Here is a 72,089-nt window from a genome sequence, read left to right on the forward strand (position 1 = left end):
AAGGGCCAAATTCTTCTCCCTGCTCTCTGTTTGTTTCTCGTCTCTGTCTCTTGATGAGGAGAAATTAGGGGCAACAGCACTGTGCATCGTGTCTCGCATTTAATGATATTCATGGGTGATGGACAGTTGGGGATGAGGTCCCAAGCATCAGGGTACTGGATAATGGTGCAAGTTTGAACGTGGCAATCAAACCCTGTTGCATATAATCCCACTCTTTCTACACATATGATGCTTTCTCTTAAATTCTAAGCGCTATATTGTAGGCAACTGGACTTGTTTTTTAGTTTCTTGAAGATGTTTCACCTCTCATCCAAGACTCATCTTCAGTTTTAGCACTTAGAAGTCCAAAATCACTTTTTAAATGTTTTTATCACGTCTTGCTCCATATCTCACTTTTACGCTAGTATCAGGCCAAAAAATGGCAACAAAGCTGTCTTATAGGTTATTGTAATGGTAATTTGGAGTTTGTAGCGTCTCAATGACCAGCTTCCGACAGGGACCGGACGCTGCCTTCCTGAACAACAATGGAGTGGAGTTCCACTACCAATGTGATTTACACAGTCCTAATGTGACCCAGGGGCACTAATGGGGGAAAATTCAGGGGGAAGACGAACAACGGCACCTGCATGCACAACAACCTATATAAAACACTAAAAGGAATTAATTCGGTCTTTTTTTAAATGCAAAAGATACTGGTGAATTCAAAGTAGTAGCAAGTGTTTAATAATGAATGCATATTAAAGTCTACTGGAGAGCTATGGAAGCACTCCACAGCACTCCACAGTGGTCCCCATCCCCAAGAAGAACTCAGTCAAAGCCCTGAATGACCTCAGGCCTGTGGCTATCACCTCCCTCGTGATGAAGGCTATGGAGAGGGTCATAAAGAGACACATCATCACGGTAACTGACCCACTGATGGACCCTCTGCCACGGGTGACCTTTCATTCATTAAGGATTCACATGGATTCAACATGCTTCTTATAACCTGTTAGCAGACAACCTCAGTGTAACCTCAGCTTAACCTGCATACACTTTGTCATCAGCTCTACAAAAACGGCAGCATATTAGAAGCATTATCAGTGTTAAAAGTAAAAGTAAAGATATCATGGTAGAATATTTTTGGTGACAGTCACATGATATACAAATATTAAAGTAAAAGTATCAAAAATAAATTAGATATATTTTTTCATTTACTGTATATCCTGTATTTTAGATGGACGACTGATTATTGGAACCGATTTTCACAATTTCTCAGATTATTGGAATCAGCATTTTTTTTAAAAATCCAAATGTCGATAAAATAAATTAATGCCAAATAAACTACTTTGACTCTGATGCTGCATGTAAACTACAAAGTAACTAGTAATTAAAGTTATAAAATAAATGTAGAGGAGTAAAAGGACAATTGCTTTCAAAATGTAGTGGATCGGAAGTTTAAAGTAGCACACAATGGAAATACTCAAGTAAAGTACAATTACCTCAAGACTGTACTTAAAGGTGCAGTACGTAGATTTGGGGAAGCTTCATTGACTGATTTTTTTATGTCTAGACAAACTAAATAAACAAAATCTTTGTTTTCATGACTGAATAAACAGAATAAACACACTGACCTTAAAGGACAACACAATTTCATACTGTTTTACTTTGTTTATATGTGGCAGACCCTACCACCTTTCTACCCTCAAACAGTGTTCTGTTCTGAGAAAGTCACAGTAATGGAAAGAATAAATGTCTGAGTTTGTATTATTACCTCATATTATAATTCTGAGTTTGAATTTCTTCTCCAAAACTAGTGCTTGACAGTACTTGAGTAAATGTAATTAGTTACATCTCATCACTGATCATAATAAACTTAAAAGTCTTGTTTTCATAAAAACGATTATTTCCTCTTGGAATTTTAACATATTATTCTTATTTTAAAAAGTAACAGTTTTGAGCATCCAATCAGCCTGTATTCATGTAATACACCTCCTTTTACGTCACTTTACTCTTCTTTTATGTGTGTGTGTGAATGTTTTACTTTCATTTGATCTGTGGAAAGTCCCTGAATATCTTTCGACCAGTTGGGAGTGCCCCTACTCAAAGTGAAAGTAAAGTGAAGAAAGTAAGATACAGCCACACACATGAACATTTTTCTTTTAAGGCCTTAAAGCTTTGTCTCTTATTTTTGCATGAATGGTTGGAATAAAACATGTACTTACTCAAAGCACCAAAATATATCATCTAAAAAGTGCAGCTAAACAGATCTGTGCTTTCGTGCCACAAGCCATCGAGCTGCGTGGCAGTGCTGCTCTTCATTAAGACTTAGAAATAATGTGCCCCTCGTTGTTTTATGACTGCTTGTCTATAGGTAACAGAAAAAAAGTAAAATCCCACAATCCACAAGTGAGTAAGCAAATAATCCTGTTAATAATCCGAGAATGATTTTGACTCCTTCATGATTCCCACGGGTGACCTTTCATTCATTATGGATTCACATGGGTTTAACTTGCTTCTAATAACCTGTTAGCAGACAACCTCAGCTTAACCTGCATACACTTTGTTGTCTAGCTCTACAAAAACAGAAGCATATTAGAAGCATTATCATTGTTAAAAGTAAAAGTGAAGACATCATGGTAGAATATTTTTGGGCAAAAGTGAAAGTCACATATACAAATGATAATAAAGTGAAAGTATCAAAAGGCAGTTTGTCAGTTTGTTGAGTAATGGAGCTCAAAGTCCAAATGAAAGGAGAAACCATGACTTTGCTCTGGGTGGTCACTTTGCAGCACTGAGCACTGTCTCGTGAGGCCTCAACTGGCAGAATTGAAAGTGAAATTGAAAAAAAAATACAATTACAGTAATTAATTAAGTAATTATTGAGTGTGATCAGAGCAGGTTGGTGAGGTTTGGTTACAGTCCTGAGGGTCCTACTGAGTTTCTTCCCACACATGTGCATGGAAACTTGCTCTCCAGAAAATAAAAAGTATGATTCATTAAGAAAGTTAACTTTGTCAACATTAGTCGACGCCCATTTCTGACAAAACGAAACTTTACAGGACAACATAAATGAGCTGACTGCATGTGACTCAGACAGAGCCGGTACACCGCAGGATGAGCAGGGATCACCTCTGTGCTCTTCATCTTGTGGAACAGAGGAGGAGGAGGTCGCAGTCAGCTCAGGTAGGACTCTTCAAACATGTGTTGCAGTATTACAGAGAGATGGAGGCGATAACGTCAGATCTAATGACAAACTAGGAGGAAACTAATCCGTTTAGCAGGAGCAGCTATCAGACTTCACTGTCACAGGACACTTATGAGTAAGTGTGGCTCAAAATGAGCGGGTTTAATGTGTTTTTCTTTTTTTTCATGCGCAGCTCAGGACACTCGCAGTTACTGAGCGAGTTCGTAAGCTAGTTAGCTAACTCGGTGCAAGGACGCTTATAAAGTGTGTTGGTCACTGTCAAAGGAGGTTAAAGGCTGTAAGCGAAACAGGAAGTGACCTAGAAGCATAGATTTATGAAGATGACATGTGATTGGCTGATCGATGCGGCCGAAGATGTTATCATGAACAAGAGATATCACTTCATACGTGAAAAACGTTGTCCAACGTCCCTCTCTCTTTCTGCAATTATTCTCTGCAGTTTCCCCTGCTCACTTACATTACTGAGCACTGTCTCATGAGGCCTCAACTGGCAGAATTGAAAGTGAAAGGATTCTGCTACTGGGTGGAACATTCTAGATAAACTTGTGTGTTTTTCCATCACAGAGATCACTGACGCCTGAAGATGAAGTGCCCAGATTGTTATCACAATATTTTGGAAAAGACAGCCAAATTCTGCAGTGAGTGTGGTTTCAAGCTGTCCGTCCAACCTGCAAACAGACAGAGTGAGTAGATTAATTCAGAAAGTTGGTTTAATACAATATTTTTACTTACAGGATATGGTTAATGAGGTCTGCATATATTCAATGTTTAATGCAGCATTCACTCGAGTTAACAGTGTGTCACTATCGCCTTACGTTAAACCTCATTGTTTTAACATAAAACTGCGCAGACATAATTAACTTTCATTTTCTTCCTAAATAATCATCACCAACCATTGTTATTCAGTGAAATTGACTGAGCATGCCCTGAGGTCACATCCATACAGGCTAGACAGATACGGTAATAACCATGGTAATATAAGAGCAAATAGATCAGTAAGAAACAGTAACTAGCAAACATGGCTGCCATAATCATATGCAACAATAAAAACAGTAAAATAACAGAAAAAGAGAAGAATAAAGCCACAGAAATGAGAACAATAAAATAATTAAATGGAATATCAAAATAAAAACAATAAATAACAGATGTGTTTGTTAATCAACCAAAGAACCAACACTGTACAGCAACCATTTCATCCAGTGTACACTTAAAGTGACCTTCTGACACACACCTGGCTAATTTTTAACACCTCTTGTTATTTGTTCCATTTGTTTGGTGCGAAGAAACTAAAAGCTCATTCAACCAGCTTTATTTAACAATTAGAAGTTAGAAGTCCAAAATAAATAGGACAAATCACAGATGAATAGAATGAATAAAATAAAGAAGCATGATTTAATAATATAATTTACATGTTAATGCAGGAAGGCTTGCGATTTTAAATTTATTGAAATACAATTCAGATCTTAAGCATAAGCTATTCATGTGAGTGAGTTTAATAGGGTCCAAGGTTCCAGTTTTATAAGTTCAGTATCATTGTGATGTAAGGTGGTAGCTCTCCAACTAAAGGGCTTTATAGAAGAACAAATAGCAGTGTTTTATTACGCCTCTCTGCCGGAGGACACCAGCCCACCTGATCATGCCGGATACAATGGTGAGTTACGTAACTATCACTAGTAATAAATCTGAGGGCTGAATGTTAAGAGTTTCAAGAGTGGAAGCAGCAGCATTTCTTTAAATGACATCCCCAGTATCTAAAACTGATCTAACAGTCCCTGTGATAAAATTTTCCACGATAACGATGATACAATTATGACATTTATTTTCGATAGTTATTTTTGAGTCCGTTTTCCTTTACCTAGAAAACACTAAACAACAGCCAATCGCACAGCAGAGAAACAGATGCATGTGGTTGATGCATGTTACCGGCCCCTCCCACTCAGAACTACTCGTGATGGTGACCACCTGTGTGTCCACTCGAAACAGAGTGCGAGGAAACTGCGAAAGACGAAGAAATTGTACCGAAGAAAGGTCATACGACTTCGGTTATTTGGAAATAGTTCAACTACCTGAAGTCTGACAAAGGACAGACCAGCATTAGGTGCAAAATGTGTCATGTGCTATCATGCTAGCGTCAGTCCCCCTCAAGTAGCCACCAGCCCAGCCCCACTGCTGCTACTAGTCAAACTTCAGTTCAACAACCAACAGTTGCCGCTGCTTTTTCAGCCATTACCCCATATGAGAAGAAACCGAAGCGACACAAAGACAGAACCAGCGCAGTTACATACTAGGGCTTTGACATTTGCCCAAAAAATCATATTCGAACTTCGTTTGTTTATTAATATTAATATTCGAATATATTCGAATATTTATTGATAATATTTTGATCATTAAATGCCTCCAGTAAGACCTATATTAGTATCAAAAGAAAGTCGTTTTTCTGTTGTTCTATGTTCTGTCCACCAGAGGGCAGTGTATCAATCAATAGACAGAAAAGTGTTGACAGGTGGGCTCTCAAGTTGCTGGTCGTGGAGTGGTCGATAAGTTTAGTCTTACATATTTTACAAATAACTTTGTCCTTTCTCATTATTTTTCCTTGTTTCAGGAAACCAAAGAAGCGCCACACATTACTCCTTAAATTTTCCGGCGTGTATAGTTCTCCTTCCGCACTCGCAGCCTTTTGCTCCGCCATTGTTTTTCTGTGAAAGAGTGTAAACAGGCGTCAGGCGCTAACGACGTGATAACGTCATCAGTACAGAAGCCCCAGGTGATCAATGCTCATGAGCTCGCGTTTCACAAAACAGGCTGAAAAAAGCCTCGAATCTGGATTGAAAACTACGTTTTCAGGCAAACACATTTACCAAAAATAATGCTTATTATAGGTTCGAATATTTAGAAGCTGCCCGATATTCGTTCGAATATCTTTTTTTTTTTAATATTCGAATTATATTCGAATACCGAAGTTCGATGTCAAAGCCCTATTACATACTGTATCGATAAAGATATGATGCCTATAAGAACGGTTGAAAAATCAGCTCTATGCAGATTGTAGGGAGGAGCAGCTCAGAGATGTCACCGCTGATATGTGGTCTGGTCGCACGTCCGAACCACGTCAGGTCTTACAGAACAGGAGGCATTAAAGTGTATTAAACTGTCAATTCAACATTATTATTGTTAAATATACTGTGTTAAATAATTATCTTGATAATTATTGACATCGATCAATATAAAAAAACATATCGTGATAACAGTTTTGGCCATATTGCCCAGCCCTAACATGAGCCTACTTTATATTATTTATATAGCATCTATAAAAGCACAATAATAAAGGGTCATCAAGTGTCATTCTCTTACCTCAAGATGGAAGCATCTCACACTTCTGCAGAGAGAAGGACGGGTTGGGACCAAGCAAAATGTCTTTACACGCTGAGTGAGATTACATTTGAGGTTATGGTCTATATTGTGCCCAACTTGATAAAGAGCCCACACGAAAAATATAAACTTGAGCCATGTGACGTTCAAACGTAGGTGTTAAGTTTGTTGTTCTATGATATAATTATATTAATTCAATTGGAGCTTGCTGTCAAAACAATATTCTTTGCAAGCGTTGAATGCATCTACAAATTTTTCACCAGCTATATGATTTGATTTGGATTTGACTGGAATGCAAATTAACCTACAGCAATAAATTACTGCTGATAACTCCCAGAGCGTACAGCGCTGTGTAGTTATCATTCATTCTAACAGTCACAGTGGTTTTCACACGTCTCTGGAAGCAGTCTGATTTATAAACCACATTTTTTAAATCCAGATACAAGAGCTCAGCCAAAATCCTTGGTATCAGAGTCGGAGGGTACGCCTGAGATAACAGTGTCACAGAAAAACACTTTGGATGTGGACAGGAGAGGATCCAGTAGATCTCCCAAACAACAGAATGAGGAGGCCATCACCAACCCCCCAAAAAAGGTGAGTGGGCTTCATGGAGTGATTTAATGATTGTTAATCTCAAGCGAAAGGTTTTTATTTATTTTTTATTTTAAACTTGTATTTTCTGTTTGTCATTTCTGCACAGACTTTTTTCTTAGTGCAGATAATTTAATTTTTATGTGTTTGCAAAAGTCAGCTGCTACCAACTGAGGTTAACAGAAGTTGGTTTAAGGCAGAATATTAGTATACAAGAACTGAGTCAGAATGCCATCGTCATTTTTTATTATTTCCTATAAATTCTGAATTATCTCAAGGTTTGGTCTACCTTTAGTTAAACCATCAGTGTTTACATTGGTTCCCTATAAACCTCGCTATGACTATATGATTTTATCTGCCACCAGGCACACGTTCACACAGGAAAAGGAAGTATAACTTGCGATCCATTTCTATTTCAGACTAAATTAATGAACAAACTCACTTTTTGTACTGTGTTGTTTTTTGCAACTCTGATGAAAACGGAAATGATCCAGTTGTCTTTGCAACAGTGGCACCAACAATAATACCAGTTGGAAAAGCTGGGGGGCCAAGTTAGTTGTCCGTTGCCACTTTAACTATCACACCTTTCACATATGAACTCCAGACAATATCCAGAGATTCAGATCAGGATATTGTCAACATCTGCTTGTTCACACATGCAGCACACAACAGGAGATTGTCCATGTCAGACGTGTTCACACATGTTGGAAAAACTTCTCTGTAATGATTAATGTTTTTGCTTTGATATCAATACTTCATGTGTTTGGACTTATCCGCAACAAAAGAGTGGAAACTAATATACAAGCGAGCAGAGGAGAGTACGAAGCAGCTACAATCTGTGCATGAAGATCCCACAGTAGAAAGAAAGCTGCAGCGTTTTGGATTTGTTTTGCACAACTGTGACAATAAGCTGTTTAAATGCCATTTTTGCATGTTCTGTTGTGTGTTACAGCTGATAAAACCAGCATTATATAAAGTGTTACAGTTAAAAGTTACAGTGTGAAAGGGGCGTATGTCTTCCGGTGAAAGCTGGGGATATTTCTTTGACCAGCAGGAAAGGTGGAAAGGCATGCTTCAAGTCCAACAGTTCTAATAATTAAATGCTCTCTATCATATACTTGCACTATTTGGAATAGCTTTTAGTAGAAATATTTTATAAATCTAACATTTATTCTGTCAATAACACTAAGAATATGTTCACTATTAGATTAAACATTAGCCGAAAAGTGATTTATAACACTGATCCATCTTCTGGTCATCATAGAAAAAAAGGAAGAGGGACAAAAAGAAAGATGGCACCTTGTCATCAGACCCAGATCAAAGCCAGTCTGACCTGTCCCATGTCTCCCTCGGAGATGATCAGGGACAGAAGAAGAAGGGTGACAGAGAGTCCTCTGACAGCGAAAGCTCAGATAATGCAATGGATGTAACAGTAAACTCACTCCAAGATGGGCTGTCCTCCCTAGAGAGCCCGCCTGGTTCTTTAGGAGCAAACACTCCTGCTGCACCATCTGAAGACTCCCAAGTCAGTAAGACCACTGCAACAGAGGAGGCAAGAAGCCTAGAGGACGCTCCAGGTAACCCTGATGAGGGAGAGAGCAATGAAGCAAAATCAACTCACGATCAGACACTCAAGACTGCACCGGCAGAAACTCCAGCTCAACAGCCCATGTTAGAGGACAGTGACAGTACAACTCCTGAGTCCGATTCAGGCAAAGGGAAGAAGGCCACGAACACTAATGACCAAAAGACTGACGGGAAAAACTCAAAGAACAAGAAAAACACAGCCGCAACACAACTATCTATCCTGGACCAGAACGCCAACGTGGAGTCGAATGTGACAGGACAGACCAAACAGAAGGGAAAGAATCAGCAGGACCAGAAACAGAAACATGCTCCGGCAGCTCCACAACAGAAGGTTTTTGGCCCTCAGTCACAATCAAAGGTAAGGCTGACCAAATTTTTAAAAAAGTAATTGTCCTCGATTTATTCTGTTCATGGAGTATGGGGAGACATATTTGATGCTACTTGTACAGGATGACAGCAATGGCTCCAGTGTGGACCCAGAGGTGAAAGTAGAGTCGATGGAGGTTCAGCAGTCTGGTAGCGGGCAGGACTCAACTGCAACACAGACTTCTGACGCTGACAAGGGAAATAAAGACGACAGCAAGGATAAGAAAGAATCCAAAACTGCAGCTGTCCCACCACCTGCAAGGTGATGAAGCTCTGATGCTATTACACATTTGTTTTAAATCACCAGTCATGTGTATGCATTGTATTCACTATATGTGTATTTAACTGCTTTTGCATTTTAGGCTGACCAGGAACCAGATGATTGCTGCACAAGAGAGACTCACAATTTACTTCCATGCAGTTCTCTCAAAGGATTTCAAATTTGTGCCAAACGAAGATCGTATCTTCATCCAGGCTGGGTTCCGCATTGGGAAATGGGAGGAAAATATAGTTGAACTGTCAGCAAGGTACTTATTCTTAAATGAAGTAAATGTAATTCAGATGGAAGCTGTGTGTAGGGGCAAAAGAAACATTGATACATACACAAATCTACTCCGTCCTAGATCTCCAATACATACCAAAAATAATCCTCCAAAATCCAGTTATCACTTGGAAAAAAAATAGTTTTCTTTGTTAATTTTTAAAGCGTACATTTTCCCACACAATCATTGTGGTACTTAAAGCAACATTATGTACTTTTTTTTTTACCTCAAAATAACAGCTTCAAAATCATGTTGATGGTACAGTGTCTTGTAATAGGGTGAATGGTGTCTCTGTCTCAGCCCCCCCATCAGTGGTGTGCACAGGGTGGCAAAAACGCGCTAAAGTGCCCTCTTGGGAGGCAAAAACACACTAAACTGCCCTCTTGGGTGGAAAAAACACTAAACTGCCCTCTTGGCTGGTTAAAACATGATAAACTGTCCACCTGGGTGGCAAAAAGGCGTGTTTAAGTGCCCTCCTCATTGGCAAAACACACTTAACTGCCCTCTTGGGTGAAAAAAAACACTTAAGTGCCCTCCTGGTTGGTAAAACGCAACTGCTCTCTTGGGTGAAGAAAACACACTAAACTCCAGAAGACTATTAAGACCAAGAAATACTATGAAACATTACTGTTGCAATGACTTTTATGTTGGGCCCTTTTTTGATCTATATTGAGACAGAACTATATCTCACAGAACCAGTTTGGATTATCTGGTGCTAATATGGTGTTAAAATGCTCTAGAATACAGGAAATGGCATCTACTGGGGAGGGGTCTGGGGAGATAAAGAAATAAAACCCTAGGGGGTCTGGGGAGGACCCCCAGACCCCCTAGGGTTTTATTTCCTTCATAAATCTATGTCCCAATCCTGTTCTAAGGCTATATAATGTCCCATTTGTATAACATATAAACATGTCTAAAGTGCCCTCGAGAACACGCGGAACTTTGTGCCCTCTTCAGTGGTGAGAACGCACTGTATGTGCCCTTTTTTTCTTTTTGCCCCTGCACTTCAAAAAGTCGGTGAACGCCACTGTCCCCCATCACTTGTTTCTACACTGCGTAACTCCAGTGAGAGGGTAGGATCACAGCGCTACATACATGTTTACTTAAACATACAAGATTTCAACACATAACACTGTTATGATGTAATGAGTTTTGTTTGTAGTTAGCACCTACATTACGTAAGACCAATTGTTACAGACCTGGGATTTGTATTTACAACATTGGTGTTGCACTCAGAAACTGGGGGGGGCGTCAAATAACACAAAATGCCAATTTCTTCATAATGTTAAAATATACATGCTGTATGTATACATACTATGCTATTTGCTAGTTGACCACTGCGCTCTAACTATCTATGCAATCCAAAACTCCAGGGTTTAGCTGCTTCCCCTAGTGGTAGAGTGAAGAATGGTTGTGGCTTATGATGTGTACAAGGACAAACTGGTTTGCTTTTAATTTCCTATCTCTCTGACTTTACACCATTTACAATTATGTTCTTTTCCTTTTTTGTGCAGAGATCTTGGCGATCGTGGTTTTCTGGTGGAGGGCAGTCTGTTGACAACCAGAGCTAAAGCCGAGTCTGTGTCGATACCGTACAAATATGTTGTCTATAATGCTAAAAAGAAGAGATATGACTATGAGTTCCTACACAGACAGGATTCTACACGCTACATTACCAACAGATGTTTGTTCGTGAAACCCTTCCTCCTCAATGAAGATGGTAATGTGACCTTGAACTAGTCAAGCTGCAGTTATATTATCTGCGTGCTTTTGGCATTTGATTATTATGTAATGATGAATGTGTTATACACATAGTTAAATATCTGTTTTATCTTTTTGTAAAGGGGACTGGCATCAATATGACGACATCATCTGTGCAGAGCCATCGACGTTTAAACGAGTGACAGTCAAAAGCCAGAATCGCAGAGCGATTGCAGGGAACATAATGCTGGAGACCATTTTTGATCTTCTCAGGAACTGGACTGATGTGAATTTGAGAAGTTTTCTGATTCAGCTGAATCAGTTCTTTCAGGTTTATGGGGACCCTTATGTGTATGAAGAAAGAGAAAAGAGATGGTACTCTTTAAACTATGGGCAGGAAGATGTAAGTTCACAATCTTTGTGTACGAAGCCTAGATGCACCCAATAATGGCCAACTCAACTTACTGTCTGTTTCTCTATGGTATAATGTCCCAGGTGAGGAAGTTGCTAAAGGAATTCATGCTGATGAAAGTGATTCCTCATCTGCTGACGATTCCTTCAGACGGGAAGATGCACTACATTCAGGATCGCATGAAAGTGGCTGTGATCATGCTTCATGTATGGAGACAGTTTCAAATCAGACTGGATAATGGTGAGCTCGCTCGGCTCTGCACTGTGCTCTGTTTACCACATCTAGGCAAAGAAAACTTCCTCCAGTACTGGACACAATTTTCTCAGGATGTCGTTAGTCTCAAAAAGTAGGTACCAAATCTTTTCAACAATTCTGTAGTCATATGCTGTATATCAATCATTTTAAATGATTATTTTCTGTTCAGGTGTTCATAAAATTATCTTTGTTGTAGTCTGCCTGAAAAGTTGGAGTATCTGATAAATGCTGTGAAAAAGGCAGGAATGCCCCAATGGATTCTGGTACTGCCGCTACTCCACCTCCTCAGAGGCACCACAAAGCCCTTTCAAGTACCAGTTCCTGGAAAGTATGGTGCATCCTGGGCAGGTTTGCAAGGCGTTGAATTTGGTCCCGAGGCACACATGAACAGCCAACAGAGGAAGTAAGAGTCCTCCTACTTTTGCACAATTACAGCTTACACAAACATCCTCCAGTGCATTTAAATGAAGATGAATGGACATTGCTGTACCTACACCGATCAGCCACAACATTGAAGCCACTGACAGTTCAAGCGAACAACATTGGTCATCCCGTTACAATGCAATGTTCTTCTGGGAAACCTTGGGTCCTGTCATTCATGTGGATGCCACTTGACACACACCACCCACCCAAACTTGGTTGCAGACCAAATACACCTCCTCATGGCATCAGTACTCTCTGATGGCGGTGGCCCTCCCTAGCAGGACTGTGAGCCATGCCATCCAGAAACTGCTCATGAATGACCCAAGGAATGTGACAAAGAGCTCAAGATGTCAACCCGACCTCCAAATTCCCCAGATCTCAATCCAATCGAGCATCTGTGGGACGTCCCGGAACAAGTCCACCCCATGTTGCAACCCCAAGGACTCAAATGATCTGCCTTAATGGGAGAGAGCCAAGTCTGATCCATGGTTGGACAGATAGGAATTGTTCAAGGATGTCCTACGGATGCTCAATTTGGGAATTTGGATCCCACGTTGACACCTTGAGCTCTTTGCCAAGTTCTTCAGGCCATTTGTGAGCAGTTCTTACAGTGTGGCAGGACCCAATGTCTTTCTGTGGGGGTCACTGCCATCTGGGAGAACAGTTACTAATGGGGGTGCCTGTACTTGGCCTGCGACAATGTTAGGTGGTGTATTCCAAGACCCAATTTCCAAGCAGAACATGGCATTACAACAATATGATCATAGTTCTTAACTTCACATGTCGGTGGTTTTAATGTTGTGGCTGATTGGTGTATATTGCTTACTCTTCTGTTTTCAGAGCACTGGTGAATGCGATGAAAAGCCACAGTCACCTAATGGAAGTGGATGCACTTTTAGTGCGGTCCTGCTTGTACTTGATGACATTGGATGATCTGATGGAGTATGTCATCAATATTAACACTGAGCTTTTGGACATGCTGAATGTTTTTCTCAGAAAGGCTCCTGTGGATATTACTGCCAGTACAGTAACAGTGAGTAGAAACCCTAGATGAAAACAAAACATTTTGTTGTTATTGTAAATGAATTATTAGGGGCGGCTGTAGCTCAGTGGGTAGAGCAGGTGACCAGCCACCAGAAGGTCGCTGGTTCGAACCCCGGCTCCCCTGGGCGGAACCGAGCTACATGCCGAAGCATCCTTGAGCAAGATGCTAAACCCCTAAACTGCTCCTGATGCGCAGTTGGCACCTTGCAAGGCAGCCTCTGACATCAGAGGGCCCTGGATGAACTGGCGTCTCATCCAGGGGTGCACCCTGGCCTTCGCCCTGTGAGAGCTGGATTTGGCCCCAGTAGCCGCGCAGCCCCACGCGACCACAATAGGGACATAGCGGACAAGAGGATGAGATGTAAATGAATTAATGTTCTTGGAATTCTGTTTTACAGACTGTGTCTGACATCCTCTCACATATCCAAGTGAATCTCATTGAGGAAAAATACAGGTGATTTGCTTTTCTAAATTTTTCAGATTTTAAATTAAATCTTGAGGGCATGCTGTACAGATAGTTTACATGTTAGATCTGTGTTTTGTTCTGTCAGTATTCTTTTATGACCATTTTGATCACAAAACCAAATGTGATATTTTATTCTTCCATTCATGTTTCATTCACAGTCATTTTACTGAGGCTTACAGAAGAGCGTGCCTAGTGACAACAGTGAAACTTTTGGAGAAGTTCTGCAAAGGAGTCAAACCAACATCATATACCCAGAACTACCCTGGTATTCCTGTGGCCTGTATGAATCTGGTTGCATTAGTGTCAGACTTTGTTCACTGTAACAAGCAACAGGTATGTGAAGTGAATCTTATAAGGCGAGCTGTTAGCACTTCAGACAGTATTAAGTCTTGCTAGTCTCAAATGCTGTGCTAATCCCACTTAGGAGAATCAAGAAATGGAAACAGAGCAGCAGTATACAAATGACTCCATCTCTCAGGCTTTGGCCATCATGAGAGGCTGGATCAGCCTTTCCTTTAAGCAGTGTTTGATTAACAGAGGCTGGTCCCCGTTACGAGATGGGAACACAGCAGAGATTGAAGTGAGTAATTTTATTATATTTTGTAAATAAAACACAAATCATACATGTTGATGCTTATAACCACTCATTGGTAGAGAAAGCTTGAAAATGGTTCTTTTGTCGGTTGTGTTTGACAGGTGTGGAACAACATAATCTCCATCCAATTTAAAGATGAACTTTGCACAAAACAATGGAGACAGACATTCACAGTGGACTTTGAGGGCAAGTACATGAAGGTATGTAATGCACCTATATTTTTGGGTAAAAATATACTGCTCAAAAAAATTAAGGGAACAATTTAATCATAGCATAATTTGTTGAGAACAAAATTATGTAACAACTGTCAATTGAAACCAAAATCATCAGCCCATTGACGGCTGGATTCCATATCACACTGAAAATCAAAGTAAAAAATTGAAATCGCAGGCTGATCCAACTTGCGTGAATTTTATCACAGCAACTCATAAAGTGACTCAGTAGTGTGTTTGGCCCCTGCGTGCCTGTATGCACAACGTTTGGGCATGCTCCTGATGATTTGGCGCATGGTGTCCTGGGGGATCTCCTCCCAGACCTGGATCAGAGCATCAGTGAGCTCCTGGACAGTCCGTGGTGGCACTTGACGGTGCCGCATGCACCAATACATAATGTCCCATAGGTGCTCAGTTGGATTTAGGTCAGGAGAATGAGAGGGCCAGTCAATGGCATCAATGCCTTTGTGCAGGTACCACCTCATGCTATCACTAGTGACAAGGACACTAGCAGAACACAGAACTAAAGAATCAGTCAGGAAGGATAAGGAGAGAACAATTGTCTGTAGCCACCACATGCAAAACCATTCCCTTTTTGGGGGTTGTCTTGCTTTTGCCTCTCCATTGCACCTGTTATCCCTGTCGTTTTTCACCAAAGCAGGTGAAATAGATTCACAATCACTTGTGCTCCCTAAATGGACAGATTGATATCCCTGAGGTTTAACTGATTTTGTGTTATACTATGACGATTAAGTGTTCCATTAATTTTTTTGGCAGTCTATAAAATAATAAATATATTTTGTGTCTTTCTGGTTTTAGGATTCACCTCTGGATCAAATTGAGTTCTACTGCACAAAGATAGAGGAACTCCGTGAAACCTATCCACATGTTGCTGCAAGTATTGAGAAGTGTGCTTTGGAGGCTGTTACATCTTTGTGCCAGGTATGAAGACTTCTCATAAAATTTTTAATATCACATATTAATGGAATTGCTTATAATGGTCCTGGCCATATTCAAGAATGACTTTATTCTGTAGGCAGAAATACAAATAAAATCTAAATGCTTCTCCTAAAAAGTTGCATGGTAATATTAATGGATGTTTTTTCTTCATATGCAGAACAAGTCCGAGGGAACAGTCTTTGAGAGGTTTAAGATAAACTGGAAGTTTGGGAAACTCATCTCAGCCATCATCGAGAAATCCTGGCCAAGGGACGGTCAAGGAAAGTATGCGGACAATGAAGAAGTGGTCCTTCAACACCTCCTCTCCTGGACTGCCGCCAAAAACGTTTTCCAACTACATGGTATGCTGTGTTTACAGTGTGTACAAGCTACGGTAACTTTCTTTTCCCACCTCCAGCTAACAGCAGCTCACTCTTCTGTGTGTCAGGTGCCATCTTTTCTCCAGGTACACTCAGCTGAATTCTTATTTTATTTATCATTTTGATGTTAAACTTTAGAAGAAAAAAAGTTAAATTGAATTGTTGTTGTAGGAAATGGAAACATGATGTGTTGCAGTTGCCCTGATGGACTGTAGTGCTGCTACACTTGCTGCGTTCCAGGTGCAAGACGCCAAACGTGAACAAAAAACTTGACTGTGACAAAATGATGTCTCTCTGGCATAAGTGTACACAGGATTGCGCCCAGTGCAGTCACCATGCATTATACACAAAATAGATGAGAATGAGTCAAGTTAACAGATGCCATCATGTATTTTTATTTTATGACACTTTAACACCTGGAAACTTATCTAAACATTTAATTTACTAGCCTTTTACAAACGCTGTAGGCTACAAATACACATGCTACCTTCGTTGTGTGAGTTCAGACAACTGCTCGTTCGTGAAGTCGGGGTAGATAAATATGCCCCAAGTAGGAATTCTGACTTCAAGTGATGTTCCATTGTACTTTTTCTAGTAGGAGGTCAGAAATTTTCGAGTTCTGATCTGACTGGGATGCAGCATCTCATTCATGGGCTCTCATTATGTTCCTATTGGGAGCAGCTGAGTCTCGAGTGCATCTAGTGGTGAAATCCGGTATTGCAGGTCCAGTCCAGTCTTAGGCCTCAAACCGGTTTGAAAATTATTAAAAAGACCCAACCTGAGAAAGTACTGACATGTTATTTCTGTTTCTTCTGCAGGTTCAGATGAAAAGCTGATTGAGAAACTCTCTGAAGATGCCCAGGGCAGATTTGCTGAAGCCATATCAGCATTCACAGCCTTCAACAATCAAATGGTCCAAGGACACATTAAGATCAGCCTGCTCAATATCATTTTGGAGAGGAGAGATGCCTTCTTAGATCTGCTGAAGATCGGTAAAAGAAGTCTTCTCATTATCAAAGAACTCCCAATAAATACCCCAGCATCTGCTTATTTCATATGATAGCAGGCACTGGCCTGTGCTGAAATATTGAAATATGTGTGTGTGACATGATTTTGACAGATTGCCTCTCTGAGAATGAACAATACAAGGATATTGCCAAGATGAGGAGGCTGTTACATTGCAGAGAAGCTGAAGTGAAAGCTGTGTACCATGAGAAGGAGCTTGTGGATATCCTCTTAACAATGTGTCAAAAACTTGAGGATCATATGACAGGTATAGTGGTCGTGTCAGGAGAATGAATCTGTTTTATTATGCAGTTATGTAGTTGCCTCCAATTTTGCATGTTTGTTTTATTTCCATGATAGTGGATTTTGGCGATATAGAAGAGAGACAACAGGTCAACATTGAGGTCATGCCCCTGAAAGATTTCATGGAGGTTCATCAGTTGGACCAGATGCCCCCACCCATGGCTGGTGTTGTCACCTTTTTCAGCCTGGATGAAGAAATCAGAAAAATGGCAGAGGAGCTGCACACCTTCAGAGACAGTCATTTATTCAAAGTGTGTTGGGAGAAACAAGTCAAACACCTGGCTGCTGCAGAAATGGAAGACGGCAATCCTGATCAGCATGAAATAGCGGACATTATGGCAACACCCGAGATGATACATGATGACATTTTTCAGCCTTGTTATGATGATTATAAAAACATCTACACTTCTCTCAAGAATAGTACCATAACTCTTGAGGAGGTAAAACAGCTCTTTGGCGATTACAAGGGCAAGTACGAAGAGCTTGCACAGGACCTGGACATCATGTGCAGAATTGATAAATCGACTGACAAACAGTGGATCCACAGCAGGGTTCAACAGATCGAACAGTATCATGAGCTTCATCTTGCTGTGGCGTCAGCCGAAATCATAATGGACGTCAAAAACACACTTTGTTTTCAAGGGGACTTCGGGGTTCTGGAGACACTCACAAAAGTTGTAAGTTGCCATATTACACCTAGAAATGTGACACATAATGTAATAATTCATCAGGATAAGAAAGCGTTCCTCAGTGATGATTGTCTCTGGTAGCTACTCAGAGGTATTTGGGCAAGGTTAACGTGAACTTCTGACTATCTCCTGTCTTCAGAATCATGCAAACTTTCAGAGAGAGCAGCTCAGTCGGATTGACAGTGACTTGATGCAGGCAAAGCAGGTTCTTGTGGACATCACTGAGCCCCGCAGACTGTGTCTAGAGGAGCTGGGACTCAGAAAGCACTTTGTAAAATGGGTAAAAGATGCACTTGAAGGTAAATATTTGTAATCTACTGAAAGGATAACAACTATTTATTTTAATGCTAACTCAGGCAAGTTACTAAATTGAAAATGTAATTTATTTGCAGATATCAATGAGTTGAAGGTGTTTGTTGACCTGGCCTCAATCTCTGCGGGGGAGAATGACATGGATGTTGATCGTGTCGCTTGCTTCCATGATGCGGTCCTTGGCTACTCTTCAGTGCTCTATGAGCTCAAACAAGACTCTGATTTCCGTGCCTTCAAAGAGGTGCTCAAGAAGCTCTGGAGAGCTTTGGAGAATGATAGCAACCTACCAAAAAAACTGGTAAGAGGATGCCTTATGAAAACTACTAAAATTGTTCTCATGATAAATTGAGAATGACTCAGTTTTAGGGCCACTGATGTTTCCATTAAGACTCGGCAGACAGTTGGGGATGCTTGATAAATATTTAAATCCTTTAGAGGCCAGTTGCTTCTCTACTTCTCTACTATGTTGTTCTGGGCAATATGTGCAAAGTTCAACTGGAAAGACTCCAGACATTTTAATCTCATTCACACATAATTTATTAATGCCTTGCTGGTTAAGATTATACTGATGGGAAAACATCTCTGAAATACAATAGCACAAATATTAAATGACACATGATTGCTATTATCATATGGCCACGGTTACATGGGTTAACCCTGACCTTGTATTAAACAGCACAGTTCAGTTCAATGTCATCCTCTTTTCTAGCGGGACAGTGCACGCCATCTGGAATGGCTGAAGACTGTGAAGGACAGTCATGGGTCAGTGGAGCTGTCATCTCTGTCTTTAGCTTCGGCCATCAACAGCAAGGGTATCTACCTCATCAGCGCACAAAGTGTAAACAAGGTAAATAATGATATAAAAGATGTTGGCATCCCTATGTCCATGCAGCACAGAGGTGGTCTCTGATAACAAAGTTCCCAAAAAAAAGGTATATATGACTGTTTCTGTTTGTCGTATCCAGCTGAGTCTTGACACCGTCCTGAAGCTGCAGATTCCAGAGGAGCATGATGAGGGTCAGCAGATGCGCTGCTACTCTCTCGAGGACCTGCGGGAGTTGCAGAACAAACTCATGCTCATGTCTGGGAAAGGGGACCAAGGCCAGAATGAAGTTGATCATTTTGCAGAGGTATTTTGAAATGTTTCCCCCCTATTTTATGAACATACAGTAGGTACTACTTTGTTGTGGCCGAGTTCACACGTGATTCTCGCGTGAATCACGCGCCTTTTTAGTGGAGGATCAATTGTGTTTTCATGAGAAGCGGCAATGTGCCCAAACAACCACCAGGTGGCATCTGTGAGCAGGAGGACGACAACATGCAGCAGCAGGGAGCAGTGACCATGAACGGGGAATGGACAGAGTTGCCTGATTTATGTTTCTGTTCGTTGTTGCTTAAATACAAGAATGTAGCTAATAATACCTCACCCACTCCACACCTCATTCCAACTCCTTCCTTCAGCCTGTCGCTACAGGGTCCCTCTAGCAAGGACAAACTTAGTGAAAAAAGTCATTCATCTCATCCACCATTAACATCATCAACAACTCACTATGAAGCCTTTTAAATGTCTTTTAAGGTCTTATTCTTTGTATTTTGTATTTATCTGTGATATTCCCATTTTATGTTTATCTGTTTTCGTTTTGCTTTTATGTTTAACTGTGGTCTTTTTTTGTGCACACGTCAAAGACCCTAAAGACATCTGAGGTTGTGATTTTCCTCGCTCGCTGCAGCCACGGCTAAGCGGAGGCAGAAACAATTACGCACAGCCTACAGAAGTTTCAACGTCCATATAAGCATTGAAGAAATGATTCTTATCAGGTCCATAATTCAGAGAGGATTTTTACTCAACGGAAAAATGTATAAAGATCAGTTTTTAGGTTGAAGACACGACAGCAGCACATATGTCCAGACGCTGATGTGTGTCAGCTGGGGCAGCGGGTCGGTGATCAATAAGACACATGAGAGCATTATGACTGATGTGTAGCTCCCCTGGTAGAGCAGCTCCCTCAGTAAGCAGAATCATCCGCTAGTATGGGTTCGAATCTCAGTATAAGTTAATTGAAATTATCATTATTCTTTGCACAAACTCTGATGATTCATTCAAGTAGCTGCAGCACGGTGCTTAGGAAGTTAGGCTGTGTGGGGACAGGAGAGCCTGAGGAGCCCGCGGTTTTCTGACCGTGTTTAAGCCGTGTTTTGAAGTGTGAGAGGACAGGTATCGTGAGTTACAGTGCCCGTGGAAAATGTATGCTTTTTATTTTGTACTTTGGCGAATAAACCTGTTAGACCAACCATTGTGGAGGACACAGTTTTTTCTTTGTTTTGGACAACACGTGTCAGCCATAAGCTCCGGTGGAACTTTGTTAGAAAACCTACAAGCCTGTTGTAGAAAATATAAGGAATAGAAAGCACAAATATTTGTGTTAAATTCTGACACCACAACTGTAGCGTACCGAATATCAATAGATGATAACCAGAAAAAAAATCTGATCTGATTCACCGGCTTTCTTTCTTTCAGTTGTGGTGTCAGAATTTAACATGAATATTTATGCTTTCTATTCCTTATATTTTCTACAAGAGGCTTATAGAAAGAAGAACGATGCCACGTCATGTCAGAAAGTTTTCTCTAGCTTTATTAAAATACATAATCAAGTGATCAATGTATTTGTTGCAGACCTCTTTGCTGTCCTCAGCGCGCGGGGGTGGGGGTGGGGGCACTGGCGTAGCAAGCTTTTCAAAAGTGTGGGGGATGGATGTAGTCTTTCCAGTTAAGCGAACTTGTTCCAGATGCCTTAACATTTGCATTCCCTCCTGCTCAAATCTTTCTCTAAACTGCATGTCAACAACATCCAGAACTTTGTAGAATTCAGTCCTGTAGTAGTCAGAAGGGGACGCATGTACATGCGCAGGAGCACTACCTGTGAAGAGCTGAGGTGGGATACGGACACGAGGAGAGGCAATAGGAGTGAGATGGAGTGTCTCACACATCCTTGTTGCCTCTCATTTACCCATTCACACACGTACGAATATATCTGGGAAACAGACAGGTACCAAAAACAAGGTATGTAACGTTCTCTGATGATTTTAAATGTTAACTACTCCTTATATGTTTAGTAAACAGGTAGGCACCAAACCCACGTATGTATTTTTCTAATGTTTTTATGAGTGTTTAAACAGCCATAGATATAAGTATGTATATATGTTCTTCAGTGACCTGCTCTATGTAAAAGCCAGCCAGCCAATTACAGTGTCTTATTTTTTTATTTTTGATTTGAAGACTTTGTTATTTTTTTGTCTCCATGATTGTCATTTTTAGTTGTGTAAACACTCATAAAAACATTAGAAAAATACATACGTGGGTTTGGTGCCTACCTGTTTACTAAACATATAAGGAGTAGTTAACGTTTATAATCATCAGAGAACGTTACAGACATTGTTTTTGGTACGTCTGTTTATCAGATATATTCGTACGTGTGTGAATGTGTAAATGAGAGGCTTTAACTTAAAGCACTTTGTAGAAGGAGCTTTATAAAGTTCACTCCATGACTTCGACGTACGATTCATCGCTCAGTGAAGCGTCTATGTATATAAATATGTATATCTATGACTAGTTCCCAATATATCTAACACAGCAAGAGAGGCAGGACTTGAGGCAGAACAGCCAATCATCAGCCGGTCACACTGAAAGCCGGTGTCATGTTTGAAGCAACAACAGGAGAGGGAGGGGGAGAGGAGGCATCCGCAGCGCAGACAGAGAGCGGCCAGAGAAACTGAGCGACTGTAGTAAGGCGTTTGTGCAAAACTGCGGAAAAACTGCAGAAAAAGTGTGGCTGTTGAACCCTCTAACCAGGAAAAGTGCGGGTGTTAAAACACCCACATCCCCCACGGGTGCGACGCCCCTGGGTGGGGGGTAGATCCAGTGATTTAGTCTGCGTGATACGCCAGTATACGCCCTATACTCGCTAGATTCCGTTTGTTTTTACCTGTTTCCATTGTCAATCCTAAGCAAATATTTATTATAGCAGCAAAAGGAAATGGGCAATAGTAAACCCACATTAGGTTCTCAAATCAGCTGCCACTCTGCAGGGACGGCGCGTGTCATAAGCCGTTGGAGACAAATATGTACACAAGCAGGAAAGCTGGTGCCGTGGCCCGGCGGAGAATTAATGCTCATTTGCTCATTTATCTGCTCAAACTTGGAGCCATATGTGATCATAATGATGAGAAAAGAAAACACATTAACTTAAGGTACAGCCTATACTGAGATTCGAACCCATACTAGCGGATGATTCTGCTTACTGAGGGAGCTGCTCTACCAGGGGAGCTATACATCAGTCATAATGCTCTCATGTGGCTTATCTATCACCGACCCGCTGCCCCAGCTGACACACATCAGCGTCTGGACATACGTGCTGCTGTCGTGTCTTCAACCTAAAAACTGATCTTTATAGATTTTTTCGTTGAGTAAAAATCCTCTCTGAATTATGGAACTGATAAGAATCATTTCTTAAATGCTTGTATGGACGTTGAAACTTCTGTAGGCTGTGCGTATTTGTTTCTGCCTCCGCTTAGCCGTGGCTGCAGCGAGCGAGGAAAATCACAACCTCAGATGTCTTTAGGGTATCAGATATTATTATAGGCTATTCTTATATTTAAGCAACATCCAGTCAGGCCATGATATAGGCTCACGGGGGCGGACTGGGACAATAATTCAGGTCGGCAATTTTACCAGTAAACAAATGTTCCTTAAAAAACAACTAATACATATTTTAGCTCTACTGTAAAACAAAGAAAGCACAAGTGATTATCCAAGGTCACCCAGATAATTGGGGTGTCCCACTGCTGTGAAACAATCAGTCTGAATCAATCTGATATGGTTTAGCAGTCCCCCTCTCCATTCACTCTACCTGTAGCCTAAAACAGCACCACTCTCCATTGCAGCTACATTGTGGTCAAATGTGGAATTGTCCCAAAATTGTTTGAGCGGCAATAATAAGTATTTACAATCATAAAAAGTTTAGTTCAGTGTTTTTCTATCCTGCAATGTCTCATTAATTAATCTTGCAAGTTGGATGTGACTGTAGGTTTGCACTTTTTTTTTTTTCAGGTTTTTGCCAGTGTTCAAAGACTAGCTGAGGCATTCATTGCCCTCTACACTGCTGGGAATCCTCTGTTCAGACACTGGGAAGCAAAAATCAACAGCTATGAACCGAGCATTGTGATGGACTTCAACCTGGGTAGTGTTGTCAGTGTTGTCACTGAGGATGGCAACATAGAAGAGCAGCTTCCTGAATTTTGCCGGAAAATGGAGAAATGCCTGGGTTATTGGACAGATTTTGTGGACAAACAGAGATCTCAACATTACTACCTGAACTACTACACAGCCGAACAGATTATCTACCTGTGCAGCCAGCTGACGCAGAGAACCACTGTGGAGGACCAAGTCCTCATGATGCTCTCCTTCGTCAAACCAAATTGCACAACCTTAGACTTGAGGCAGGTCGGGCATGAACCCCAGTGTGAACTCCTCACCAAACCAGAAGAGCAAAATGAGGACATTGAGTTCCAGACGTTTGTTGTGGTTCCAACAAGTGAGCCAGAAGACCCAGCCTTCACCAGTGGATTGGATCCTCTGCCAAGTCTTGTGGAGTCAAATGGTTTGCAAAAATTTGATCTGATATGGAATGCTTATATGAAAGACATGAAGAATTTTCTTCCAGACATTCTTGATATCAAGAGTCTTGGAAGACTCTTGGAATTACTGGCCAACAAAGGAGATGAGAGCAAAGATGACGAGAGCGAAGAAGACATTTCTGACGATAACATGGAGAATCTCATAAAGAGGCAACTGCCTCAAGGCCTGGCCACTGGAAATCCAAACCTCATAGTGTGCCCGCATGATGAAGTCTTGACATCTTGCATCTCCATTTACATGAGTAGTGAAGAAGAGACAATGCCCACCTATGATGAAGTCCTCTTGTGCAACTCCTCAACGCCGTACGAACAGGTGGAGCTGTTCCTCAGACGTTGTCTCAGCATTGGCTACAGGGGACAGAAGATATACTCTCTACTGTATGGAGATCTGCTCACTTATGATGTGAGCTCTAAGGTTGAGAACTTTTTCCAGCAAATGAAAATGCAGAGCAGGAAAGACTACAGACTTGTCATCATCTGCAGCTCAGAAAGAGAACATGCCTACCTTCCTTCAGCCTTCAGTCAGTACAGATTGCACATGATTCCCCAGGAGTCCCTGACGCTTATCCAACGGTACCTCCACAAACACTTTGTTGTCCCAGCAGATCAATGCAGTGCTGCAGCTGCATTCAAAGACCGACTGTGCGTTGGTGTCGTCTCATCTAAAAGGGCTGGTGTTGGTGTGTATACATTTACATTACTCAGCTATTTCAAATTGATCATTTCACTCATGGTTGATATTTAACTACAGAGATTATTTATACCTTTCAAAACAACTTTTTTGTTTTTAAAATTACAGGTAAATCTCTCTACATCAAGAGGCTCTATGAAAACCTGAAGCAATCAACCAAGAAGTCGTCAGTGATGAAATGCATTCGCTTGATTGAACCTAATGTTGATGAGAACGTCATCCTTCAGTCTTTGTTGAACAAACCAAAGACAAAAGAAGTCATGATCTTCCATTTTGACATCACATCATCGGTAATAATGAGTCACAAGCTAATGCTTAGCTGGGTGATACAAACACCATTCAGCCACAACATTAAAACCACATGCTTAATATTGTTAGCATTGTCAAGGCATGGTCATACGACTTCTGGGGATGTCCTTTGTTGTCTGTCAATGTTGTTGACATCACCTATCAGGGGTTTTAATGTTGTGGCTGATCGGTGTATGCTGAAGCCTAATCAGTAGGATATGTCTCAACAGCTTACATGTGATGTTAATGGACTGTGTTTTATGTGGTTTAAAAGGTGCAGAAAGGTCTCCATGAGTTTCTTTTCAAATTGTTGTTTCTGCGCTATTTGACGGACTCTGAGGGGAAGATGTGGAAGTGCAGCAACAGGGACCTGTATCTCATGGAGATGTTGGAGCCGACTGTCAAGTCAACCAGAAATCCTTCACGGCAGGTAGGAGTTTTTACAACTAGTCAACTTGACATCTGATTTTAAACCACTGCTTACCCTATGTTGTGCTTTCATCTCTATTCCTTCATAGGATCAGACTGTGAACAGCACATTCACAGATGTGTTTCCAAATATTTTCTGCCGACCACCCAAAGAGGTGCTAATGCTTGAGATGAAGAAGCAAGAAGATCCCACAATTATGAGCTCTGATGACCCACTGATGGATGAGCAAGAATTCAGGAGTGCAGCCTTTCAGCGCCCCTACCAGTATCTCACACGGTTTCACAACCACAGTGATCTTGTTGTGTTCACATATCAAGGTGTTGAAGGATCCCACGTGGAATGTCTTCAGATGCTACTCATGTACTGTGGAATCATGGACCCCTCCTGGGCAGAACTGAGAAATTTTGCATGGTTCCTTAACCTTCAGCTGCAAGACTGTGAGACGTCTGTGTTTTGTGATGCTACTTTGACTGGAGACACACTGACTGGATTCAAAACCTTTGTGGTTGACTTCATGATTCTGATGGCAAAGGACTTTGCTACTCCATCCCTCAGCATCTCTGACCAGAGTCCTGGCAGGCAGCAGATGGACCTGACTGGTGTCCGAGATGAAGACTTGGCTCCTTTTCTGATTAGGAAGAGATGGGAAACAGAGCCACATCCATACATCTTCTTTAATGATGACCATGTGTCCATGACCTTCATTGGTTTCCATCTTCAGCCAAATGAACAGAACTCTGTTGATGCAATTGAGCCCACCTCTGGAAGGGTGATAAAAAAGAATGTCATGACAAGGGCATTGTTTGAAGGCCTGAAGCTACAGAGAGTCCCTTTCAACGTCGACTTTGATCAACTTCCAAGAGGGGAGAAAATAGAGCGAATCTGCAATGTCCTTGGTATCCAGTGCCCTATTGACCCAGATGAAACATATGAGCTCACAACTGACAACATCCTGAAGATGCTGGCAATCCATATGCGGTTCAGGTGTGGCATCCCTGTCATTATCATGGGAGAGACAGGGTGTGGAAAGACGAGGCTCATCAAATTCCTTTGTGAGTTGCGGAGGAGTGGGGTGGCCACTGAGAACATGAAACTGGTCAAGGTGCATGGAGGGACAACTTCGGAGATGATTTACACCAAAGTCAGAGATGGAGAAGAAATTGCTTCTATTAACAAGGACAAATATGGATTTGACTCTGTTCTCTTCTTTGATGAGGCCAACACTACTGAGGCCATCAGCAGCATTAAGGAGGTCCTCTGTGACAAGACGGTCAAGGGGGAAAGTTTGAGACAAGACTGTGGGTTGCAGATCATCGCCGCATGCAACCCTTACCGAAAACACACAGATGAGATGATTCAGAGGTTGGAATCTGCTGGCCTTGGGTACAGAGTTCGAGCTGAAGAGACAGATGAAAAGCTTGGGTCCATTCCTCTCCGCCAGTTGGTCTATAGAGTTCAGGCTTTGCCACCAAGCATGATCCCTCTGGTGTGGGACTTTGGACAGTTAAATGATCACACAGAGGAAATATATATCCAGCAGATTGTGCAAAGAGTGGTTGAAAGCAAAGCAATCGATCAAAGTTTCATCAAGTGCATCACAGATGTCCTTTCAGCTTCACAGAAGTATATGCGGACAAGAAAGGATGAATGCAGCTTTGTCAGCCTGAGAGATGTAGAACGCTGCATGCAGTGTTTTGTTTGGTTCTATGAAAACCATGTCAGGTTGTTTGCAGAGCTTGAAGACTTTGAGACTGAACAAAATGCTGAGAAGACTGAAAGACATCAGCGACAGCCTGAGGTCAGAGACCCTGTGCTCTGGTCTCTAGTCATGGCCATAGGAGTGTGCTATCATGCCTGCCTTGAAAATAAAGATAAATACAGACAGAAGGTCAGCAGTTGCCTACCAGAATACAGCCCAGCAAAGGTTATGCAGGAAATCTCACTCATGCAGGATTTACTCTTGAGCGGTGTGCCAATGGGAGACACTATCGCAAGAAACTATGCCCTCAAAGAGAATGTTTTCATGATGGTTCTCTGTATTGAGCTAAGAATCCCTCTCTTCCTAGTCGGAAAACCTGGAAGTTCAAAATCTCTGTCTAAAACTCTGGTGGCGGATGCAATGCAGGGCCAAGCTGCTCATTCTGACCTCTACAAAATGCTGAAACAGATCCACTTGGTGTCCTTCCAGTGTAGCCCTCACTCAACACCAGAAGGCATCATCAATACATTCAAGCAATGCGGACGCTTCCAGGAAGGCAAGAACCTGGATGAGTACATTTCAGTGGTGGTCCTTGATGAGATTGGGCTGGCTGAGGACTCTCCTAAGATGCCACTGAAAACCCTTCATCCGCTGCTGGAGGAGGGATGCATTGACGATGAGCCACTACCACACAAAAAAGTTGGATTCATTGGCATCTCCAATTGGGCTTTAGACCCTGCAAAGATGAACCGAGGCATTTTTGTCTCCCGTGGTGATCCTGATGAGAAGGAACTTGTCGAGAGTGCTAAAGGCATCTGCAGATCGGATGCAATGGTTTTGGAGAAGGTCAGGGATTTCTTCCAACCCTTTGCAGGAGCCTATTTGGACATCTGCTGCAAAAAACCAGGCAAAGGATTTTTTGGCCTGCGTGACTATTACAGCTTAATTAAGATGATATTTGCAGTGGCCAAGGCTTCTCTACGGAAACCCACTGCAGAGGAAACCGCCAAGGCTGTGTTGAGAAATTTCAGTGGCAAAAATGATGTGGATGCAGTCACTGACTTTACCAGAAGACTGCAGATTGCCCCCAACCTGGAAAACATCAGTGCCATTGAGTTTGTGAGAGAAAACATTCAGGCAGTTGGACAGGAAGAAGAATGTCGGTACCTACTGGTGCTAACAAAAAACTATGCAGCCCTACAGATCCTGCAGCAAACCTTCTTTTCAGAAAACAGTCAGCCAGAAATAATCTTTGGATCCAGTTTCCCAAAAGACCAAGAGTACACCCAAATCTGCCGCAACATCAACAGAGTCAAGATCTGCATGGAGACTGGTCAGACAGTTGTGCTCCTAAACTTGCAGAACCTTTATGAAAGTCTCTACGATGCACTCAACCAATACTATGTCTGCTTGGGAGGACAGAAGTACGTGGACCTTGGACTGGGAACCCACCGTGTGAAATGCAGGGTGCACCAAGCCTTCAGGCTTATTGTCATTGAGGAAAGAGAGGTCGTCTACAAACAGTTCCCAATACCTCTCATCAACAGGCTGGAGAAGCACTACCTAGACATCCACACTGTCCTTAAAACTGAACAGAAGAGGATGGTAAATGAATTGGAGAAATGGGTGAAACTTTTTGTTTCTCTCAACAGTCAAAACACAGCAGCAGCTCAGACCTACAAGTACAAGCCACCAGACGTTTTCATTGGCTACCACTCAGATACATGTGCGTCTGTGATACTTCAAGTGATAGAGAACCAGAAGGACACTTCAGAGATCTCAGATCCAGAGAGAGGGGTTCTGGATGAGGCAAAACTCATACTGCTCAAATGTGCTACACCAGACTCAGTGGTGCGGTTAGACTGCACAGGCCTCCCCAAAGTGGAGAGTGCAGATCTGGCCAGGGTCTACTTTGAAGAGCAGACCAACAGCTGTTTAGCTGACTTCATTCTTGTGCACACAAGGCAGGAAGTGCTTTGCTGCTCCTCCTTCACAGAGGTAACCTTAAACCTTTACCATACAACCTTACCATTCAATACCAGTTTCAAATACTGTGTATACTGAATTTGGAAGTCCTTATAAATCCTTAATAATTGTAATTTTAAACCACAGGTGACAACGTTCTCCAGACTTCTGACAGCATCTGACCTGAAACCACTGGAGCAAATGTTACACTGTGTTGAGCTTCTCTCACTGCAGCAGTTTGACACAGAGCACTCCTTCCTGAAGAAGATCAGGTTTGTTGATATATTTGGGAATGTATAATTTTACTTTTGGTAACAATTATGGCACGTGAAACTGAAAATTGGTTGGTATTTTAACACAGTAAACTTCAATATACAAAACTATGGAAATATGTTTTATCTCTGGTGAATACTGGTATGTTTACTCATAAAGAAATCTATAGAAAACACAACAATGTTTTGTTACTTGTATTGTTCCAGTATGTTACTAGGGACATGCTGTATGTTCAGAAAACCACCGAAGATTTACAGTACTCAAAAGTAGTTAGGGATATTGGGATATTTTAGTGCTTCACTTGATTGTTTATTCTGTGACATATCCCAAAAAATAATGTGACACATTTCATTGGACTTTGCATGTGGATATCCATGCACATGCATATATGTACCCATATCCCAATATTCCTAACTTATTTTGATTAGTGTATAAGCAAGGATTACACTAAACTCATATGATCTTGAGGTATGATCTCAATTCCTGTTTTCTTATAGGAACTTCCTCACAGCTCAGAATGGAGGCAGTAACACTGGCCCCTGCAACAAGATCCTCATCATTCAATGTGATTTCGACGAAGCCTCTCATAGTGCCAATCTCATTGCATCTGCAAAGTAAGCCCAATGTTTCCTCTCTGTTGAGTATGCACCACTGTGTCATTTTGCCATATTAAGTTGTGCTGTTCATTTCTAGGTATTCATCCATAAATGAAATCAACAAGATAACACAGGAGAGCATGGCAAACAAGGTGTTTGTCTACTTTATCACCAGACTTCCAAGAATGGAAGGAGGGACTTCCTATGTTGGCTTTCACGGAGGTATTACAACTTGTACTTGTAAATATAAAATTTTGCTATGGCGTTGCTTGAAGAATAGAGAACAATCTAAGACATGTTGATGTTTACAGGCCCCTGGAAATCAGCTCACATTGATGACCTCAGACGGTCAAAAGACATCGTTTCAGACATCAAAGCCTTGCAAAACATGACAATCAGTCAGATGTTTGAAACAAAGATAAATCAGTCTGAAGGTAACTGATAAATAATTGATAGCAAATTATAATTTTGTCTTTACATAACATTTCTTTGTTGTGTTTTGGGGCATTAAATTAAAAAATATATTTTTCTACAGCCATGGAGGTGGATGACATGTACACTGAGAATGAGCAGGAGGAAATGGAGTTGGAGGAAAATGTGAGTACAGACAACATATGTATTGTTATATGCATCATTAGAAAAAAGTGATAACTCTCTTCCCTGACTACAATGACATGCCATTTTATTCGGGGGTTACTTGTGACACTAGTTTTTGACCAGTGTGTCCTTCTGCTGCAGGGCTGTGATAACGTCGTGGACACCACAGCACTGGTGCGGAGCTGTGTGCAGAGTGCAGTAAGCATGCTGAGGGACCAGGTGGAGAGTGGCTTCCGCAGTACTCGGAGAATTGAGATCCTGCTGACACTGCTCAGTGACAATAACGAAACAAAGGGTACTAACCACAACTTCATTTCAGGACTTTGTTTTTGTTACAGCTGTTGTCATTGCTTATTGTGTTATCTAACTCTCGTCAGGTGAATTTCTGGAGACTGTGAAGAGGCGTCTTCACTCATTGCTGGCGATTCATGATGGCAACACCTTCTCATCCATCAAAAGCAACTGGGTCATTAAGGAGGCCTCAAACATTGATGCCTTGCATGAAGGAGGCACCTTCAGGTGAGTGTTTCACAGAATTCAACATAGCTATCCTGACTATATTCCTATCTTTTTGAGCACTGTTAACTTGTTGGGGTTTATGACAGGCAAACCTTATGGAAGCGTGTTCAGGCTGTGGTCATTCCGTTCTTGGCGCAACTGGTGTCTGTCATTGACCGGGACCAAAACTTGGACATCCTGCTAGATACAAACTGTGGTGAATCTGTCAAGAGGCTGTGGTTAGATATCTTTGACGATGATAAGCTGCTGGAAATCACACAACTAACACTGGACCACAAGTAAGTGGTGGTTTTATTCCAGTTTGTATAAAGAATACCAAATTCCTTTAACTAATGATATTTAACATATTGTTTCATTTGCACAATTAAACTTTTTTTTCTCTTTTTACAGGTCTGAGACAAGAACAATCCTTGTTCAGAACTACATTTCCCAAGACAGGAACATGAGGTGCAGCATGCCCTTCAGTTGGAGGATTAAGAACTACCTGGAGGAACTCTGGGTTCATGCACTTCAACATGAAGGTATTGGCTTTTTGTCAGGTGCTGTCCCTTATTGTTACGTCACTCCAGTGTTGATGTTTTGACTTTTGCTTTAACATTAAATGTATATATGTCTGTTAGGCCAAACTCAACTGGAGTTTGATGAGTTCTTTTGGAAAACACCACTGGGACGATACATTGTGAAAGCCGACCCAGAGATGCAGACAGAGTTTTTTCAACGCTACCTCCAGGATTTCATCTCCATGACAATGAACGTGACTTGTCAGGAGGATCTCAAGGTTGTTTTTCTGTCCTGAAATTTCAGGCTACATCTGTATGGTGGTCTTTGCATGTATATACTAATACACATCATTCTCCTTTCTAGCTCCTGTGTGGAGCCTTGAACTGTTGTGTTCATGAGCTGCGATTGCAGCTCAATGCCATGGACACAGCAGCATCTCTCCCATGGGTCCATGCTGCCTATCATGAGTTCAAGAACCGACTGCAGAACTTCTCCAGAATTATCTGCATTGAGCCCCAGGTGACCCAGAACCTGTTGGAGAATCATCATACCAGAGACGGGGTCGAACTGGTGAGCATCTTTTGACTATATAAGCATTTTAAACAATACTTCTCTTACTCCACTTTTATCAAGATGTTTGAGCCTGCGATGTGTAGTGATCATATTCTCCCTGTCTCCAAGGTACTGGATGTGTATGCTGCTTTAGCGTGTGTGGAGTACCTGGAGCCTCAAGTCCTGGACACAGACGCCCAAAGACAGGCTTGGCTCAGACAAGTCAAAAAACACCAGGTTCCCATTGAGCTGATCTGCTCGGAGGAAAGTGTGAGGCGCTACGGAGGGAAAAGCAAGAAGATGGTCCTTAGAGTCCAGTAAGTAAAACTGAAATAAAAATATTTAAGTGGTCCAAGTGCTTAAGATTTTAGATTGCCTTCAGATACTACTTTAGCTGTATTGAGTTTGATGATTGTTTGTTTGTTTGTCCCTTAGAGCTGGATGGAATCGGATATTTTCTCTCTCTCTGTTTGTGGAGCACGTCCTGCTGGGCATCGAGGAGGTGGAGAAGAAGCTGACACCTTTAGTCTTGGATCATACAAGAGGACTTTGCCGGGTTAGTCTGGGTTCTTTCTACTTTTTTCATGAGATTAATCGAACAAATTAACCATACAACTACATTCACAATAACCACATGCATTCCTCCATCCATTATAAAATACACTATGTCTGTTCTTTCTTAAGGTGCTGGAAAAAAACTCAGACCTAAAAACTCATCAGGCGTTTACGGCAGTAATTGGTTTGCTCAAAACCTGCAAAGATGAAGCCATCGAACGCATCTTCAGGTAGAAATTTAGTTGTCTGTCTGTTGCATTTTATCGGAGGCTCCCCTACCTCCACCCTGAGTCAACTGTTGTGTTTTCTTATCCAGGTTCGATTCCGCGATGTGCCAACTGTGCAAGGGCGACCCCCAAGATCCGCTCTGCCTGCCGTGTGAACACATCTACTGTGTAGCCTGCATCAAGCAGTGGTTGGTCCCTGGTCAGATGTACTGTCCTCTCTGCATGCAGCCGGTTGCAGACGACTTCCCTATCGTACCGTCAGGCGCCATCAGGTTGGTAACTGCATGTGAATTAGAACCACAGAAACTGATTTTAATTTGTGTTGTTGCTCATAAAAGTCACAGTTGTGGTCTGGTTCTTCACACACACAAAATCCTTTGATGTACCCTGTGGTGTTATTCGTCCCTACATGGGATCGAGGTAACTTCATGCTGTGTGAATCTCATTAATCTGTAACAAAAACATGTTTGTCTCATGTTTTGTTTAGGATTCTAATCAACCAACACGCTCGGTTCAGGAATCAGTGCAATGCTTTCTTCATTGACCTGGTGTCCACTGTGTGCTTCAAGGACAACTCGCCCCCCTGTTCAGATATCATTCTCCTTTTGTTGTCATTTCTCATGGTGGAGTCCCCTGTCCCCATTCTCGGAGGTAGGACAATTTTCCAAGACCATGTCTCTTCTTATACATGGTTTGTCAGCTCTGACTACCTTTTTTTTGTTTATTTGACAGGTAATCGACAAACTCGACAAATGACAAAGGTCCTCTCCCCGTTTGACGACTCTGTGGATAAAAATCCTGTGGTTCGCTCTGTAATGCTCAAACTCCTGCTGAAGTACAGGTGGGGTGGTCGCACACTACATTAAGGCCTGTTTATGTACAATTTTAACAGTTTTAGCTGTGTTTCTCATTTTTCTGTATAAATTGTACTATGTCTGAAGCTTCGATGAAGTTAAAGATTACCTGGAGCAGCACCTGGTGGCAGTTGAGCAGAGCAACATCCTGGAGAAGACCGACAAAACTGAACTCTACTTGTTGTACATTAACTGCCTGGAGGTACACATGAAATCAGATACTACTGTATATTTGAAATACATTTTTTTCTTAAAAAATAAAGCTTTTCTTTGTTCAGCAAAAGTAAAAATAAATAGAATTTAAACATGCTCATACCTTGTGTTGTTGTTTCTAACTTGTTTTCATAAGGTTTTTTTACCGTTTCATTTGTGCAGGATTCCATGTTTGAAAGGTTGCAGTTCAGATCCACTGCAGACCAGCAGGCGTGTCTGCAGGATGAGAGTGCCTTCCTCACTGACTACCTGCAATCACAGTCTGCTGAAGCAGCCACTGTGGAGTACCTGCAGCAGGTGGCCAGAGTGCGTATGGACCTGGACATGGCTGCGAGCCTCATTGTAGAGAGACTGAGAGAAGCAGGTGTGTAATTTTGGTGAAAAACAGTATTAGTTTATCTCATACTGTACATTTATCCTTGACTGAAATATGATTTTGTGATTGGTGCATGTTTTCAAAAGTGTTTGTTTTACAAAAATGTCTTCTCTCTGTTTTTATCATGGCAGAGGCTCAGAGGAGTGGTCAGAGTGGAACGACAGCCTTCATGACCAGTGTGGTGAACTTGTGTAGACACAGTGGAAACAACTGGTATCGTGTCTACTTGATCCGTAAGATCTGCAGCCAACATGGAGTGCAGTTTGTCCTGAAACTCCTCAGTGTGGATGCAACGCGTTGGCTCTTCCCTGAAGAAGTTAGTTCCCAAATGAAGGCAGGTTTTTATTCTAAATGTGATGCAAACAGTAACGAAATAATCTGGTTTGATTTTCATTCCTCCCAGAGTGAAGAAGCCACTCCAATAGAAATAGACCATTACCTTGTGTGTGGGGAGAACTACAAGACTATCAGAAATGCTGTGGAAAAGGTTGTTAAGGAAGGCAAAGTGGACAGACTAGACGAGACTTGTGAGGTAATGTCACATCACTTTCTTGTTGGTAGCTGAGCACATCACATCAGGACTCTGCTATAACATTATTTACATGTTTACACAGGTATCTTTTTGCTCTTTTGCTTTTCTTCACAGGGGTGCGGATGTTTACCACAGTGGAAGACAGTTTATCTGCTGTTGGCGCTGTACAGAGAAGTCACCACTCTCTACAGAGAAGCCAATGCAAACTTCCATCCCAAACCTGAGGTAGACTCTAAAATTAAGACCTAATGAGCCTCTCTCATCTTGTGTCTACACTCTCAGCAGATACATTCTCATTTTAATCTATGCTGTAGTCTGCACCAGCTCCGCAGACTTGCATCTCAGCTGCGTCTCACAGCTTAAACTGAAGCATCTAATTAAGCTACAAGTGTATTTTCACACGCATGTAAAAGTGAGGTTGATACCCAATTAAAAGGCACCAGATAAGTATATTCTTCCATGTTTTGCAGTGTGCTGCTGTTTGTTATCCTACAGAAACAGGAACTCCTTTGGAGAAGCTGCAGTGTTTATTCAAAGGCAAACTGTTACTTTTGTACTTACAGCAAGTGGAAGCCCTGTTGGCCTACATCCAGACCTCCAAATTCCTTCCCAGTCCAGAGGTGAAGGCCTTTGCCCGGGATCTGGTGATCAACCAACTCGGGCTGCTGGCTGTTTGTCCCAGGACCTCTGTTGATCAGTGTGTTTTGGTGGACTTAACTATTCACCTGGCTGCTGTCTTGCTTTGCGGGACCCAGGGGATTGTAGCTCCCCTGCAGCAGCTGGCGTTGGCACCTGCGACCATGCAGGTATGTATATCGTCAGCTGCTTTCAGTGTTGGCAACAAGGCTTCCTCTTCTTCATGAAGTGAACTGAGTGTTTTAATCTGTTGGTACAGAGAGCCTTCTTGCCTACCATGGCGGACGATATGTTAGTTGTGGCTCAACAAGTTCTGGGAGCTCTGGGACGTTTGCAGTGGTACAGTAAGTAACAGACCAAAAATGTGCTCTCATACTTGAAATACAGTTGAAGATTCTATATATCAATGTTTAATGTAAACATTTATAATGATTTGTGTTTTATCTTTACCTTAGATTGTCCAAATGGTCATCCCTGCACAATTGGAGAGGTATGTCATGTTAAGTCTGACTCATAATAAGTTTGTAATGAGTCCGTTTTTTGTAGTATTCTTTTCATACGATGAAATCATGCATCCTGTTTCTTTTTCACTAGTGTGGCAGGCCAATGGAAATGAGTAAATGTTTGGATTGTGGCGCTGTGATTGGAGGAAACCAACACCAACCTGTGCAGGGATTTCAAGTTGCTCAGTTCCAGTAAGTGGTCTACACCTTAATGTGGGGAAAAAATGTAATGAAGAACAAGTTCAGAAGTGATATAGTGTATATTTTATTTTAATTTCTATGTATTAATTGTCCTCTTACAGGGGTGACCGCACTCAGTCAGGCCACATCCTCGGCGACGCCAGCCGCAGGGACAATCCAGACATGCTGGACACAAAGAGCATGTCCCCCGTTCCCTTCACTGTTGTCCGCATGCTCACTCACATGACCATGCTGCTTGGTGCTGGCCGCCACCTACAGGTAGCTAGGACAAAATAATGTGTACAGTTTAAATTGACATTAGTTCCTCCTGTAATATATTATTGAGTGTTTAAAAGGTGCAGTTGTAGGTGACAGCAAAAAAAAAAAAAAATGTAAACAAAATAAAAAATTAATAAATGCAATGTCTGGTGTGACAATAATCCACTTTACTTGTGTTTCCAGTCTATCTCCGCAATCATCAAGCCTCCGGTCCCTGACCCAGGTGCATTCCTACTTGCTCACCTGCGAAAGGACTTGGAACATCTCATCAGATCCCTGGGTAAGGGGACGGACGACACAGTGAGCACCGTTCACCTGCTCATCAGCAGCCTCCTGCAACCCTACCAGCCGCAACAATGTAAGGAGCAACTTAACAACAAACTCACTGTTAAACTGCCTTGTGCTGTGTTAATATTTATTACCGTTTGAATAGGGTTCATCTAATGTCGATGTTACTGTTTTATATTTTTTTCTAAAGGTAGTTTCTAAAGTTGAATCCTCCTCAACTCTTTCCTTCCTCATTACTGTTAATGTGCTGGTTGAAGGACAGTGACATAAAATGAGGAACAAGAGGAAGGGGTGCCCTCTAGTGGTCACAGGAAAGAGTAATACTAAGTTTGATTTATGTATCAGGATTGGTCTTTGCCATGTTATTTCTAGCTTTCCAAATAGTTCAGGATATACAGTAATGACATCACAGTGGTAAAAATACTAACTTGTGAGACCTGCGTTCTTTCGACCCTACAAAAGTGAGACACTAGATTCACAGGATTCACTTCTCTTCTTTCCTTTCAGGGCCTGGTCATTACGACAATCTGCTCTCCACCAAAGACGCGAGAAATGTATGGGAGGTGGAAGTGAGCAACGCCATCATCACACCTCAGCTGAAGGTAGAAACACAACTAAAGTACATCATTTCAGAAAATAACTGACTGGCGGAAGAGATCGGCACGCAACACGTTTTCTTATATCGTCTTCTCTTCTACAGCATTTGGATCGACAGCTTAAGGAAGTGAACACAATCATCCGAGCTGACTCTCGCATCTCTGCCAACTCAATCATGAAGCTGTTGTTTGGCGATCCTCGCCTCTTCTTGCCCTCAATTCCCCCAAATTCTCTGATCCATGGCAATGCTGTGTGGAGCTGCAGGGAGAAAGTGTCTCTGCTGAGCCTCACCCACATTGTGGTGCAGAGTGATGGCAAAGACACCCTGCCTGTGCTCTGGAGGTTTCTGCACAAGGTAAGAGAATGGTGATCGAACATGTGTCCTGTCTATCGTAGCAGGTTTTTGGAGAGGTTACTCCGAAACTGAAGAGTAGAAAATGTTGCTTCTCTCTTAAATTAGGTCATAAGTAATGCAGTGTTGCAACATGTGAAAGAACGTCTACAGTTTCAGTTTGATTTGTCAACTGAAAGAGCACTAAACTATGTCCTCACATTGTCCAAAAGTTCATCAGCTGATCTGATTAGAGAGATTTTTGCCCTGGATTTAGCCTCTCATGCAATGTCCAAGCTGCCCTACTCGACGACTAAAGACACTAGCCATGGTGGTAGCCAGTGCGACTGCATTTTTTAGTGTAAATAAATGTTTTTATTAACACATAATTCCCCTCAAAGGATGCTAAAACTGATCACCAATAAAAGATCATTCATAATGTACAGTAGGTAGAAATGGTTGAGTTTAAAAGTTCATTGTTGACATTTGGAAACATTTGAATTTGTTTTCAAACATTTCTTATACAACAATACCAATATAACAATATCAAAAAGTAACTATTCCTGTTATTGTTATTGCATTTTTAATGCAGCAATTTATGTGGCTTTATTATTATTGTGGAATGAATGATAATAATTTGAATAATAACTTATTTTATGGGCACCTCTTGTGATTTATGAAAACCCTAGGGACTAACTATGACCTACTGAGTCTGAAAACAACAAATAGAGCTCCAAAATTATCAGTGGAACCGAGTAATGTATCCATTAGGGTCAGACAATTTCTGTAGCTTCAAAAAAGTGGTGGATTTGTTATTTTTTAAGGTTCCACAATTACCAGAAATCATATATCATCTTATATGCCAGAAAAACTAGCCAGATAGATTAAAAAAGTACACATGTAGAAGCTGATACAGGACTTTTCACACACATTCATCAGTTTGTGAATAGATTTAAAAAAAACCAATTATCTCAACAAGTCACTGAGACACTACTTGTTTTTAGGAAGCAGAGCTCCGACTGGTGAAGCACCTTCCTGACATCCTCACACTCCAGAGAGATCTGGTGAAGAAGTTTCAAAACGTCACTGAGATGACTTGTGGCACCATTGACGAGTTCCTCCTAAGTCAGAAAGCAGGTACTGAAACCGACTGTCTACACCAATGCTCCTCCACTCTTTCAACTGTATGACTCACTTACACAAGAGATGCAAAGTTCCACGCAGCTCCTGATTGCCGTTTCTCGGAAATGTCATAGTAAAATAGCTGGCAACGTGCGGTTTAAAAAACCTGCCTGCCAACGGCTGAGTTGTTTTAACCTGGAAGGAGACAATGATTGAGCATTTTTAAAAGAGCGAAATGTCTTCCACACGCGAGAGCCTCTGATGTGAACGCTTTGGATTCAGTTTTCCTTTTTCTTGTGCATGTGTGCAGCTTCGCTCAAAGCCTGGTATGAGAAATACATCGAAATCTTCCTGACAACCTGGAATCAGCTCAGAGTGTCTCTGGCAACTAACGGTAAATACAAACACCAACTGTACACACAACACACTTTGTAGCACTAACACTCTCCTGGCCGACATCCTGATCTGACTTTTGTCGTTCAGGCGAGATTAAGATCCCAGCTGAGTTCTGCCAGAACGACCTGGACCGCAACAGTGACTTCAAGGTGCTGTTACCACAGCGACAAGGCCCGGGATTGTGCTCTACAGCCCTCGTCAGCTACCTCATCGCCCTGCACAATGACCTGGTCTACTGTGTGGATAAACACACTGGAGAGGAGACCAGGTGGGGGCGCTCTTGCCACATTTTTCTCACTTGTTTGGCTGCAAGAGGACATTGTGTTAACTACTTCTCCAAATGCCTTCTGCTACACATTTGTGCATCTTTTTTATTGAAATATTGTTAAAAATGAGCAAGTTACAGCAAGAAAGGGGTCAAAATAGAAAAAAGATATACTTCCCTGATGTCTTTTTACTGACTGTTTGTCCCTCCACCCAGCTACAAAGTGAGCCCTGCGGATCTGACTGACCTGCACGTGATTCGGTATGAGCTGGACAGGGACCTGATGCCCCTGGTTCTGTCCAACATGCAGTACAGCATCGAGAGAGGCCAGGAGACGCTTCACGAGTACGACTTACCCAAGATCCAGCACCAGATCATCTCCCGCTTCTTACTGGGCAAACCTCTCCTCACCCTGAATGTGAGCAAATGCGGTCGCTTTTGCCCTAAAAATTAGGGAAAAGTGAGAAAATAAATTGTTAAACACCATTTTCCTTGTGCCTCTGTTTGTTTTCCACAGGGCATTCCAACACTAGTGAACAGACATGATCGCAACTACGAGATGATCCTGAAGGATGTGAAAGCAAAAGTGCCGCAAGTAAGTTCATTCACTTTATCACGTATAGTATATTAAACATGCTGCCCTCATGAGATCACACAACAAGTGTCTGCGTGCCAACAGGAGCCTCTCCAGACTCTCACCCTGTTTGCCGTGGCTGGAGAGCTGCACTCCTACAGCGAGGTGTGCGAGGCTTTGTCCACGCTGGAAGTGGCCCTCGGTTTCCTCGCCATGACTGGGGGAGAGCCTCAAATGCAGCTGTCCCGCTACCTGGAGGAGGTGCTGCAGATGGAAAACCAGATGGCTCAGCACATCCTCAAGGTCAGCCTATCTGAGACGCCCGTTCCTTTATCCTATCTCTATCTTTGTATGCAAACAGTTTGTGTCCTTGTGAGCAACTCTATTATCCGACTTGTGCTGAGCTGAGTTGTGGATTTATAAAACAAAGTGTTAATTGGTCCTTTTTTAATGTGTAGAGAACTTAATGTTCTCCATGTTTGGCCCACAGACCCTGAGCATGTGCTGTCTGAAGCATTGCGTGGCTCTGTGGCAGCTGCTGGTCTCACTCAAATCAGAAAATATGCTGCGGCTCAAGAGGGTAAGGCATCAACCAGTGCTACCGGTATACAGTCATCATTCAAAGTAGTATTACAGAGGCCTTCATAAACACTTCTGTTCAAAAGTGCAGTTATTATCATCATTTTGACTGCTTCATGTGTTCCCTGTGCTCTTCAGGATCCATTCGTGGGAGTCTCAGAGAAGTACAAGCAGGCCCTGGGTGAGGATGAGCACAGGCTGCTGATTGGCTTCTTCTCAAAGAACAGCGCCGACAGTTTCCTGCTGGAGATGCACGAGTTTCTGGTGCTGGTCCTTAAAAAGCCCGATGCACCGGATACCTTCAAGCCCGACTGGAGGTAAAACAAAATGTTTTTGTTTTTTAATCAAATTATTTGTGAGTTTCTAACCTTTGCACCTTTCTTTACATTTTTTAAAGAAAGTCTTAAATGATGTTATTTTAGATTGTCTAAGTGTAAAAATCAGGTGAAAACTGATTAAAGAGTAAAGTAAGATGGAGGGTGAAGTTAGTTGCTGCAGCAGTGGACATACCATAAAATAAACATAACTTGAGACCTTAAAGTAAAATAAAGAATAAGACAGGAGTAGGTGTGTTCATGTGTGTCTAAGTGTGATGAGTAAAGTGTATGTTTTGTCTCTCAAAAGCATCAAAGACACGCTGATGTCTTACATGGAGCGCAAAGACCTGGACGTTCCCCCTGACGTGGAGGAGCTCTTCCCAGACGAGATCCTGCTGTCCCACTACGTTGAAGCCTGGAAGTTCATTGTGGCCTTCAAGCAGGAGCGCCAGAGACAATGAAGACGAGATGAGAGGGCCGAGTTCTTTTTTCAGATCACATCCTTCAGAAGTTTACAATCATGTTGAATCGACAGTATTGAAGTTGTATGGATGCGATATAATCTGTATTTTAAGATGTGCCTTAGGTGCACTAATGTTGAGCTGCATAGTGCCACAGAATATGTGTGCAGTTCACATTTACAGCTCATGAAGATGTGACCTGTGAAGATTCCTTTTTTTTTCCCATTATCCGTTCTCGTTTTGCATCACTTCCTTTTTCCTAATCATCAACGTGTACAGAGTTTCTGTACAGTTGACAGTCTTCTTTCTTGCACTTCAGTTCTAATGTGAATCTGTCCCACAGAGGCAGAACAAACGTCTGAATCCTACTCAGGTACAAAATGTTGAATAAATCTGGGGACTTACAATCATGCTTAGAATAATCACTTTATCAAGAATAATGTGTCATTCCCATTCCATTTATTGTATCACTGTTGTGTCTTATTATGTTCTCACTGTCTTAAAAAAAATCCTTTTTGTTTTGACTTTTTCATTCAGCATATTTACAAAATACTTTATTGACTTTTCTGATTAGTTATTTTTTATGTGGGCTTGGTAAAACATGGTGAAACTGCTTTCAGTAAAGAGTGAATATCACCTTTTGTGTACTTCAGTGTGTTTTGTGTTCTATGAGATGATAATGGATAACATTACCTACATGTTTCAAATGTGGGGTCTTATTCACCTCATGCTGGTGTGTCAGTGGTCTCAGTCCTTCCTTCTGTCCTTTCTGGCTAGCCACTGAGTGATATCCCTTTAATTTGTTCAAATATTTGTCAATATGGCGCAACAATAAGAATACATTTTGGTGTTTCCATCTGCCATTGTAGACAAACTAGGCTGTGGGCGTGGTCCAACTAAAAACGGTTATTAACGCCATATTTAGAAACCACAGCTCATGTAGCATGTTTTGACTTATCCACGGGAGAATAAACAACATGGATGCAAAATCGAAGCAACAGTGGTCCGCGGACATGAAGCAACACTTGAATCCAAGCATGATGGTCTTTCCCTAAACCTAACCAAACTGCGACCGAAAACCTGATAGATGTGAGGTCAAAAGCATGTACTGCTATGTCCTGCAGAACCACACCCATTTGGGTGGAATACCAGGTTTTTAGTGAGACCTGTGTCTCTGCAAAAATGCCCACTGATGGCTGAATAATCCACTGACATCATGGCGGGGCGTCATGCAAGCTAGGACCGCCACTGGGTAGATCTAAATTGAGTTGTACTTAATGTCTGTACTGTTTTAAAGAATGTGTTACACAGTAGATTCCCAGCTGCACTCCTACTGTAGATCACAATAAATCACTCCTTATTTACACGCTACATCACAGCCAACAGCCAGCAGCGTCTCTCCATGATGGAGTGCTCAGGAAATGGCCGCCTGCCTAAGGTTACGTGACTTTCTGACCCTCTGTTGGTGGGAGCTCAATGTGTTTCTGATCATGCTGATGAAAATGATAAGGACAAGACAGCCGCAAGACTGCTGCTGGACGGCTCCTTAATTCAATTTCCTCTGTACCAAAGCAGTGTTTAGCATAACAATGACAAATGGAAGCATGCGCCTGTGAAAGTAAACGATGCCAGCGACCACCCTCTGGGAGTGGAGTCAAATGATATCCATAAGAGTAGACGGTTGGGTTTCCAGATTTCAACCAAATCCCATAATGTTTTTACTTAATTTCAGTGGCATGCATTTATTAAGTAGAGATATTAATCTATGAATCATGATGAAATAGATAAGCGCCCAGTGGACGGACTAAAAAGCACAGTGGGTTCCACCAGGCGAAGGTATTTCTGATGTGTTATCTAGCCACGTCCTCGCAGCTCATTAGCAAACCCAAATGTGGAACTACTGTACATGGGGTTAATAAACACACCCACAAATGGGTCACGAGGCGTGATTTGCGCGACCCGAGCCAGCAGAACAAGCCTCACTGAGCAAGTTCAATCACTTCAACTTCCACTTCTGTAGGCTTCAAAGCCACCATGCTCAGGACACAAAGAGGATACAAAGGGGCCAAATTCTTCTCCCTGCTCTCTGTTTGTTTCTCGTCTCTGTCTCTTGATGAGCAGAAATTAGGGGCAACAGCACTGCGCATCGTGTCTCGCATTTAATGATATTCATGGGTGATGGACAGTTGGGGGATCAGGGCCCAAGCATGAGGGTACTCGATAATGATGTGCAGGAATCGCCTGTTTTGGTTTTGCAGCTTCGTGTGTCGTTCAGCAAACTTTCTAAGAAGAATTGGTTTGTTGGCCGATCACGTATTGCACCGCATGCCTCGTTCTTCTAAAACCTGTTACACAAGAGTCTGAGTGAAGGATTTTAAGGGGTGTTTTGTCTCCAAATATGTAGCTGTGCTGGGTCATTAGCATACTGGCATCAGGTCTTCAGTCAGCTTTTTAAAAAAGCATTGGTTAAATGAGTCTTTATACTAACTCCAAACTAAAATCAAAGACCATATGTGAAATATGATCCCTGTATTAGAGAAATGTATTTGTTTTAAACCATAAAATGAAATCAGTTCATATTTCTGTTGAAATAGTGCCTAGTTTGAATGTGTGAACAAACCCTGTTGCATGTAATCCCACACTTTCTCCACATATGATGCGCTTTCTTCTCTAAGTGCTATATCGTAGGCAACTGGACTTGTTTCAGTTTCTTGAAAATGTTTCACCTCTCATCCAAGATGCTTTTTCAGTTCTAGCACTTTTCCGCAGTTTCAACGAAGTCAAAAATCGCTGTTTAAATGTTGTTATCACATCTTGCTCCGTATCTCACCTATATGCTAGTATCAGGCCAAACAATGGCAACACAGCTGTTTTACAGGTTATTGTAATGTTAATTTGGAGCTTGTAGCTTCCTGAAAATCATTAAAAATGCTGATGACTCATCCTGCACTCGTGGGCCGATACAAATTACTTGTCCAAAAGATGCTTTCTTTATTTCGTGTTGCTGCCATGGATGTATAAAAAGAAGGAAGTCGCAGTGTGTTGCTATGGACCAGACACAACTTTTTAACTTTATTCCGTGATTTGGTTGAAACTGGATCATGTTTTATGTTTTATGTTTAAAAATTCAGCAACGTAAAATCTAGGTCAGCAATCTTAATCAATTCTCCTCTTCATACTCGTCTTGAGTTAGTCCGCTTTATTTACTAACCCATCAGCGATGCCCTATGAACTTTGAAAATCCAGTTAAAATAATATGAAGTTCAGCTTTGAATCGTCACTGTGCCTTGATCCGTGGAGGAGCTTCAGACTTAACCCTTTGCAAAACAGCCTCAGATATTCATCAGTTTTACACCTTGGGGATCCAATATCATTCACAGGCGCCGTCGCCAGTCAGGCGCTTTCAGCCAAAAGGGAGCTAAGATTTTAATGATTGCGGTATGAAATCAGTACCCCGAAACACCCCCGAGACCTCAGAGAGCACACCAACAGGCTACTGTATTTGCTATGGGGCATTACATATGCTTTACTGGCGGTCTGGGAAAATGTTTTCTTTAAATTAGCCCTTCAGGGTGCTGCTGTTATTGCATTATTATCAAATTAGTGTATTTTAATTACTACGTCATCTGAAATGTATGTGCCAGTAGGTCACAGTGGGGTGAGAGCAGAGACCGTGTCCAAACGCTCAGGTCGCCCAGCCCGCTGTGCAACGCTGACATGAGGAGGAGAAAAAGAGAGAGAGAAAACCCTCAGCGAGCACATCTGTGAATTATATTAGCTAATTGTGTACACTTCTCCTTGCACTCAACACTTGGGTTGTCCTCCAAGCACAAGGAAGAAATTAAGAGCACCGCTGCCATGTTGTTCTATTAAATACGTGAAGAGAAAATACAATTACTGGTTAAGTGGGAACATACCACATGGGATTATGAGAGGCGCAGCGTTTCAAGAGTTCAGAGTGAGTTAATTTTTTGCCATGCACAGGAACAGGTTTCCCAGCAACACCACTGTAAGACGTTCATGCAAACGGATGGCAGAAAACGGGCAATAACAGAGATTTCCTTTAAAAGGCAGAACTGTGCAGGCACAAATAGGTCATCAGCTTAATGGAGTCATCTTTGGTCGTTCATTCAGACACAAAAAAAAAGCAAAATGATGGACTTTCTTCAATGGAACATGGCTGTTTTGCAAATTACAGAGTCCCCAGTTTGGGTGGAGTCTGCTGCAAATCTCACCTTGGGCCGAGAAATCTTAACTGCGCCCGATTCATTACTACAGCTTGAATTTCAATACCAAACTGTCTGCTACAGGCAGACAGCTCAACCTTTGCGTTCCATAACAATAAAACCACATATTGAATCAGATTGTTATGGTAAGATGAGAATGTGTTTGAGAAGCCCAGAAATATGTCTTGCATTTCCCAAATAATAAGAGGAAGCAAAGGCAAGACAGGGTTACTGAGTTACATTTACTTTGTACATCTCACTGACTTTTGTTTTGGGAGAAAAAGGGCGACAAAGGTAAAGGCGTTGGATACGAGCCAGAACTGCTCATCTGTGCATTATGTTCGTAGGGACGCAACTTGGAGTGCTGTATCAAGGCTGGGAGACAAAAAAGCTAATGTTACAGAGTGGTATCTGTTTTCTGCTGATACCAGTCTCTTCCTCAAGTCAGTCATGTTTGCTATCAGGTACCAGTGAGCTACAATCATGGACGAGATATGCTACATCAAGGTGACTTTTGTCCTGCATGGGCAGCTGCAAATAGTCCTGCAAGTGTCTTATAAAGATAGACACGTTTCTTCACTTGTCTTATTTCCTCAGTCAACAGTTGGAGCAGTAAGACGCCACCAAAGGGAGCGCAAACGAAGTCCTTATAGGCGAGTCCCGCCGCTCAGCAGCCATCTTGACAAAGCCTGCAGGTAGTTATTTGAGGATAGCAAGACTAGGTCGAGAGTGAATGCCCGTCCGCTCACTCTTTTTCTTTTGCGGTGTTAGTTTCCGCAGTTACTCTATTTATTCCACCATTACCTGGGGTTACCGACCTGGGAAAACAATGCCTCTTCCTGTTTTGGTTGCCCAATGGCAGTCCTGCTTCCTATGTGCCGGAATGCGATCTTAATCTTGGAGGGGAAAAAAATGAAGGTCATTTTTCTACAGCTGTGCAATAGATATTTACTTCAGAATGATAAGTAGAAGCAGGAAAGCTGCTTCTGCCAGATGTGTTTTTTTCTTCTGTTAATGTGGTTTAGCGTGATATCCTCCTCATGCTATCCTCATGCTTTTCAAAGTCTGCTTGCGTCCGCTCCCTCCTGCCACCGAATTGGTTGAAACAGGTTGCATTGATTGCTTTAAAGCAACAACACGAGTAGCTAAATATGTTGATGATACACTGTTATCAAGTTGAATGCTTCTTTTTCTTAGCCTACCACCCTACAACACTGACTTATGAGCTAGTCGGCAGATGCTAATCCCTCTGCTACCCTTCAGCGGATCCTCTGCTGCTCCTAGTTTCCCAGCAGATACTGCACGAGGAATTAGCATGTCACCTTCACCTTACAGTTGATGCTTAGAGCCACCTACTTTTCAAGCCTTTGGCAAACATGTCCAAATTTGACTGAGGAGGACTTAACAGACCTGTCAGGTTCCCACCCAGATTTTGCCTCTCCACTCTGTGTGTGTGTGTGTGTGTGTGTTGGTCCCTGAAAGCCCTGACTCTCTCTGTTTCTCTTCACTGCCCAATGACGGATGGCATGTACTTTAAAAAAGACCGAAGTGCTTGCCATCTTTATACTTCTTGGTTTTAGTCATAAATGTCACTTAATTGTTGTTATGTAAGATTTCCAGACATTTGACAGTGTGGAGTTTTCATTCTTGGAGGGGTTTGGATCGTGTAACATAACTCAAACAGCAGAGTATCGGTTTACATCGAGGCTGAGAAATGCCTGGAGCTCTTACAAAAGAAAACTCTCTTTGAAAGACAGAATACAGTTGCTGCCTGGCACACAGCAAAGAGTGTTATATAATACAATTAAATACTGTTCTCTCTCTCCTCTTTGTCCCCTTGTCCTTTTACTCTCTCTTGCTTTCTCTCACACTCCTCTGTCTTTCTTTCTTTCTTTCTTTCTTTCTCTCCTTCATTCATTTCTCTTCTCCCTGATGTGCTTTGTTATCTGACGGCCTTTGGCTGTGAATAGATAATGACTGTGCGAGAGGTTTTGTTTACCATGGATACTGGAGGATTAGAGTGATTACTACTGGTGCCACTGTTGTAACAAGCCGGGGAAGCCTTCCACGGTGTATGGAGGTGCTGACAGTTATCCTGTACAAGATTAGAGAACTTGGATTATGGGCTGTTTTTCTCCACCTGGTGATGAGAGACTAAAAGAAAAAGACTGAACGTCACAATGCCAAGACCCCGAGGAGCAAGGCTATCCTGAGTGAAAGTACTCCACAGCCTCGACATTTGTTTTAAACTTTGGCTTGTGCGTTCTTCAGAGCTGTATTAGCTGCAGCCCATGATATGCAGTCTTCGACGTGATTGTGGAAGTGACGTCACTTTTTACCTTGACCTTTCACCTTTGTAATCCCCGATGCCTGTGGAGGCCCATAGAGAAATATGGTTCCTCTGCCTCCAACTAAGCTCTCCTGTGGTCAGGGCCCAGGCCGGTGTTCAGTTTCACAGCTCTTTGGCCCCAGCACAAATACACAACACCCTCTCCGATTGCACTTGATAATATTTATCCTCAATTATAATTCCACAGATATGGATTCTCGAGTGGAGTACAGTGGCAGCAGACAAAGCTGAGCGGCCTTGAGCCCCAGACAAGGCCTTGCTGAGGTGGGTTCCTGCGTGAACCCCAGACAATTCATGTTCTTTTCAGCAGTGGGGCCAAATAAGCAATGCAGCCATTAAGAGCTCCGGTGCAATGGGGAAACACTTGGCTGTATATTTGTCCTTGTGATGAGTGCATGTATTGCTATAGTGAAAGGTGAAACCAGCTTGAATACACACTAAGTGTTGCATGTGAGGGGCGGTCACAGTTTAAATAAATGGATCTAGCTACTTGTGAGCCTTGGCTGCATTAACCCCCAAAAGAAGGCAATGTAGGTAAGTTTAATAATGACTTGAGTTGAACAGAACGCCATGAATAAACCGTGAAATCATAAATTAGCCAGAGACATATAGGTATGAGAGACACACCTGAATGGAGAGACTCTCCTCAGTCGGTAATAACCAGAGTGGAAACAACTCAACAGATCAGTGGGTTGTTTTGCGCTACTTTGGCTCTGATGCAATCTGCAATGTGACAAGTAACTGAGGTTATCAAATAAATATACCTCAAAATTGCACTTGAGTAAATGTAACTAGTTACATTCCATCACTGCATTTGTACTATGTTTAAAGACAAAAGGGGTTTAAATTGTGCATGGAGTCACTAGCCGAACATTTCCAAAGAACATCTGGCAAAAATGTCCAGTAATAAACCTGCCATATTAAACCTTCAAAAGCTTTCCGGCCACACGAAAACAAGCTGTGAACTCAACATATTAAGTGTGATCACCTTTCCTTTGTAATTGAGGGAAATCAATGGCTTTTTAGCTGCTAAATACTCCACTATGTTGATCAGCTACTGTATGTCTTGTCTTTTTACCATTTGATAAATAAGTTTCCAGGCTTCAAGAACCACAGGAGTCTACGAGGTTACAATTTGAAAAGAACAATGGCGGCTCCTCCTGAGGTTAGCACAGATGCTGCTATGGCATCTGTTATATCGGAACTGGAGAGTATATTTATTTCAAAGAAGAGCAAAGACCAGCACTGTTTAGTTTTTTCCAACTGTTGATCTGATTGGTTGCAATTTTCTAGTGATAGACAGTTAAAGACTACCTAGATGCTTCTGTGGCACAAAACATCTGACATGTCAAGTTAATCTACTTCATTTGAACATGAGAGCAATGAGAGTCAACCAAAACATTAAAGTCAAGGGCCTGAAAACCGAAATAATGAGCTTAAAGACACTACAGTGCTCTATACCTAAGAAGAACAGCTTCATAACCAAGAGTGACCCTTCTAGTAGACATGAAATGCACTGATATAAGCCCATATGAGGTTTAGCATGTGCTAAATGAGCTACCTTAAACTCAGTGACCCAAAATGTCATGCTAGCTAGCAGTCCTTTACTACATGACGTCAGGCTAACCTGTGATTGTGAAGGCGACTCATAACATCGCGTGTATTTTGGGTAAAACTCCAATCTGTGTACATAAAGAACAATATTTAACTTGGCCGATCAGAGAGTATATGCATCCCATTACCTATGGACCTTATTGCCTCAGACTGTGGCACCCCGTATGTCTTGAGATCATCGTCTCATTTCTGGTCAGCCAGCATCCACTAAAGCTGGAGCTCTTATTGAGGATCAGCCTGCTATTTGTTGATTGTCTTGGCTATTAGAGATCCTCATCAGAGGATTGAGGATTTTCTTGAAGGGGAAGTAGATGGAAATAATGAGGGGAAGGAGCAGCTGCCAGCCTCTGCTTTTTTAACCTGCACACACATGAGAGAGATCTGTGTGTAATATTGTTGTTACTGGCAGGGCCTATTTTGGGCAAGTCAGCACTACACTGTGATGCCCAGGAACGACATGTGTGTAATTTCCTGCCAGGGGCAGTCATTTGGTTATTACTGCTGCTCACTGGCAGCCCGCTCATGTTCTGTCTCTGATTTCCAAAATGAAACATGTATATTTTTCTTTTGTCGACAGCAGCAATATTTCCAGGCAAATCAAGATTACAGATCGAGAAGGTTTGAGGTCTCAGAAAACTTCAGTTTATAATGAAATGTATGAACTGTCGGAATCGGACCATTTATAAATACGCTCCAGAAGTGCTCTTGGCTTTGAAAAATAGCCTGTTTACTCTACCTTGTAATGCCCCATAGGATGGATTTCCAAAATGTATACATAAAGCTTGCACAAACAATACAGACTAATTACAATGTATCTTGAATTACATGATGTTTAGCTGGTGATAACAGGAGGGTCACATGTAATTAAATGTTATTAATGAGCGTACTGACTAAAATGAATGTTGTTTGAACGTTCAGTATCTAAAGTGAATGAGCTTGACATTTCTCTTACCGAATGTAATTTGTAGAAGTTACTGGCCTGGTCCGGCCACTGTCTGCTTAGATTACATTCAACCATTAGAGTGACAGAAATATGGTTAATGTGAAGTCTGAGGCTCAATATAGACGATATTCACACAACGGCCATTTTCTTCAGGGTGGGAAGCTCGAATGTTGGGATAATGTTATTGCGTTCCAGGTTACAAGTCGTATAAATGTAGAGAATCTGACAAATTGTCATTTCACCCCATCCCGATTGATCAGCTATGATGTATCTGACATCTGGAGGGCCATCGGGTCATGTTTCAAGGTTGTTTCCAGACAACAGCTAACGTTAGCATTCAATCGCTTCCCAGCTACTGTTTAATACATCCAGTACATTTCACCTCCAGGCTTAAATAAATGTGTTAAAGATCTATCTTCCGTGCGACAGATTTTCACTATCCATTGTCTTTTCAGTTCCCACCCTGGGAAAATAGCTGCTGGGTGAATACGGTCTATTCCTTGTGCCACAAAGACAAATTGTTTGATGGGAGAATTTAAATTGAAACGGTTTACTGTGACAAACTGTGACGAAAGCAAAAATTGTCATCATTATTGCCAGATTTCCAATACAAATTTAGTAATAAAGCTTTTCATGGCACAACATGATCAGTCGCAGAGTTCGAAAACACTCACCATCTACAAAACGTCTAAGCCTCGACTTATTCCAGTTTACCGGCAATTTATTTCGCTTTGGTCTCCCATTAGTAAGAAAAGAAGCAAAACAAAAGAGACTGGCACACACACACACACACACAAAATCCTTGAAGTCTTTAAAAAGCAGGACTTTCACCCTCACAGGGCCCCACAGCTGAGCATCAGTATTCCACAGTCATCAGATAGTTGGCTTGGTTGACAGCACAGCCGGTGATGTGGGCTGTCAGCCAACACAGGACTAATGGCTGAATTACTGGCCACAAGCAGCTGGGCCCATCAACCAATTGACACGATCACATGAGGGTATATGTGTTTGAACTCCATGCACTTTTAAAATCATGACGACGGAAGAAGTGAATCGGTGCTTCTCTCCGTGCCGTGGATGGAGACGTTTGGAGAGCAGCCCTGAGATGTCAGAATACACTCTGACCGTTCGTGGAGGGGAGGAAGGATCGTGTCAGCCTCTTGACCTTACGGGTCTGAGGCTCAGCTGAGACCTTCTGCAGCGGATAACGACGATGAGCTCATAAAAACAGAAGATACCATACATGAAATTAGAGCCCGAGGCATCCTGTGGAACAGAAAGACATAAATCATACAACTTCTGCAAGTTACACTCCTCTTGATTTTATGTTTTTCATTGGTTGGCAACGATGTATTGTGTATTTGACACACACACACACACACACACACACACACAGCTAAACACATTCATCCAGTTACACATACAACAGAGCTGTGAATTATCTCAGCAAAGACATACGTGCACGTCATATTGTAGTCTGTGTTTTGACCCCCACTGACAAAATGATTGGCCTTTATCAGTCATGCTCAATACAAACTGTTCAACTTCTCGAGCTGCAGAGGAGGAGCGGCAGTGGAGGAGGCACAGGTGATAACCAGCGATGGCCTTCCGCCCACGCACACAGATATCACATGCAGTAACTCTGTCCTAACTGTAAGATAACCAAGTTCAGCTCATTAGCTTGTGGAAGACAGTGCCTTGTTTAAATACTGGTCAGGGGTGCAATCTATTAAGATTGGCAACCCAACAAAATGTAGGCGGCAGCACATCACCAGAGTAACCGCTACCTCTTTGCTGTAGTTATCTATGATTGAAGTTACTAGCTGCTGTAAGCTAGTTAGCTCAGTTAGCCATGCAGCTAGTGGCCCTATTAGCTGACTGGAGCCTGCCTGGATCACAAGAGTGTAAGTTTATGCCGCAAGCAACCAGCCAGTGAACACTACATGACACCGGGCAGAGCCTCCGAGACGACATGAAGCAGGGGATGAGTGTAGGTAGATGACCAGCGTAGAAAAGCGGTCAGAAATTCACATCTAACTCAGTGAATTAAGTTTTTATTTCATCTGGGTTGGTCGCCCAAAGCACCAGTATTTGCCAAGATGGTAATGGGACCCAAAAATCAACTTTCTCACAAACTGGACCGGGGAGAATGGTCAGACATTTTGTCATACAAACCAATATCAAAGCAAGATATTGTAGCTATGCCCCAATAAGCTTCCATATTATCGGTTTTAATCATCAGATGAAATTTCAGTTTATCAGTGTATAATATATGACTAGCCTCTTTGAAAACAAGTTTAAGATTCCACCAGGAGCGGACGAGCAGTTTGTCATTTTAAGGACATTTAGAAACATCAGTAGATCCTTTTCAATCCTCTGGGTCAAACTAAGGACTCACAGGCTCTCTGAGTCAGGTTTACTATGTCAGATCTTGACACCGGACCAAAATCTGGTCAACCACGTAAATCTCTGACATACATTATGCAGACGATCTCAAGAATAACATTAATAAATCTGATAATGGGCAGGATGGAAGGGAAGGAGGCTGCTTGGGGAAAAAGTGAAACAAAAATCAAATAAGTATTTCATTTCCTTTTGAACTGGTGGAGAAGCCTCAGCGTGCGCCTGCTTTACATCACCGTGTGATGACTTTACCACACAGCCTCCGTCTCCCCCCCTTTGGACTCATCCATCTGGAGGTCTTTAGTGCAGATAAGCAGACAATGAGGGATCAGGGTTCATGCCAGAGAGGTGTTTAACATACGTTCCCCCCCTCACTGCAGAGCAAGAGCTGCCATTTAATCACCTGAGACACAGAGAGAGAGGGAGAGATAGGGGCAGTGTCATTCAGTTTGGGTCCTCGTAGGATTTATGTCCGCTGTGGCCCTCGGTGCTGAAAAAGGATATTCTGTTGATCTGTTTCTACCTTGCAACCATATAAATCTGTCATTTGAATAAAGAACCGTGAGATCTTAATATATCAACAGAATGGTCCCGGAGTTCAGAGGAGCTGTTGGAGATTTATACCTATCCATGACTATACATCTTTTCTCTGCACTCCCTATGATCTTTACCTACGATAACAGACAATTTATCTCCTCATTTCTCAACTCTGACAGGGCCCATTCCTCCCAACACATTAAAATAAACCTCACAGCTCTGTTCAGTTTCTAGAAACACGTATGAAAACAAACAGGGGGTAAATGTATGACTCTGTTGTGAGCAGCAAAAACAGATTTTTTTTTTTTTGGCTGTTAATGAAGCTGTGGCAAAGTGGAAAACATCCTTTGTGACAATGATCGGAGGTCTTTTGAGGTGTTATTTGGGAAACACTGGTATGAATGAGTGTATGAATGGGTGAAAGTCCTTCTACCTTTACATGAGGTAGTTGGGAAAGATTAACGATGACAGTGCTCACAGTGCACAGCCCCTGAGCCAAAGAACGAGGCAGTGCTAACCCAGTAACGTTAGCACAAAGCTAACAACAACAGCAGTTAGCAGTATGTGCTGAATTGGGTTACTTTTTCTATTTGGCTCGTGTTTATATGATTGTGACATTGAACAGAGTTGTGTATCTATTAGCCTAAAAAAGCTAAGAGAGCTGTTCATGTGAGTGTTCATGTGTTGTGTCTTTGAAAGGAGCGGATGGGATTTTTCCAGTTGGATACTTTCAAAATCTCATTTCTCTAATCTTATGAACCCTAATTTAAAGTAATCTTTTGGATTCAGTTTTCATTTAAAACTGAATCCAAAGGCAACTTTATGCCTTTATTGCTCACGGCCATGAATCAGACAATAATAACTTACTGGGTCTACCCCACATACCGGTTTATCACACACAGGCAGCGCACACACAACAGTAATTTGTGTCAAACACTAAGTTATTCCCAACCGGTGGCTCATATTCCAGTAAGCGAGCTTCTATTAACAAACAAAAAAGACATTTTCTCTTGTTTTTTCAGACCTTTTGTCCTGTAATCAGCAGAGATGTGGAAAGGTTGTTGATACTAATGCAGTGCGGCAGAGCCTTCCGACGTGCCGCTGATGGACTGTTTGCTTGGACAGTTCTCCTGCGATTGAGAGGTGATGATGGCCAGAGGGAAGTTGTCAGTCAGAGTTGGCCGGTGGTGCCGGTGCTAACAGGTGTGAATGTGTCACCGGGGCCACGTCTTTAGCCGAGCTGCGTGGAAATGCACATGTTCAACAGCTGCGGGGAATGTGTACGTGTGTGTATATGTGTATCCTAATGGTATGGTAGTGGGATTATTCTCTGAGGGAGGAAGCCCCGTACCCCTCCCTCTGTTTTCTGTGAGTCTGTCAGCGCTGCAGCTCCTCAGGGTCTCACTGCGCCAATATAGTGAATCAATATGTCGGCTAAATTCTGCTCCTAAAGGTGAAGGGATTAGAGTCCAGAGAGCCACAGGAAGTCGGGACGCCGGTCCTGAACTCTTGTGTCACCCCGTCCGTCCTCTATAAAAGCCGCTTCTGGAAGTCAGTAAGCTGTGACGGCGGCTGTGTTTCTGGCTATCAGGGAAAGCCAACTTGACTTCCTCTGTGTCAGCCTCAAGGAGCTCTGGGTTTTTGTAATATGGCTGAAACTTGTGGTTTTGGAGGGGCCAGACACATTATCTACTGCACTGGCTGAGCTTACAGACACGGCAACTTGAGCTTTATTCTGCGCAGATTGTGGTCCGTGGCCCTTAGCTTGTTAGTCTAACATCCAATATGGTTGCTATTTATGACCGGTTATACTCAAGTTAGTGGTCTGATAAAAAAAATTATAAGGCAGTGATTAAGAAGTATGGTTAGATAGAAGTAAGAGGAAGTTTCAGCTCATTTTGACTGAATTAACCATAATCTAATGACACAGCATTTTTTACATATGGGTTAGGCAGTACTATATATTTTCGACTATTGCATAAGACTCCATACTACAGTCGAAGGGTGGTTTCAGGCCACTGGACACAGCAACACTTACAATAATAGCTTTTGCTCTGTGCTTGCAATGGAAACTGCCAGTGGTTTATCGACGCAGCGGTCGACAGCATGATTCTGGATGCCTGTCTGATCCCAGAGACGTCAGCCTTCCTAATCATCACATCCTGAGGAAGATGGAGGACGCCAAGGGGATGATGACATGCCCGCTGTCGCAGCGTGGGACAGCATGAGGTAATCTGTGCTCTGGGGAACTCCTCCCTGTGCTCTGCCCTATAGGGCTTGGCAGGAACCAGTAATAGGCAGTGTCACAGGATGACTGAGGTTTATTTTTTTGTCTTCTCTGCTCATGTGCAAACCACTTTCATTGCTGCCCAGGCGTTACCATTGGCATCGGCCAGCTTTTTGCATCATTGACGTCAATATTTGGTTTTTCCTTTGATACATTAATGGCACATTTGTTTTTTGCCAGGACTGTTGAAATTCATACATTATGCTCTGTCACATCCAAGACAGCCCGAACTATATGGCTTTGGTTGCTTAAAATAAGTATGTTTGACAGAGTAAGACATTTGTCTGGTTTCATAACATATTGTTCAGCCAAAAGCCTGATCAGTAAATCGCATGGTGGATAGATTTACTCTGTAAGCCCCCCTGAAGACTGTATCCTCCAATCCACTCCCAACAGCATTAGCCATTGTTTTCTAACAACTGAATAAGACACAGGTTCTTACACTGCAAAGCCCTATTTGTGTATCTGATGTTTTAATCTAATTTTTTCCATGGACCTTGAAATTCAAAAAGCTTTCACTGACAGAAAGCGTTTCACTCCCCCCACCCCAAACATCTGTTAACATTAGCCTTGGTGAAAGTATTGGCTGCACATTTAGCCATTGTTATTTCTCCTGGCCTTTTCTATGTAGGATATAATGACCGGAGCAAGCGAGCGCTGTGTGCCCAGCAAAAATTAATGGCACTGTTAAAGCATCAATTAAACACCTCATAGAAAAAAAACAAACAAATGCAGTGAACACGTCCATTATGATTGGGAACCTTTAGTTGTATTGTTCTTGTTACAGGAATGTGTGAGGCGGAGAGAAGGAATGTGGGAAATTGGGCCTTGAGGCCAAACTGTAACACCACAACTCGTCTGTACTTTCATCTACAGACTGAAGCAGTAACATGCTCGCCTTTATCCTGTCATTAAACCAACTGAAGAAATGATGCTGACGCTTGTAAATGGCGAGGGATGTTTTCTGTAAAAACAAAGGCAATTGAAATGATTTTACATGACGCATAATATACAGTGAAATGTCATTTAAACGTTTCTCTGTTCTTTGTTTTGGTAGCTGGGATGGCCTCGTGTTTATGGAAGCGCATGTGAGCCTGATTGTTCGCGTGCATCTGAGGCCCTCTTTGTCCTCTCTGTGTTCATTTTCAATATGGCGGCCTGAGAATAAACTTTCCTGCATTACAGCCAAACCTAAACACATCTATGGGGTGTAAAATATGCTATGCAGGATCAGAATCTTGACCCATACCTGATCAGCACCGCCTAGTTAGACAGTTCGATGAGCTCCATTTTGAAGCAAAACACAAAATGGCGACCATCTGGTGAGAAACTTTCCCATGAAAATACTTGAGGACGGGAAATAGGAGAAGTAGGCTATGTAGTACCACAATCTTGATCCATGTATGATCAGCAATGTCTAGTTTGACTGTTTGATCTGAGCCCTCCTTTCAAAAAAAGACACAAAATGGTGGCTGACTTGTGACGAACTTTCTTGTTTTAGAGGTTAACAATACACTAAAATATGGTTCTGTAAACATTTTTTTTTACCTGACTTTATTGAGTCGCCATGCACATAAGTTTTGGTCTGAGATGCTGGTGCTTTAGTGTGAATTAGTGGCAGTGAATGTTGTTTATTTCCCCTTCAAATTAGAATAAAACACATAAGAGTGCATGAATATAATAAACAGACAGTTTCATTGGATTTCCCTGCAATGGTGCAGATGAAAAGTATAAATAAATACAATTTTGCACATATAAATGATCAGCACACAGTTTATGATCAATAGCCTTGTTTTGGACTTTTGATCAGTATGCACATTATACTTAAAGCCTAAATGCATACATGTATAAAACACTTTCTGACAGTCTCAGCTTTACTGCCTTGTTGCAAAATAAAAAAAAAGGTCATTTTTCTCTCCTGCAGTACCCGTGCTGATCTAGTGATGGCAATCTGGCTCCATTCAAACATGTTACACTCCAGCCGCTTGACAACTTTTTAAATGGGCCTCTGTCCCAGCATGTTCAGTCCAGGAAAAGGAGAATTACAATAAGTTATTAAGATGTATTGACACCAGATGTGCCCTGCCCCTATTCTGGAGATGGAGCAGAAAAGGGTTCAAGCACTAATTGGCCATCTGACCAGCCAACATGGTTCACAAGCAGTCAATTAACACATGCCCATATGAATACATACATGTAATGCACACATGTAGCCTCACGTTTGCTGGTTTCATTGATTTCATAGCAAAGCCACCATGATAACTGGAACAAGGCAGAAAACAGCACATAATGAGGGGACTCAATCTTGACATACTGTACTGTTTTCATTTTCTGCTGCTTTATACTTCCTCTCCGCTATGTTTTGGAGGCAAATAATCGAAAAAAGTAACTATATTCTGGAAAAGTTACAAACACACACAAAAAAAGATGTAATCAAAATACAGATACAGATAGTAAAAAGGGGGATTACTAACAGGATTAAAACTTTAAGAAAGAATGACATACTGGTCTGTAACCATGTACATGTGCACACATGAGTGAGTCTCACACAGCATCACTCTGGTCTCGAGTTAGACCAAAGACACGAGTGTCTCATTATAATAACACTCTCATTATTAAGATAAAGTAAAAGTCATCTTATTTATATTTCTTTAGTCTTTATTTGCATACGTTTGGTATTAAGGTAATCAAAAGTAATTGAAAGTAATGAAGTTACATTACTTTAATATTATGATATTTGGATTATGACATTTTTCAACAGGCAGTTAGTGACTGTGTTTAAAGTAACAATCCCAACCCTGGTAACTAATTACATTTCACGTAAGTACTGTATTTAAGTGCAAATTTGAGGTACTTGTACTTTAGATGAGTATTTCTGCTACTTTGGCAAATATTGTACTTTTTGCTCCACTACATTTATTTAATAACATTTAACATTTAGTAGTTACATATCAGAGCATAGCAGAGTTGCATCAGAGCCAAAGTAGTACTTTTTCTAAATTAATTTATTCTGAAAATGATATGATAATCAGGCAGATCATTTGTCAACCCACAGTATGCAGTGTAAATATACATCATGTAAATATATGTATAATTTACTTTTTAAAAGTTTTTAAGGAGGTATTTTTGTATACAGGGTTTTGAATTAGATTGTATTAAAGTTTCTATTTTGAAACTGTTTTTCTAATTTGGTTTTGTTACCTGTGAGTGCTGCATGCTCCAGTATGTTATTGTCCCCCTACACACCCCCTGTTGTAAACCTTGGCTGTTTCTATAACTGACAGCAGCGTGGGGGGTCAAGGGTTATCAGTAAGAGTCATCTCTCTCAGATGATGTCACTGATAGCCTCTAGCAGACCAACTGAGATCCATTCAACATTAACTCAGACTGAAAACAAATTTGCCTGCCAGGCTGTCTATGCAGATCTTCCAGATATGTCCCATGTGCATTTTTACATAATGGTTACTGAGGTCGTCCGTCAAACTGCAGTCTTTGTCTTTGATCACCAGTGGGCTTACACCTGTTAAAGTATCCTTTCACAGGACAGTTAACCTCTAAACTGTCTGATCTTTTACATCAAACGCCTTTATATTCCAGGACCTGCAATTCTGCTGCAGTTGCTAACTGTCAGGAAACTGCACACACACAGATGAACAGTGGAGGTCTAAGTGTTATCAACTGACCGAGCATCTGACACCACTCTTTAGCATAGATTGTGTGTGCACTGCAGCTGTGCACATTTTTAGAACTGAACAGAGGCCGTTAAGGTGCCGTAAGTAAATAAAACTCAACATCCTTATACTGAGCTGCTGTCAACCACTTAGCACATACAAAGCAGCACCTAACAAAGATGTCTTTTGTACTTTTTGATGTGTCCAGTTTCTGTTTATTTTGTGCGTGCCTAAGAATACAATGTCTAAAATATATATCTTTGCGAGGTGGGTTCAAAGACGAGCAGAAATCGTGCATTTTAGAAAAGAAAAAGGTGAATATGTCTTACTGTAGCTGTATCTTATGTTTTAAACTAAGTGTTGTGTGAAATTATTACCAAACAGCCCAGTCGCTAGAGTTAAATTTAGCATTTTACTCTCAAGCAAACCATGCATACACGTACAAGAGGAGAGGAGACATCAAGACATTTTTCAGCCTGAACTGCATATTCTTCGCAAGACGTCAGGGCAATTTTCAGCTGTCTTTGTGGGGACAAACCAGGTATTTTAAGCCAAAACATGATGAACTTTTCCTAACACTGTTTTTTGTGCCTAAGCCTAACCACATCATAAGCCCAGTTTCACAACATAAAGAAATGTAAAGCTTCAACATATCCGTGTTGTGCGGGAATGTTCATTGCCAACATTTACTCTAGCGACTGGGAAGATCTCAATCTGATTATCTTGCCTTAAGCCTATAGAAGTGGCACAATTAGAAAAGAAAACTATTTAAACTGCTGTTAACATACTGTAGGATCTGCTCATGTGCTTGAACACAACGTTCAAGACGCTCAGCGGGACGTCTTTTTATTGCTCGTAATATGGGGCTAAAATCATTTGTTCAACAGTAGTTGAAAACCTCCTCAGCTCCTAGCGGGCAGGAGGGGGCTGAGACTTGGCCAGTGTTAAAACGGCAATGTGGGCCCAAGGTGCCATTAGTGGCTGTGGAGCAGCTGGAAGTGATTCCAAAAACATGGCGAGAAGGAGGCAGTTTAAAACCACATGGTTTCAACTGGGTTTTCACACTGTTCTTGGCAATTTACAGCTAATGGCTTCACGCAGCCTCAATGTGACTTTGTTTGTGTTCAACAAGAAAGACAACAGTGATGAGCGGATTAAATATGTGCAACTGTGGTTTAATGCACAGCACAGCAGCGCGGCTACTGTATCGCAGGTGTTAATGGGCTTATGGAGGGTATATGATCCCACATGGAGAGTGAAGGAAGGCCATCTGCTTCCTGTCTTTGACCCAGAGAGAGTTTGTTTTGGGTGTCCAAAAGTGCTGCCGTGATTTCGTTGTAGATGTAGCGCAAGCCAGATGTTCTTATTTTTTCTTTCGAATATCATTTTTTTCATCATAAAACTCAAGGAAACAACTTGATAATTCTGATATTCAAAGCGGTGCCAGATTTCGTTTTTTATTTCACAAATGTATGTGATGTTGGGTCAACGCTCTAATGAAATCAACCAGACAGATTTCCAGAAGCCGTTATCAAATCGTTAAATCCCACAGCTGGTTTTGGTGATGAATAAACAAATAAACCTTAAACATTCGCAGCCTGATGCAGCCAGACAGAAATCCAACCAGCTAGAAAACAGCCGTCTCTCTGATAGGATTCTGTACCAGTGGAAAGCACCTAAACGCTCTCTCTCGCTCTCATTTGGAGGCTTTTGTGCTCGGCTTGTCTCTCATACAGTAGAGTAGGTAGACAGGCCTGTTTAAAAAGCCCACCTGAATAAACTTCCTGTGCTATCTGCTCTAATTATGGGATTATCCCTCAGGAATTCTTGCGAACACGGCAACACACCGAGATACAGACATGCGCACGGAGGAACAGGCACATTTGCACACAAGCGCACACACATTGTTTTGTTAGATTTGTTAGGAATTTCCAACATGTTGTAACAGTAAGTAGGTAGTATAATATGATATTAACAATAGGTCTAAAATGACATGTAGGTGCATGGAGAGTGATTTAAATTAGAAGGCACATGGGCTATTTCTTGTTTTGTAAGAAGAGCAACAAGTCTGCAAAATACAGTAATGGAAAATAAGCTTGGACTCATCCTTTGAACTACAGCCTCTGCATGCACCCCCAATCTGCTGGTCAGAACTAAATGACCATTATTCAGTATTAAATTCACCAGATCTAATAGGCTGAATTTATCAGATTCAGCACGGTATTATCCAATCTAAAGCCAGAATATTTTCCTCTCAGTTTGGCCTGCGACCCACAAACAGGCTCACACTGTCGACTGAAAGGAGGGGCGGCGCGATGTCAGCCTAATCAGCGTGTTGTTTCCATCTCTTTGAAAATAAATGGTCCTAATAGCACATAAATGTAGCCTGTTTTGTTAATAGCCCAACTGGCCGATTTCATCCACACATCAGAGAATTATGTTCGGTATCTCTGTGATGTCTATCGCGCGCGTTTGCAGTCCATTTGCACAAGGTTACAGTGGTTAAAGATTCAGACTTTTTAAATATTCTCTACACTCTGGGACTCTCTGTGTCACTGACTATAACTATCAGATCTTAGATTCCAAATACTTCAGTGATTTCAACTCAGGCCATTAGGCCTTCAAATTCACTATGGGATGATCTAAACATGTGGAGAAATATAAAATCATTTGTTTTCTGGTCTGCATGTTGTTAAGTGACAATTTTACAGTGTTGTAAATGTGAAAGTCATCCATACAAATAGCACTTAAACGTGTAACATTTACCTCCAAAATGTAGAGGAGTGGAAGTATATACTTAGTAATACTCAAGTACAAGTACCTCAAAGTTGTACTTGAGTAAATGTACTCAGTTACATTCCCTTATAGACTGCTTTAAGCAAATAATGAAACAATATGCATTTTTTTTGCACAAACACACACCCACACACACATATGCACATAGGTTTCTGGTTCATTTCTTCAGTCCTTGGTCCACCGTGAACACTTTTTGTTTCCTCTCGAGCACTAAAATGTCTGTGATGAATTGCTTCAGGGGTGTCTCTCACGAGGCCAGGAAACCAATAATCTTCCGTAAGAAAGCACCCTAAAAGCTCTTCGCCAAACTGCAGAAAAGATCCACTTGAAAAGATTTAAAAACAGATTTCTTTGTGTAGCAGCGGACCGCCAGCAGTGTCTGCCTGCTGACCTGTTGCATCATCTTGAGGGATGCTTCTAGACTAACCCTCAGAGGCCTCTGTTATAACCAGACCGTGTATTTCTTTCTCAGAAAAAACCCATGCTGATTTACATTTATGGACCATGGCAGCCTTACTGTATACAGTCCCACTGCATCAGTAAAAAAACAGACTTCTTCTCTAAATGTGCAAATGTTTGTATCTCCGGCTTCACCACTTTTATTGTCTCCCTGTCAGCACGTATGAAACAGAAACATACATAAGGTTTTATTGTGACATACAAAGATGTCATTTTCAAGATTTTCAAAATAAAACATTTGATACGTTTTTCTCCATTGTATTTTACAGCATTAACCATTTACGGTGTTGTATTCACACTCAGTATATGCTTTTCATTCCCATGGCTGGAACTACAACTACTACTGCACATAAATACATTCAATAAGTGCTTTTTGCTGCTGCATCTTGTAACAGAAAGGTACAGGATGGTTTTGTTTCTGTTGGCTTACTGGGAAAACTCTCCTCTCTTAAAGGGTAATTCCACCAATTTACACGTTAAAGTATGTTTACAGGTCTTGAGGAGTACTGCTGCATATGTGAAGAAAGCAGTATAAAACCTTTTGTGGCTCCAGAGGAATCTAATAAATTGCCTTTGGTGATGTCACTCAGCTAAGTTGCATTGTGGGTAATGTAGGTGCCATGTTTTGAAAAGGAAGATGGATGTGTGGAATGAAAAAGGTGATATCTTGGGTTTTGCTGTATAGATTTCTTAAACTTATGGGAGTGCAACGCCAGACCAGTCGACTGCTTTTTAGGACTTGGCTCCTACATTACCCACAATGCAATGTGGCCACTGAATGACAACCCTGGAGGAAATTTATCAGATTACTTGCAGCTTCCTCTGGAGCCACAAAAAGGCTTTATGCTACTGTTACGTGTGACCAGGTAGCAGTATTCTACCTGTATGTGTGTGTCCTCTGTCTCCGCCCTGCTCTGCCTGAGCTCAGGTGCTGGCAATCACCTGAGCAGGTTAAAAGGAGGCAGCAGCGGGGCGGCTCTCTCTCTCTCTCTCTCTCGCTCTCTCTCTCTCATTTGCAGGTGTGGTGCCGGAGGAGGGAGGTGGGCGCTGGTCGCGCAGTCTTTTGTGGTTTTCCTGATTTGTGTCTGCTTTCATTTCCCTGGCCTGTTAGAGTGTCCAGGCTTTGTAGTTTTCATTTGGGTTTGAGTTCCTGGTAGTCCTGTTTTCGTGTCCTTATTGTTTTCCCTTTATAGCTTAGTTCTTGTGGTTAGGCAGTTTAGTCGGGAGGAACCCCGGATGCGACGGTCGTGGCAGGCTGGTCTGGGGTCTCTTCTCTCCTTTTGTTCATTTTGGCCAGGAACTCCTGCCCCTTTTATTTTGTTTTGGGTTGTTTAATTATCGGGGTTTATTGTGTTCGGCTACGGCCGTTTTTGCTTTAATCAAATAAATCCTCTTTTGTTATTGACTGTGCTGAGTCGGCGTCCTTTATATGTTACTGGCCTCGTTGTGTTTGAGTCTTTGCTTTTGTTTACGTTAGGGCCGTAACATATTTGGGGGCTCGTCCGGGAGTTGAACCCGGGACCTCTCGCACCCCAAGCGAGAATCATACCCCTAGATATGTTACGGCCCTAACGTAAACAAAAGCAAAGACTCAAACACAACGAGGCCAGTAACATATAAAGGACGCCGACTCAGCACAGTCAATAACAAAAGAGGATTTATTTGATTAAAGCAAAAACGGCCGTAGCCGAACACAATAAACCCCGATAATTAAACAACCCAAAACAAAATAAAAGGGGCAGGAGTTCCTGGCCAAAATGAACAAAAGGAGAGAAGAGACCCCAGACCAGCCTGCCACGACCGTCGCATCCGGGGTTCCTCCCGACTAAACTGCCTAACCACAAGAACTAAGCTATAAAGGGAAAACAATAAGGACACGAAAACAGGACTACCAGGAACTCAAACCCAAATGAAAACTACAAAGCCTGGACACTCTAACAGGCCAGGGAAATGAAAGCAGACACAAATCAGGAAAACCACAAAAGACTGCGCGACCAGCGCCCACCTCCCTCCTCCGGCACCACACCTGCAAATGAGAGAGAGAGAGCGAGAGAGAGAGAGAGAGAGAGCCGCCCCGCTGCTGCCTCCTTTTAACCTGCTCAGGTGATTGCCAGCACCTGAGCTCAGGCAGAGCAGGGCGGAGACAGAGGACACACACATACAGGTAGAATACTGCTACCTGGTCACACGTAACACTACTTTCTTCACATATGCAGTAGTACTCCTCAAGACCTGTAAACACACTTTAATGTGTAAAATTGGCTGTGTTACCCTTTAATGATCAAATATTGTGTACTGGCCTTATTTTGTCATGTAATTCTGTTTTTTTTTCATTTAATCAAAATAAAGCAAATTTTCATGTTTAGCCATGAGGCAACCGTGATCACCAGATTCCTCTGAACAAAATCTTGTCTGTCTTAATTTTCGTAATAATATCTTTAATATCTATATCTAATATCTACATGTTTTTAAATTAAATACTTTCTTGAATGTAATATATTTTCCAAAATGACTATGCAGCTTTAGCTTTTTGGTGTGTTACATTATAAATGTTGTCCTTGTGGTAACGGTTGAGGGAATGGTAATTATTTTAGAGGGTCAGTAAAATTGAGGGTTAGAGTTACTTTTTTCTACATTTATGTGCCTTGTACTGGCTGCCAGGAAATGAACCACTTCAGATTTAAACCACTTACAGAAATTGTGAAACTCATGAGCCCCATTTTGTTTGCGTGGCAGCTGTTCTTTCATTTTTCAAATGCAAAATACAGTAAGTCGCCTACAAGGCAGTCGTTCATCCCCACAGAAACAAAGATAATTGATAGTTTTCAGTTATAGTTGTCTGTTCTGTCCGCAGTTCCCTGACTTTCTGCAACAGAGGTAGCAAGTGCAGTGAGTCACAATGGCCACTTTGATAGAATTTCCCTTTAATTCTCCTCCCATGTATCTGGAGTCTGATGTCTGAGGATGGGGGTTTGCAGTGTGGAAGAGGGAGGTGGAGGGTGGGAGCAGTGTAAGACATGTGTCTGTCATGCTGGCAGTTTCCTGGCCTTGACTAGTGTCTCCACCACCTGGGGATGATGGGATATTTACAGAGCGTGTGGGGCGGGTGGAGTGAGACCAGAGGGTGGCCAGGCGCCCTGTCTCCTGCATCCCACACGCATGTGCGGGAAGGTCTGTATTTTTAACATGTGATGTGTTTTGGGGGGAGCGAATGAAACGTCCAAATATTTTCCTAGCTGATTTTCTGTCAGCAGCTTTCTCCAAATTGTGCATCGGATTCATTCTGTCATGATGAAAAGGTCCTTTCAGCGGGAGCGCAGGCCGGTGCTGACCAACCTGAGCTCCAGACACAGACACTAAAGACGTCTTACTTGTTCTTATGATAAAGACTTTTCAGCTCTGGTAGGTTTCAGCTGCGCTTAGTGCCCAATAAATACACTTTTAACAGTAAACTGAAGCCCTCGCTGCACTTTTTCTGGCATTAATGTGGATTGCTGATTGTTGAACACACACTGAGCCCCATTTTTCTATAGGCAGATCTCAAATATTTAAACTTTGATTTATTCAGCCACATGAAAAATCTCCTTAAACGATGTGTAGGCTGTAAAGATGACAATCGCAGAGGAGTGCTTTATGGGCGTGTGAAGTGCAAGAGCCAGGCAGGGAGATGTATTTCACTTTAATTTCCTCCACAGACTGCTGCTGCTGCCCTGGCAAGGAACACTCAAGGATGTTATTGCTCCACGTTCACAGTCTGATACTGTACATGATAAGAAAAATAGCAAGAGTCTCTTGGCAGAGAGAGTACAGTGTGTTTGAATTTATGAGCTGCTGAAAGTGGCACTTTAACAGATATTTTAACGTGTAACATTATATCTCAAAGTGCTTGCGTTTATATAAAAAGCTGCATTCAAAATATTAGAATTTTCCCTAAAAATGAGCATTTTTCAGGGCAGGATTTGAACTATAAAAAACTTCAATATGCTCTCAGTACTTTCTTTTTAATCTTTGCTGATGAGATTCTCATGGGATGCCCTCGCAGGCCACTAATGTTTAGGGTCTCTGTGTGATTTGACAATTAATGACGCTTTCAGCAGCCTACATTCCTCCGTTAGAGCAGAATTTGAGGGGTCACAGCCTCATGCCTCCTCCATGGATGACTGAACCTTCGATTTACACAACAGGCCAAACTTTAAGACTACAGGAAGTCAGGTTGGATTTTGTTTAACAGAGTTGGAGTGATGATTTGCTTAGTCAATTATTTTCCAATAAAATCAAATCAATAATTTTCAGTTTTTCAGTTAATTTCAATTTCATTTTACAAGATTTTTCAAGCCCTTCTGGCACAATGGCCGCTTTCAGACCTTATATAGCTACAATTTCCCACCAGGTTGATTCCCAAGCAAAAGGAAACAAACAATATATTGTGTTTCCTCCTGAGAACATTTTTACAGGCGGTGGTAACTGATTCTGTTGAGCTAACCTGGAAATCTGTTTTTCTTTTTTCAATAGAAAAGAGGTGTTTGCTGGGAAAATGATCACATCTGCTGTCGTTAACTTCGACACAGAGATACTAGTTGTACCACCGGTTTAATGCGACGGCACGCATGTTGCCAGCCGTCCAGGATTATTAGCTGGGAGTAGTGAATGTAGCAATTAACGCCCGCTGGAGTGGTGTTGTCAATGTTATGAGGTGAGTGACATGAGGCAGACCATGACTATAACAGGTGGAAGCAAAGGTCAGGAGGGAGCAGGTTTCTGGAAGAGGCCAGAATCAGACATGTAGAGTGGGAAAGGAAATTTAATTTCCTTACCGGCCACTGTGACACTCATTCTGGCTACTTACACAGTAGCTAAAAATGACCAGACTACCAGGGCAAGCTTGGGGCAATGGAGCTCCACCACTGCAGATCTCTCTCGACTCTTGTGTTGTTATGTTGCAGTTATATCTTTGCTAAAAGTTCCCAAATGGGGACTCAAGGGAAGGGTCAGTGGGAGCAACACTACTGCGTGTATTCAATGGGCGACATAACCAGGAAGTAAATGGGAACTGTTTCACCGTATGTAAAGGAGGAAGTCAGGTGATGTAGTATAATAAGCAAGAAAGTCTGCAAATGGAGGCGGTCAGATGGACAGAACGCTCAACCAAACTTAGGATTTTCACCCAGAAGACTGAAAGTTAACAGCTGGTTATTTCAATCCATGTAACGTACTTGAAGAAACATTATGTAACTTGTTACCGTCAACACGCTGCCTGTTGCTGGTACTCCCTAATGGTCAATTATGTAGTTTTGGAAGTCATTTGGAAATAACCCTATTTAGTTATACTTACATAACCCTGGTCATATAAGTCTGTTGCAAAAAACATTTTAAAAAAAGATAGCAGGACTTGATGAGTATTCATTTCTTCCTACTCAAGCATGAATTATTTATTCATGTTGTTTATTGTGAGTTTGCTGCTAATTTTATTTATCTTGTTTTTTTCTTACTTATATTTCTTCTGTTCAAACATATCATTTAGAAATAAAAGTTTGAATCTAAAATGCCTGATTGGTCTTCACAGCTCTCCAGAGACCTGTATGGCTCTTTTGTCCAGTATGTAAGCTGCGGTCCTGCCCTGCGTGTCTAGACAGAGGAAAAGGGAGAAATATCCTCCAGCATGTACTGTAAAAGGACTCATTCTGAAGGGAGGGAGTTTAATTACTTTTTCCTTCCCGATAACCTCTTATTAACTCTGACATTTACTCTCTCTTGCCAAAAATTAAAGCCGAAGACATACAGTAAATACTTCATTTTCTCGGAAAATAAAACAATCGCGGGCAAATTTTGATTAATGCACTAGACGTTTGTCGACATGCCGCAGCTACATTGGTCACCAACTGTGACTAAGCTCGCTTGTTTGGAACGGGAGACAGCAGATGTGTCATCTAAACATGGTGGCTTACAAAATAACATAAAGAGCCTTGTTGAAACCTGACGTTTTCTGCTTTGGGGCCAGTAAAAGTATGGATGTTACTATTTCAGTCGATTGAACATTTCCAATGTTTTCAAGAGCTAACTGTCAACGCATGCTCTATTTTTCCTCTCCATTAGAATGCATGAAATCAACGGCGAAGTCAAACTCATGAAGTCCTCTCATTGTGTGGCCTCAGGTCGTTAACGGGCGACAAAATGAACCTGAAAATAAGAAACAGTAAATCAAAAGTGATACAGTTAATTAGCTCTGAACTAATGTGATCGGAGTGTGTCAGTGTTTTCTTCGTCCCTGTCAGAAGTGTGCAGCCTGCTCGGCCAAACGTAGACAGATCACCTTTCAGTCATAACAGCGTTTTAGATGACTGACAGACTGAACAGAACCTTGTCCTGCCTCCTCCCTCCTTCTCACAGGCTACTGAGCATCTCCTGTCACCGGGCCTCGCAGTGTAAAACCAGGGGCTCTGCCGACGCGCCGTGACTGGCAGCGGAGAGAAAATAAACAGCCCTGGATTATGATAATTGGTTGGTCAGCTCCGTCTGGAGTGCAGTACTGAAGACATGCTCAATTAATCAACTGTTCTGCTGAAACCTTTTATAACGAGCACAACAATAACCTTTTAACAGATGGGAATCATTTTCCTTAATTAAAAACAGAAATAAATACTGCCTTATGACAACAGAACCACTCTGGCTGTTACACACACTTCAGCCATTCCCCTCAAGATTTTTCTAGCTAAGCCTGGGGTAATCAAGCCAATTGCAGGGGTGTCTTTTTTTTGGGACCTTGTGCCTGTTATCTTAATTGGACCTTAAATCTCATGTCGCTGCCTTTAGAATGAGACATATAGGACTAAAAATACAAAGTTTTTTATTGTAAAAATACAAAAGATGTGTGCTGCAGCAGTAATGTAAAAACATAAAATAAACCATGATTATCAACAGAATGTGAAGAAAAAACAGTGTTGATGTGCTGTCTTATGAAGATTTCTTCTGAAGTTAGCATGCTAACCAGCTAGCTCGACCAGTCCTGTCTTGTTATACCGCCTTATTATGGATCCTATGTCTTGCCCTACTCCGCATCTTATTGGCTGCGCTCTCTATGCTTGACTCAAATTTTTAAGTTATAGTGTACCTTTGGTTAGCAGCAATGGTGATACAGCTGATTATTAGGTGTAGTCTCCCCAGTAAACACACCGACAAAAGAAGGCACCTGTCAGGTAAACTGCTGCTTGTCTTGCTTTCTCCAAAAATTGTTGGATGTATATAGCATGGCGTACCAGGGCCACAAAGATGTCAAGGCTTTTGTCATACAGAAACGATAGATACAGGCCTTTCAGAGGTTAGGAGGGGCGGGTCTTGCAAGAAAATCAGTGGGATCCATGATGACGCTGTAATACCACATAGTAGCTCAAGAGCTAACAGTTTGATAGCCAGTGCAGTTGCAGCTAAGCTAAGCCTGATTGCTTGATAACTCATCACACAGCACACTTCACCAAAACTGTCTTGGTTTGCCTTTCTCTCAGCAGACTGCAATAGGGCCACTTAGCTGGACAACTAACTGAGCTAACTAGCTAGTCGCTAACGCCAAAGATAGCTACAGCAAAGAGTAGAGTGAGCAGCAGTTAGCGGATACACTGGTGATATGCTGCCCCGTATATTTTTGGAGCTACCTTGGACAGGTGGCCATATATTAGACGTTACACCTTCAAAGAGGAATCTGACTATAACATCTTCCAGCACTGTCTGTAGTTATGTATAATAGGTGAATGTGTGTGAATATCCAATGAAGAGTTGCATCATGAGGGAGAAAGATATGTCTTATAAATACACTACTCTGCAAATTGAAATGTATGCTGCGTCTCTGGCTCAGTTTGTTTGCTCTACAAAACCTTTAATCTCATTCTCAGGGTGGAGCTGTTGGCCCTGAATCATACTGTTCATACCAGCACATCAACAACAATGATCTGACTACGTCTACAAGCTGTACAGAGCTTAAGAGTGGGATTAGTACGACATGGCAACTGTTTCACAGTCATCAATCAGAAGCAGCATTTGGTGGAGCTTCAGCGTTGAGTTTCAGCCTTGAATAAAGGTGCTCGGTGAGAACTTTTCAGCCATATCAGCTATATGGATGGTAATGTTGGTCCACTGGTTGGTTAGTCCACTTTGGTCCAGACTTGAGTTTATCTCAACATCTCAATTTACCTTGTAATTACATATTACACTTATATGAACAGTAGACACAGGCTTTTTGAAATTAGTATCTATTTATAATTTGCAATACATTCTTGAAGCAAAAAGAGAATATATTGGCATGTATTGACACATTTATGTGCAGGGCCAGATTAAATGGACTTTAATAACTTTTTTTATTTATGTTCCATTGTACATATGCATTGTTATTGTGAGCCTGTTAGCATGCTGATGTTGGCATTTACTCAAAGCACAGCCAGCATGGCTGCAGACTCCTCATCGTGTTGTATTTAACAGTCCTTTATCTTCTCATGAATAAATATCATGCAGCTTTTTTGAGGCCACTTTATTCACTGATGGAGCTCCTCCGTCTGTGTCACACCTGCACTGGCTGTGTGGACGTGTGTTCCAGCAGAGGTGTGAAAAACAATCTCTCCAGGTCTGTGACGACTGCAGCCACAGTCCACAAACTCTCTGCCCACCAACAGACAGGATGGTCAGCCTGAAGAGTTCCCAAGCACATGTCGATAACTGTCGCTCCCTCTGTCTGGGTGTCATATATCACTCTTCTCTTCTGTCTCACACAGCCTCACCCTTACCCTCACCCTCTTTTCATTCTCTCACCTCTCTCAATCAACCCCTCTCCCTCCAGAGGTCCAATAAAAAACGATAAAGCCACTGTGTCACTGAAACCACACTCAGCCAGACGGGCTGTAGAGCTGGTTTGAAAGAGCCTCTCTCACTGAGTCTATTTCTCGTCAGAGTGACCTGGGCTGCTGGCGCTGGGCTAGTTTAGATCGGACTTTGGGAGGAGACAGACCGTAATCTCACCCTTAATCCATTTTAATCAACAATAACACACTACCTCCAGTCCCAGGGCGAGGCCACAGAGCCTTTCTGAGCCCCAGATTTACATCTCACTGAGGCAACGCTGAAATATGGCTTTGATTTATTCAGGTTTTATTTGGCACAAATTGTCTGAGTTACAGATCACATAGCTCAGCCCTTTCACCCCAGGCGTTAAGAGAAAGAGCTCTGAGCTGTGTTTAATTGCAAAAAGGAAGGTTAATGTCAGAGCAGCACTTCAGCTACTATAGTCTGCTGGTTGCAGACTATGGCTCCTTCACTTTTTCTAAAATGACACTCAAGAAATAAATTAACTCGGAGAA

The 72,089-nt window shown here is 41.9% G+C and overlaps 1 protein-coding gene across 1 annotated transcript; it reads left to right on the forward strand.

Moving 5' to 3' along the window:
- The first annotated feature begins 3,087 nt into the window (after positions 1-3,087).
- LOC311268595 (E3 ubiquitin-protein ligase rnf213-alpha-like) lies at positions 3,088-42,101 on the forward strand. The gene is made up of 67 exons (XM_084372308.1): positions 3,088-3,162; positions 3,749-3,867; positions 6,993-7,147; positions 8,409-9,089; positions 9,181-9,359; positions 9,460-9,624; positions 11,154-11,359; positions 11,484-11,743; positions 11,836-12,098; positions 12,204-12,410; positions 13,271-13,463; positions 13,873-13,928; positions 14,099-14,273; positions 14,365-14,520; positions 14,637-14,735; positions 15,567-15,689; positions 15,865-16,048; positions 16,885-17,058; positions 17,187-17,339; positions 17,432-18,051; positions 18,203-18,362; positions 18,456-18,673; positions 19,085-19,222; positions 19,341-19,505; positions 23,483-24,749; positions 24,869-25,050; positions 25,323-25,478; positions 25,567-29,175; positions 29,290-29,414; positions 29,913-30,029; positions 30,109-30,233; positions 30,323-30,445; positions 30,547-30,608; positions 30,750-30,903; positions 30,986-31,127; positions 31,214-31,405; positions 31,518-31,648; positions 31,748-31,905; positions 31,992-32,198; positions 32,310-32,497; positions 32,616-32,736; positions 32,865-32,965; positions 33,052-33,234; positions 33,450-33,613; positions 33,695-33,803; positions 33,904-34,018; positions 34,192-34,393; positions 34,537-34,721; positions 34,809-34,937; positions 35,052-35,162; positions 35,501-35,743; positions 35,833-35,917; positions 36,029-36,063; positions 36,168-36,268; positions 36,379-36,535; positions 36,719-36,893; positions 37,331-37,425; positions 37,524-37,775; positions 38,756-38,888; positions 39,184-39,267; positions 39,357-39,537; positions 39,751-39,952; positions 40,052-40,129; positions 40,214-40,411; positions 40,599-40,688; positions 40,826-41,004; positions 41,312-42,101. Exons 2-67 carry the CDS (start codon positions 3,768-3,770, stop codon positions 41,463-41,465), a joined length of 15,630 nt encoding a protein of 5,209 aa, XP_084228434.1. The 5' UTR covers positions 3,088-3,162; positions 3,749-3,767; the 3' UTR covers positions 41,466-42,101.
- Positions 42,102-72,089: the final 29,988 nt, after the last annotated feature.

Source organism: Pagrus pagrus (genome assembly GCF_965226575.1).
Source record: "Pagrus pagrus genome assembly, chromosome: 13".
Taxonomy (NCBI): Eukaryota; Metazoa; Chordata; class Actinopteri; order Spariformes; family Sparidae; genus Pagrus; species Pagrus pagrus.

Bases quoted from the DNA above. Each gene is read 5' to 3' on its own strand.
- LOC311268595 (XM_084372308.1), top strand. From the start codon at position 3,768: ATGAAGTGCCCAGATTGTTATCACAATATTTTGGAAAAGACAGCCAAA. The intron at 18,363-18,455 runs GTAAATATTTGT...ATTTATTTGCAG, and splicing joins GGTAAAAGATGCACTTGAAG to ATATCAATGAGTTGAAGGTG. The intron at 39,953-40,051 runs GTGAGCAAATGC...TGTTTTCCACAG, and splicing joins AACCTCTCCTCACCCTGAAT to GGCATTCCAACACTAGTGAA.